Here is a 72,089-nt window from a genome sequence, read left to right as displayed (position 1 = left end):
GGGGCTTCAATGCCTTTCTCAGTGTTGGAAAAGAGGGCTCTAGCCCTTAGACTGTATCACAGAGAAAGAGAGAGAATTGATGCCAACGGCATCATCTGGTGGGTAATAGCCCTACATTCCAATTTCCTTGGTCTTCTATGCAGATCTTTGATTTGTGTTAAAGGTCAGACCCCTAAGTCATCCAACTTGAAATCTGCCCCTGGATTTCAGGCCCTTTAAGGATCTAAAATCCATGGATTTCAGATTATGCATTTACTAACTGTACAGATTTTTCAGTAGATCAGAGATTAGACCTCAGATCCACAGCTATTAAACAACTTCAAGAATGTAGCACTCTGACTGAATCAAGAAAATTATTCTCTCAATTGCTCTATTAAGTCATTTATATCTAGGAAGCAAAAATTTTCTTAAATCGTAGTGCTTTAGTATACTATCAACTACAATAAGATTGAGGAGAAATGCTTTTATGTTGCCTACAACCTGATACATTCACAATAGTGAGCATTCTACCTTGTTCCATAAGAAATTTACACATGCCGACTTTTTTCATAAGTTGGAGATCAGTAATGGAAGTTGGAATTTGCCTTCCCAATCTAGCTTTCCATACCATCCCTTGAACTAGTTATGCCCTTTGGTTGTATGAGGGAGTTGCCATAAGATCAATCAACTGTTATGAAGACAATTTTAACTGTAGAAGATGAAAAAAGTGAAATTTCATAATTATCATACTATTATTGGTATACGTCCACATAATCAAATGATGACATTGCTTCTTACTCCCCATGGCAAAGGAGAGAAGCATGACTAAGATGTTTTAGGTGAAATTTATTCTTCAAGGGTGCATGTATATAAAGCTTGTATGAAAAGGCATGAATAAATAAAATTCAATACTACCCTTGGACAAGTGAATCCTTTGAATATATGGCACATCATGGTAGGAAATAAAGGTTAACCTTTTCATGAGCGAGATCATGTCAATCAGACTAGATCACCTTCGAATCCCTTGGCATCCAATCAAGTTTAATTCACTCGTCTCCTTTGATAAGTGATCATGTCATGAAACTAGACGATTTCCATACTATTGAAAAAAAAAAGTCCTTTGTCACATACATAAAAGAAAATTAAGTGAATTCTTATTTAAATGAAATAAAAAAACTAAAGTAGCCATTGTAGACAGAGATAGACTGTGTAATAAATGCAAAAAGGAGTTCAGCAAGGTAGATGCTTTCACCACCTTTTCAGATTGACCTATTGAAGATTGCAAAAGATAGGAGCTAATAGATAATAAGGAAAGTAACAGATTTGCCAACAAGAATCCATTACATATGACATATTCTAATTGCTAGATTAAAATTGACAATTATAATTTTTATCTTGATGCTAAAGCCAAGCTTGAAACTTTTAAAAAATAATAACAAAGGGAATCAAACTAAAATCGAGAATGATTTTCTTAAGTTACAGGCAGCCACAAGCTTCTATAGATATGGTAAAACATTATAAAGCCAGTAAAATTGAGTCCTTTTTCGATTAGATATTACATATGACATTGTCTACATACAATTGACACCAACAAAAACATATCTATTTAGCAAACACAAAAATGTATCATCTTCAAGAACGTCACAAGTAACAAAAGAGAGGCAACCAAATTAAAGCTTCAGAGTCCAACTCATTCGAAATTTCAATATTCGTCAAGTCATTCGATGGCCCTAGAATGAAGGGGTTTTGGCCATAACTGAATCACTCTAATTGCAAAGCCTTTCCACATTCTTCAATGCTTCATCAACACACCCAAACAAATAAGAAACAAGAGTAGAAAAAGAGGCTACAATCATTGCTCATAAGCCATGAGTACCGACGAGTGGGTCCCAGCGAGCAAGGAGATGAGGTAGAGAGAGACACAAGAGAGGGATGGGGAGGGGGAGAGAGATAGAGGCAAAGAAAAGCCAAACTAGATAACCTACAAGTGTCACATCAACTGCATCATGCGTGGGGGCAGCCAAACGATTCGTTCAGGACAATAGTGATTGCTTCTATTGGATCTGAAAGAACCGCCAATGTTTTGTGCCTACCCACGTTTAGGTGACTACAGCCGCTTCTCACTAAAAAGGCAACATCTAAAAGCAAAAGCAGCAAGAAATATTAGATCGTTAGAACCTACATATAATTTTGTCGCCGTTAAAGAAAACAAGGCTGCAGAGAACATATGCATGAGATGCAATTCAGGCATAAACCAAAAGGTAGGAAGCAAATTCACAACTCATTGACCACATGTTTGGCACCATGTGGCTCATCTCAAGCACCTAAAACAAGCTTCCTACAAATCAAGAAAGAATCAGGGGAGGTGACTATATGAAAAGGAGAAGCAGAGAAAGCCAAGAATGAGAAGAGAGAAAGAGCAAGCAAGAGGTGCAACGAAAAAGTGTGAAAAAAGAATTTCCAATGCATGTTTTAAGTTCTCTATCATTTTGAGAGACTCGCTAGAGATGTTCTCTTTGGCACTTGAAGAACCTATAGCAAAACCGTTGTAATGGCACTCAAGTATCGGAGTTGTTGTAAAAGGCACTCGAGCTCTAGTGGCGTACCACTGGCTCATGAATAAAAGTTGCGAAAGCCCTTGCTGTTGGAAAATATCCTAGTAGGTCCAATATGGCGTTGCTTTGTATGGTGCCAAAAAATTGTAACTATTGATCCCCATGCCGTAGCACTAGAGACTGCACCCACAATTGCGATCGATTGGATATTGCCACTATTGCATTGTTTTCTTGTAGTAAGTGTCTTTGTTGTAATTTGTGATATGTAGAACTAGTTTGAGAGTTGTTAGTTTTCTGTCCTTGTTAGTAATTGTTTAGTCATGATTGGAGCTAGCTTTCATATTATGCACTGCAATGGATTTGTAATTTGTTAATTTTTTGCTAAATCAGAAGTTGAGGTCCATTAGAAAAATGAATTTGATATGGCAAATTGTTGTATTTCCCAATGAAATTTTAACTCAACTTTAGCCTTTGTGTCTATTGTTTCCAGACCAGATCTTGTGAAAAAAATGGAATTTATTTGATATAACTTTTATGGACTGTTGTGCCCTTGGATTTTCAGAAACTACAAGTTCTAGACAGCATCAATTACAATTTGCTAGATTGGAAGGACAATATCTTTTAACATATAGTTGGTTTTAACATTTTATTAAAGGGGATGGTTTCTCTACTAGATCAGCTTCTCAAAGAACTCTAATTTGTAAATTCGAGACCAACAATCCCCTGCCCTAGGCAAACTATAGCAACCTATCCAAAAATGTAGTGTGCATAATTTAAAGGGTCTCTGTGTTTTCTATAAGATTTCTTTGTGTGATTGTGTGGAGCAGACAGGTAACTTCTAGTTAGATACTACAAAGTCAAGTTTAGAGTTAGAATTAGCTGATTTTATTATTTTAAATTTCATTTATGTGACAAAAGGCGAATTGTAGAGTATCATAGAGATTGTTTCATAGTTTATTAACTAACCTGGTTTTGGTATTTTTGTGTTTGTGGCATATCTCGCTTAGCTTTGTGGGGCCCCATATACCCTGTCTAGCAAAGAGTCCTCAAGCAATGGATAGATAGGAATTCTTTTAGTCCTAGGACTTTCATGGTTAGGGTTGCCTAACTTGGTGTGATTGCATAAAATGATTGAGACACTTTGTTGAATATTTTTTCATTTTGATTAATTTGTAAAGTTGTATTTGAAATTCAATAATCCCTTGTTCCTCGATGGTTCAACTTGTAATCATCTCTATAGTAGAGTTCAAAAAAAAATTATTATTAGTGTGTTTTCTCAACTGGATTTACGATGAATTTATATTTTCAATAGGGTTTCATGAAAAACAGCGGATCAGTCAGTAGGAGAGAAATCCAAAAGGTAAGGATTCAAGTATTGGAAGGTGTTTGCTCCTAAGAGAGAGACATTAAGAGCACATCAAGGCATAACTTTTCAAAGTGGAAGGGCTCTGGATTCACACTTTAACTAGACAAGGTTTATGCATTTTGTATCTTTTCATGTAGCCTAGGTTATGTAGATAGTTTATTTGCTTTTTTTATTTTCCTTTTTTTTGTTTGTTATTGTATATTTCTATGTTGTCATCTTCTAGGCATTCAACAATGAGTAGTTTTAGCATACAAAAGAAGTTGTTGAAGAAATTCAAATAGAAACTGATGAAGGTCGTATGTAGTATTATGAACTATTTCATTAGATTAGGTCTTACTATTTCTTTCTCCTTGCCTTTTTCTATTCCTTATCATTTCTTCCATATAGTGTCAGGTCATAAGCATGGGGAAGGAATTTATGGGGATTCTAAGCATGGAAAGGGGATGCATGATACCCAAAAGATGCTTTTCATGTTTGATTTTGCAAGCCTCAAAGAATGTAGGCTATCTAAAAATTGATTTTTTTCATTCTATGGATTTTCTTTGTAGAGTTTGATAAGTTTTAAAAGTTTTATAACCCACATCAAATTTTTCTTCAAAACGAAAAGTGGTTGTTTAGATGGAATCTGAAGAGACGAGGTATGTGATTGCTTGAAACCCATTGGCGACTACTTTTCATTATTTCCTACAGAGAATTATAAAAAGTGGTAAAAAAAAGCCATACATGTTAAAAATATGACATCATGGTAATGTGGTTTTTCCTTTGTCTAAATCCTTAATTTGATGAATGAGATTTTGGCTTATGTTCTACCCTTAAAATATGAGAAACCATATATGAACATTTTTCTGGACGTGTTTGGGTCTTTTAGGTTCGAGCAGTTAAGTTTGCAACTGTTCCACACATGATATCTTAGGGCTAGCTGTAGGAATTACCAACACAACTCTTGCTGCATGGACCTAGTAAAAGGTTATGTAATAGGCCTGATATTGCACATAACAATACTATGCACAACCACCAAATCTATGGGCCTTGTAGCTTTTAACCAGGGTAATTAAAAATGAAAATATGTTTTGTATAAAGTTGAAGGATGGGTTATAGTTTTTACTTAAAATTAAAAAAATGAGTTTAATAGATAAAAAATACACTACATGAAAGAAAAGGCAATTATGTGATGCACAAGTGAAATAACAAATAAAACATTATCATATTTGCTTTTCTGAAAAGGAAGTATAAATAAGTACAAGTTTTTTAGTCAATTTTGACAAACCTACAAGTAGGTAGACCTTGGTTACTGGTCACCAGCAAGGCTGATGTGGCATAAAAACTGGAAAGCCCTAGGACCTGTTCAATCCTATGTGGACTCTTTATTAACTAAATCCTATCAAGTTTGTTTAGATAAATCATATTAAATAATGACTAGCATAAATTATGACATATTTGCATAGTATACATGTCATATGTCTTAGATGTTAATATATTAACATGTGATGCATGTGTCTTGTCATGTAGAGAGTCATTCTGCATTGTCATTCACAATCTTATGGCATCTACAGTAATGGATCATGCATCTCATGGATGCACATCCTAGCATCATACATGTTTGCCCTATGCACATCATGTAAATATATAGTCATACACCCATACACCCTTGGCATCATCACATCATATCCTCAAGTCATATCTTATCACATGCATCCAAACATGACATGTCACCATCTATTATATGTCATCTGTCATTCATCATGAAATACATGCATTAGCATCCATCCATGCTTATTCATTCGTATAGCATAAGTAAATTATGTATAGCATACAGATAGGATGTATACATCGAATATCACACATTCATCATATGTCTAGTGTCATCCCTCATCATATAGAGCATCATTTGAGGTTATTTGATCATTTTACGTCATTAATCCATTTAGAATGCATAGTCATCATGAATTCTACATTCTTATTGCTAGCTAGGTTATGGTCGACTAGAGTTAGTTTAGAAATTATGATGTTTGATTATGATGTGTTTTGATTAATTTTATGTTTTGATCATGTTAGGATGGATGCTAGCATTTTGTTTGGGCCATTATTTGAGATATTATTATGATAGTGTGCCCATATTGTGCATGCTATATTACACAAACTTTACTTTTTAAAAGTTCTTCATTTTATTTTTGTGAAACCCAAATTTTGATCGATTTAGTTGTTGAGTTTTGAATGGGAAATGAAGCTATTTTCCAATGAAATTTTAACTAGACTTTGAAACAATGAATTGTTGTTCAGATATCAATTTTCATCAAAATTGGATCCCATTTGATATAGTTTTTATGGCTATTTTTGCCCATAGTTTAGTCAAATTGAGAATTTGCACAAAACAAAGTTTGTAGAAAATGTCATTTTTTCTATACTAAAATGATCATATCTTTCAAAATATAGAGTTTTGAATTCTATGAAATGGCTATTTTTTCCAATGTACTAGCTTTCCAATAACATCTATTTTATCAAATTTGGACACCTAGCACCTATCCTGAAATTAAAGACTACATAATGTAAGGGTGTTTCAATCTTCTTATTAGGTTATCTTATTTTCTTTCATTAGGCCTCAAAGGTACACTCTGGTCTTTCAATCTTAATTTTTATTTAAGTCATTATATAGTCGCACCATTTCATGGTTACATTAGTTTAAATATTGCATGTCTTTTAAATTAGGTAGGGATGTGCAATGAGTATTTTGACAGTTAGTTCATGTTTAATTAGCTGCGATGTGCTTTGATGAAATTTTTTGTGATTAGTTTGCATCATTTTCTAACATTATTTCATTTTTGTGTTATATTCATTACTTAAATTTGGTGCTCCAATATGCCTTAGATCATGGCATTAACACAAAGTCCTCAAACTTGATTTACTTAGTGCTTTCCTTTGTTAGAACAATTTTTCTTGTAGGAGAACTGTGGACAATGCTTATAAATGAATTATTTTATTCTAAACAACTCATTCAGGATTAATCAAGTTGAATTTTAAGACTATGAAATCTATATATTTTATCTTGTTCTCAGTGGGTTCAACCCTTGTTGATCATCATTGTGTGAAGATTAAGAAAAATGTGTTTAGGATGCATAACCCTCAATGGTTTTAGAACCCAAGTATCTATTTATATATTTCATGAAAAAGTCACATTACCAAAAATGCAATGTGCATAAGTGGGAAAGTGGATAAAGTGCAATACAAGAGAAACAACTCTCCATCCTCAGGCTACTAGCAAAAGTAAAAAATTTTAAGGCAGTGGGAGTGAAGCTGGTGGATCATGTTGCATGTGCTTCAATACATTTACCGTCCAAAACGTTTGTGCCATGATTTTCTTTGTGTGTCATGCATATCATTACATCAACTATCAATAAGTGTGTTCATTCCATAAAATTCTATCGATGTCATATTTCTCTGATAAGAAATAAGGAAATTGGTACAGATTCTCTGAGGTCGACATGTTAAGCTCAAATTTTAGTTTGTGGATGGTGTTGAATATGGTTATTTGCATTTTCAAAAATAGTTATCTCAAGGATGAAGGATCCACCACATTCTATAAAGATGTTGCTAATAGTGGATCCTACACAAAGGAATTCATGCTATTTTAGCATATTGTGGATCTATAGTTTCTAATTCTAGTTCCTTATGCTTTCAAACAAGAAATTTCATATCCTTTGCTTAGAACTTGCCCTAAGGGGCATGGTATAGTTGATCGGGTTGGTAGGTCAGTAAAAGGATGGTCGCTAGTTCAATTTTTGTTGGTGTTGCACTTCTCTAGACTATAAATAATGGATGTGTGATATTCTAGTTAATAGGTGTACCACTTCTTACCTAAGTCAACGGTAGACCCTTGAGGCATGAAAAAGAGAGAGGATTCAGCTTCTTGTACCACCATTGGCATATTTTTGCTTATAACTCATGATATAAAATCCGATGAACTTAAATCTCATGATCTCAAATCACCTCGAATCTAAGAACAATTGCGATTGGACACAATGAAACTGCACACAAACGACTAAATAAAGACCACAGTGAGGGTAAAATGTGATTGTATATAAAGTGGTCTATTTGAAATGGGCTTAATGTTTGACTGACAAAGCCCAAAACATTTCTACAAAAGCGTAGTAAAAATTTAAGTAGAAAAGTTACTTCTTGAGTTACCTTTTAGACACGGTAGTATGGCAATCTAAACAAATAAAAGTGGAAGCTTATGGTTTGAAGAAAGTCCAATCAAGACTTTAAGTGTTTGTTTATGTCTTTATAATGAGACTGACTACATGAGAGAACTTGAGCAACATTTGAAACTTGATTTTCTTCAGCCTGGCACCCTCCACCTTGTCATCTTACTAATCAATATAAATAACTTTACTTGGATGGACGATTTGACCTTTGATGCTAATCTTTGAAAAAGAAATAGTCTAGTTTAAATTTTGAGGTTGGTTGAAAAGGAGATTGGCTTCACAAACATTTAGAATTTGAATTTTGGTTGTAGTCCAGCTGGAACCTTAAAAAAAGGTTCGTATCCAACTCTCTCTCTCCTCCCCCACCCCCAACTGATCTATATTGTGGCACCTGGGCGAGAGGGATATACATGTATTCTACTGCATTGTGGAGTCCCCGGGCTTGGAGATTGTTTGGTTTGAAAATGCCTCACTGAGAGTAACATGTTTGATTTGTTGGAAGATATAGAAAAGCGACCATTAAGAGGCGAAAAACACACAAAAAAAAAACGAAAAAAAAGAAAAAAGTAGTCATGAGAGGGCGTGAAGTGAATGACAGTTCTTGTTTGCATGCGCTTGGTGGCCCAATCCGTAATATGTATACTGAAAGAAACAGTCACAGGACCACAGTTCAAAAGGGTGTGTGTCCTACCCACTATTTGGCATGACCATGAATCCACATAATGGTACATCACTGTGGTCAGGGAGGGTACCCTGCACTATTTTTGTATGGTTGGCTCTGTCATCACTTACCCCTACAAGGTAGAGAGAGGATGTCTATGCAGGCCATTTCAAGATTGGCACAAAAAACGCGCGAATCTTGAAGAAGTTTGAATGCTGAGTTGGGGGCCTAGCAAGGTCAACTCTTGGAGATTTTACTTTTCTTTAATGGCAATTAATAATTTTGGAAAGTAGCCAGTTCGGACGATGGCTAGACCAATACCCTCTAGCTAGCATGCCGGATGATACAGTTCCCTCATCCCTAGGCCTGGGCGTCCGGCCGGGCCGCCGCAAGGCAGGCCCGGTCGGACCTGGGTCCGGGCCAGGAAAAACCTGGCCCGTGCCAGACCCGGGCCCGATAGGGTGGCCCGGCCGGGCCCGACTCCCGCCCTCGGGCCTCCGTCCCCCGCTCCCCTCCCTCTCCGCTCGCCCTCTCCCTCTCCCTCTCCACTCCCCCTCTCCCTTCCCGTCTCCCTTCCCCCTCTCCCTCTCCCTCTCCGCTCCCCCTCTCCCTTCCCGCTCCCTCTCCGCTCTCCCTCTCCACGGTTTTTCCAGCGAAGAACAGGCGGGGCGTTCCAACCATTTCTGGCCACGTTCCAACCATTTCCGGCGACTGCTCCAGCAGAATCCGGTACTCATTGGTTCGGACAACATCGCCTGCCTCCCACGACTCCCCTGGAGCAAACCCAAGGCGATTCAAGCCGGAAACGACCACGATCGAAGCGTTTGAAGAAGCCCTGGACCATTTCCGGCCTGTTCTTCGTTCTACCGTCGCCATCTCCGGTGGCCATTTGCTGCCAAAGAGCTCAGACGACACCTCCGGTGAGTGGCGATCCTAACGAGCCCAAGTCCATCCTCGGAGGTGCACCCTACCAGCCGGAATCGCAAGATTTCTGGGCGCCCCTCTTTTCAGCCACGGACCTCTACCGTAGTTGCTTCTTCGCCCGGCGTTGTCTCCACCGGCCATCAATCGCCACAAAATCTCTGATTAGGCATCGCCGGATGGCTACACTACCAGTGGACTAAAGCTTGGCCGCTGGGGTGGTCGGAGTCAGCCGGAATCACAAGTTTTCCAGCCGCCTTTGCTGCTACTGCCTGTTTTGGGTGTAAAGAGTATGAAGAAGACGAAGTCGATTTCGGCGTCCACTGAGCCAGGCCGGGCCGGGCCCGATACCCGAATGTCGGGCGGGCTCGGGCCCGAGTTTTGGGCCCGATCGGCCGACCCGGGCTTGGGTTTACCGGGTCGGGCCGGCCCGGCCCGGCCCGGCCCGATGCCCAGGCCTACTCATCCCTCCCCAGCATCTGCCTAAACATTTGTAGAAGCAAGACAAGTTTGTACCACATTGTGCTAACATTCAGGCTTCAAAAAAAAAAAAATATATATATATATATATATATATAGAGAGAGAGAGAGATGGTGATCTTCTATGTTGTAGCCATGATATAACATAAACTATATATGAAAAACATATTGAATGTGACAATACTTGCAAGAACTAAAATATTTCTCTGCACTAATATTAATGAGGAACAAAGCCAAGTATTAGTAGGGAGTTTAGGAGATCCAGCTATATATGTCAGAATAGAGCTAGTCCAACCGATCGGACCTCACAAAATGTAGTCGATAGATAAATTTCCAGTAAAAACTAATGTATTTATACGTAAAATGTTTTTGAAAGACCACTTCGGAAAATATGCATACCATATATAATATGAAAGAACATAGTTAGATAAAATGATGGACTTACTTGGTAAAGCTTACATTGATCATGTAAGTGGTACGATCCATACATACTTGTAGAGCGTGAGCTGACTCTCTCAAAATGACCCATTAAAAGGTGTACCTTGATTAGTTGAATCCTATGTTTACTAAGTTTAAAAAATTTAGGTGCGGTGATGCAATGGTGGTATTTTATTATTATTATTATTATTAATTTATTAGATATATAACAAAATAAGCATGTATATATTATTATTAAAATTTAGTTATTAATGTATATAACATACTTGAATAATTGTATTGCATATAAAAGTATGAGAACAACATATATTATATAAGTAATTTAGTAATATGACATTTTAAGTGAGCTCAGGTGTGAGTCGGAGCGGCACATCCAAAAAAAATTGGGTGCGGCGGTGCGACGATGGTATTTTATTATTATTATTATTATTTTAATTTATTATATATATAACAAAATAAGCATGTATATATTATTATTACAATTTAATTATTAATGTATATAATATACTTGAATAATTGTATTGCATAGGAAAATATCAGAACAACATATATTATACAAGTAATTTAGTAATATGATATTTTAAGTGGGCTTAGGTGTCAATCGGAGCCGCACCCATGTTTGGTGCGCACCCGACTCAATGCGACTCGGGTGCGTAAGTAAAATAAAAGAGTACAGGTGACTTAGGTTGAATCCCTCCTAAAATACATACGTTATGCCCAAATACTAATTGATGATAAAATGGTAATAAGGATAATAAGCAAACCAAATACTGAGACGATTAGTTTCAAATATGTTTTGGAATATTTTGCTCTGATCTAGATCTTTGCTAAGCTGTGGACGTAGAGTTAATTGTCATGGTATTATCTAGATCGTGAATCCGTTTTGACGTTTACGAGGCAAAATTAGTGTCTAATCGGATGCAAACCCAATCGATTTTTGGCCAATACAAGGATTGTAAATTTAAGCATTTTTGTTTTATTAAACGTTGAAAAAATGTATAACTTGTTAAAATGAGAAAATAACACGATCCACAAACTAAATGTCAAAGCAATATGTGAAAGGTACTTTGCGCATGTGGGAGTTGCTTGTTGAATTGTGAAACTATTATCGTCCTTACCATAAGTACGGGTCCAGCTGGACTTTTTAAGAAGACCAGACACTAGACCTTTCATGTCACGGCACGGCCCTGGTGGTTTACTGCAGTTGGTGGGTTGGGTTGGTATCGGGTCCAGTTTGTCGGACTTTTGGGGCCCTGACCCTGTTGAGCGTAGCCGGGGTCGATCACAGCCGGCCCATGCCCATGCCCATGCCCATGAAGAAATTGGGCAGGGCTCAAAATATATATATATATATATATATATATTATAAAATAATATATTTTTAACGGGTCGGCTAAACCCAACTTAACGGGGCCTTGACCCGGGGCCGCCAAAATGGGTACGGGCGATGCTCACCCTACTAGTCAAAGAGGAGACCCCACATCATTATCATGAAGACTTCCTTCGAACAAGGTGCGGTTTTTTATGCATTTTCTCGAAAAAAAAAATTCCGTCATGTCACTATACCATTTTGTAAACATATATAATAGGATCAAAATATATTGGGGTAGTGACAAATTTTTTGACATGAAACCCCTTTCCTCTCACAATTTATTTTTCTGAAAATGTACCCTCAAAAATCGAACAAACCATGTGCCTTCAATATGCTCGTGAACGAATTCCCAAAATGCAAGTAATATTGACCGTAAAAACTTATTATTTTTATTAATACATTAGCCAGTAATTAAGGACCCGTATTGTTCAATGTTATTTGGTGGATAGATGCCATACATCGGCCGATACTTTTATTTATGGGGGTCGTGGGTTTCGGCCCCTTCAGTTTGCTAATGCAAATCGGCCGACGCTGACCACTACGGACAGAATTAGTGATAGGGTTGTGTTGTCTCCCCCCGCGCAAATCAATACTCGGGTTTGCTTGTGCTTGTAGATGGAAATCCCATTTTTAAAGCTTACAAAAATGCACACCAACTTATATCACTGGGTTAAATCTTCTTCCCCTCTTATCTTACATGACATCTCTTTTCCCGCCACACGCGACAGGCTTGATGGTGAAGACGCACAACGGCCCTGCTCTTTGGCGGCCACCTGCTTTCGATGCAAAACAAAAAGCACGCCTCTCCCTCTCCCTCTCTTTCGTTTTCTCACTTTACTTTCCAATTTCCAATTTTCTATTTCCATTTGATCTTTGTTCTACTTTCTTCGTAACCCGCTGCATGTTCTTTGCCTTTTTATAAAGTTAACTGTCTTATAACGTGAAACTCTAAACTGTAGACGAGTTTGAAATTACATAAGGTAAAAGAAATGGCTGTCTTTGAAATAAGTAGATGGCATCCAATTAAACCAGGGAGTATGGGTCAGTGATTTCTGAGAACCGAAGCCGAAACTTGTCGCCTCTTGTGGGAATTTCTTTTTAACAAAATTGGATCTGAGTTGTTGTAACTAGATTTAGCTTCATGGTGACCAAATTCCAGACTGTTCAGAGATATGACAATATCCGTTAAAAATTCAACTTTATGCCCGTCGGGTTTCCGTTTCAGAAATTCATCCGAGTCCGAACAGATTCAGTTAGGTTGGATCGGGTAAATGTTCGATCCAAACCAAGCCCAAACTCTTTATACCCAAATGAGTAAAGAATATTCAAATAAAAAATAGGTGTGCCGTTGTATAATGAGTTCAGATTCTGATGCCAAAAACGGAATTTTTTTTGTTTTAAAAAAAAAAAAAAGGCTGTCCTTTATGTCGATGTCAAAAAGATATAATTCTATAGTGTGTGTGTATATAGCCTGCGAACCGCCCGAGAATATATTTCCCTGTAGGTCAGCCATGTCCAAACCAATCCAGCCAATTTGAGTCCCAAAAAGAATTAAAAGTACATTTCTTCAATGTCATATCTGAGGTGGGAAAGATTAAGGAGCGACCTGAACAGTGAATTTGAGCTTGATTTATCTCAAAATCTGAATGGATATTGACTTTTGAAAAACTGGAAATTTACATATTAATATTTCTAAAAATGTTAGTAAAACATTTGACAAAAAAATTTCAAAAGTTACATTCAGTGTGTGTTGCACGCACGCACGAGTTTTGGGCCCTTTAAAGGCCAAGGAGCCACAACACTACAGACCATTAAGCAACTAAGCGCCAGATTGTCTCCTCTCTACATTTCGCATAACTTCCACATCTATATCTGACGCTTCAACCCTACCCAAGTTGATGCCCACAATAACCAAAACAACCTTGCAGAGAGATACCTATCCCCCAATGACACTCATTGTCGTTACACATAATAGTCACGACGGCTGCCCTTGCCCTTCGCGCATAAAATCTGATCTACTTGTATTTTCCACGTCGGTTTCCTTCTTTCTTGTTTGGATAAGAATTTGTTTTTTGTTAGATTGAGTTCCTCATATTTTATGCTCTCACCCTTTGTGATTTCTGTCTATCGCTAAGGCATTTCAAATTTTTTGTTAATACTTTTAGGCATCTCTCACCAAGTTTGTCAAACCGTACCATATGATATTAGTTGTTTGCTGAACAAAGTGCAATTTAGTGAAATGTTCTGAAATTATGTGTCTCTTGCTCAAGAACACAGATGCTCATGTTGCAAATGGTAAAGTTGATTGTTTTACCTAGTGGATGCGTTGGTCGGCGCTGCATCTGTCTAATTGGCAACCGTATTGTCTATTTTCATGCATTAGAGATGTTTTTTTACCTCTAAAGATGTGGATTTGTGGTACTAGTTTTCGATTTACTTTTTTTTTTTCTTTGCAAAGTTCATTTTTCGTTTCATTCGTGTTGTGAAATAGTTCAAAGTAGTCATTTCGTCCAAACGTTACCTTGTAATTGTATTATGCGTAAAGGTTTTTAATGAAGTTTGAGTGTGTACATTTGTTTAACTATCATTTAACGGTACAGCACTCAGTTGAATTTGATTTCTAGAGATTTTATCAAAAAACTGGTTTTTGTCATCTAAACAAAAACCATGTTTCGAAAGTAAAAAAATATCATCCGAACAAAAAACCAAGTTTTAGGGGGCGTTTAGATGATACTCTACTATAACCCTTTTTTTTTTTTTGTAAAAAGTAGGTTTTATGAAAACCAAGTGTTTTTTAATGAGTTTTAGAAACTTTGCTTTTGTATTTAGGCGACACATTAAAAACCTAGATTTTGATAAGGGGATCAAGTTTTTCACCCTCTTTTATAAAATCAGGTTTTCTTTAAATCTAGATTTGATGAGAGGGAAAGTGTGGAATATGTACGGACGAGTAACACCCGCCCGACTTAGGACGAAACAAACGGGGTGAAATTTCACCCGTTTAACGTAAAAGAAAGCGGGTGAAATTTCACCCGCTCGACAACCATTCGAAAGGAGTTGGCCGATGACGCCTCGCCAATGATGAAGACGGCCAAGGGTGCGACGTCTGGCCTCTTCGCAAGGACAGTCTCGGGCACCATCGTCGGAACCTGGTATGACGTCCCCAGAGTTGAGCGGATCGTTGGCCTTCTGGGCCTGGTCCGAACGGCGAAGCTCATGGGGAACTATAGCCTGACATTTGTGGCGATCAGCAGCATCTACATTGGAGTGGACCAGATGGTCGAGAAGGACAGGATGAAGAAAGATTTCATCAACGGTGCAGTGGGTGGATTCGTTGCCGGCGCTTCTGACTTGGGATTCAAAGGTTACGATTGTTCTTTTTTGTCCAAGTAGCAAGTTGAAATTGGATTTCTAGGTAGTTAGGGCTTCTATACAGAATTTTTTGGATGCATTAGTTTTCTTTCTTGTCCAATTTGTGGGTTCTCCTCCTGTTCTTTTTTGTCCAATTTGTTGATGCCTTCGCTTTCTTCCTTTCTTTCTTGCCCTAACTTCTTTCGATTCCATGCCTTATTTTTGAAGTTCTTATTTGGGCTGGTGGAAGAATTGAGATTACTTCCATTATAAACAAGTATTAATAGCATTTGAAATCTATCTTTTTTTTGGTAGAATTGATGGGATTGCACTACGAAATGTTTGAGCTTACAATTTTTTTTTATGTGCATCAAATAGGGTTAAATTTACCACGTTAATAGTAAAAGCGCTGAAGGCATTGTTATGGAAAAACAGGTTCGGTATGGGGGCCGGACACCGTGGCGTGGGTCCTAACGTTCATGATGGCCCGTAAACGAATCCGGAGCCTCAGCCAACTGCATCAGCAAAAGTAGAAAAGGGGCAATCAAAGCTGATGGTTCCGACTTAGTTGGCTGTCCATTCAAATCGAATTGGTAAGGAATCCGTTTCAATTACTTGTTTTGTAACAATTATTGTTTATTCTTTTGTAGCATAGGAATGGATTTTTTATATTTATTTTCATCTAATTTATTTATACTAACCATTTTAAAATTAAAGACCCATACTCACCCGCGCTCTAATTTTTTGAAAAGGGAAAAAATGCGGTGGCGTCATTCAACTTTTTCCTTTTCACACACAAGCGAGAGGCGTGGGACTGGTGGAAGGAAAAATGGGGTTTTGTTTCCCTCGTTAATCAAACAAACGGGTCCACAGCTCGCATCCTGCAGGACTGAATTGGTGGTCATGGAGGGAGAACGAAAGGGACAGGCACGTCATTTCCCAAAAGTCTGACGACGGGAAAGGGAGGGAAGTGGATTCAAATTTGGAAGAAAGGAAGAGAGTTGGTGCAAGCGGAAGAGCAACAAGAAAATGGTGGTCTGGGCTTGCCAGAAATCCTTTCTTTTATATCTTATGTAGGAAGCGAGAAAGAGAGAGGATGACAAGGCGGGTGGGCCCGCAAAATCAGAGGAATGAGTTACTACTAAGAGATGTAATGGTGATAGGCTTCTATATATTCATATGTATGGAAGAAGTTGGAGCCGCACCTGACTTCGCAACTAGAGATTATGAACTTCGGTTTCCTTTTCTCCCTTCTCAGTCAAGATTGTGGCAAGGCTGTTCTGTCAGTCCTGCCTCGCTTTTTCTTGGTACGTGTTTCTAGAAATTACAAATTCCAGTACTTTATTTTTGGCTCTCTTTTTACCTATTCAAGTTTGCGCCGGTGACATTGCGACTCTTCTCCCTCTCTCTGGCGAGCAGTCAGGCTGGTGAAGGTTACGAGGCAAAAAGCAACGGCAGCGGAAATATAGAGGTCCCGCCCCGCGGTGGTGAATAGAATAGAAGGGGTAAGGAGCATGGGAAGGAAGGAGAAGGAGGGGGAAACCAAACAGAAGATCCAGCAAGTCCTCCGTCACCTGCGCAACCAAGGAAACCTCACTCTTAAGCAGGTTCTCTCTCTCTCTCTCTCTCTCTCTCCTTTTCTCTCTCCCTATTTCTGAATATTCGGTTATATCTGATAGGAGAAGTTCTGTAGTGATGCCTGCATAAGTCGGTTCCTGAATGCCAAGGGAGGGAACGTGAAGAAGTCTGCCAAGCAATTGCGGTCATGTCTTGCCTGGAGGGATAACATTGCCATAGGTATTCTTTCTTTCTCTACATCTCTCGCCCTCACCCTCCCATTTTTCTTATGTCTCCCTCCCCCGCAGGCACATTTGAGCCCGCAAAATTCAACTCGAGCAAAAAGACTTGCCTTTTTTTTTTTGTTTTTGTCTTTCGGTTGCTTATTTCTTCTTCTTAGATTAATGTCTTCTTCTTCGATATATGGAAATAAAGACCAGTTGATAGCCGATGAGTTCGCGGCGGAGATATCGGAAGGGGCGGCGTACGTAGCGGGCCTCGACGACGAATCCCGGCCCGTCCTGGTAATCCCTACTCCATAACAAAATTTCTCCTGCTAACATCAAGCGCTGAAGTCCGTTACAGATGCTGACTACTTCTGATATACGTTCTCTGCAAAAACAACAGGTTATCAGATTAAAGCAGGACTACCAGAAGCTCCACTCACAGAAGCTGTTAGAACTCTCCCCCCTCCTCTCTCTCTTTCCTTCACACGAACCGCACACAAGTTCTGATGTCTTTCTCGCTGGCGAGCACTCATCTTGTTCATTGTTAAGGTAATTAATTTTCATTCTTCTTATGATATTCTATAATAGGTACATTCGGCTTCTCGTTTTCACGATGGAAGTGGCCATCGCCTTAATGCCAAGAGACGTCCAACAGTTCGTGCTTCTCCTCGATGCAGGTCAGCGTCGCACGCACCAGGCTAAATTAAAATTCATTGAGAGGGAGAGAGAGAGAGAGAGAGCTGTTTAATGACTGATGGCATATCCTTCTTGATATTCTCTGAACACCCATTTATTAATAATCTTCCGTCGTCTTCTCTTCGAAAAGCCGATCTTCTCTGCAAAACCCACGGACCCCATTGATGACACTAGAACTAAACTTTCCCCGTCTCTCGTGTACGTGGACCGCGCCCTTCTAATGGAGGGCAGCATCAACTGGGTGGGTCCAGTTTAATTAGGCCGATCGAGTTGGTCTCGGGTGGCCTGGGTTCCAAGGAAGGTTTTGGAGGTAAAGTCGGTTCCGTCCGCCAGCCATGTGGGACATCTGACATTTTTCCGCTATCGAGTCTACTTATGCGTCGATAGTAACGCGACTGTTGTGGTCAAAACTGAAATCGCGGAAGTGATCATTACTCCCCAAGCTTTTTGCCCTCCCTAGACATTAACTAATCATGACGCGTCTGAACTAGATAAACTTATCTAAGCAGGAATATGCTGTCGGCAACAAGGAATAAGTTCTCGAGTCCCAAGCCCTTAATTCCCAACAATATATTGTCGCCGGCGTCAAAGGCCGCAGGTCCGGTGGTAAATGCAAGAATATCATCTCGAAAAAAACTCACTTAGATTAATTAAGGCACCACCTCACCTGTTCTCCGTAATATATATATCCTTTTTTTATAAACTTGTGAAGACAAGCGTGACTTTCGACATCTTCTAACATGTTTCATTTAATGGAAGCTAAGATGCTTCTACCTACAGCTGTAAGAAAAGATGGTCCGTCCCACGACAATAAGGAAATGTTAAATTAACCCATGCAGGTTGAATTATAATAGAAATGTAGGCATCAAAATGAAATGAGTAATTCCCCAAATTCTTTAGAACGAGACTTTGACAGAAGAGTTTGTTTGTTTGTTTGTTGGGGGTGGATTGCAGGAGGCTGCTTCAAATCCGCTTCCGCCTGCTTGAACATCGTCGTCTCCACGTTCAACGTATTGGGAGAGTACTACCCAGGCAGGCTAGTCCGGGCCTTCATCATCGATCCACCCTCGCTCTTCTCCTACCTCTGGAAGGTCCGTGTGGGCATTTCCATCATTTTGCTCGTTTGTAGTGATGCAGTCCGCTAACCGAGCTAATGCAGCTTCACTGTGTTTGACCTTCCCTCCCCTCTTCAATGTGGCGCAGGGGTTTCGTCCCTTCGTTGACTCGGCCAGCGCCGTGTCGGTCCTGTCCTTAGTAGATGCCCGCGCTGCAGCAGCCGCCGAGGACGGCCACGACCCTGCCTTCTCATTCTCCCGAACCGCCTCCCATCGATACGATGCGACTCCTCGACTCGGCAGTTCGTTCCGGTTCACTTTCGCTGTTCCGCCTCACGACCCCCTCAAGCCATGGCATCTCACCCTCGCGGAGCCCAACAACAACCGCAGCAGCGAGAAAGGCGGAAGCGTCGACGAGAGACCCCGGGGTCTCGTACGAACCGGTCCAGACAACAGATTCGAACCGAGGTCGCTCGATCCCCTGCTCGTGTCGCCTCTTAACGCTCGGTCCTTTTCATTCGCGTCTGCAGCCGCCAGGACGCCGCGCAGCAGGCCGACGCCGGATCGCCTGAGCCTGCCATCAACCCCGTGGAGTGGGCGGAGCAAGACCGCGTCGCCGTCGCCGTTTCTTGGCGTCCCAGCGATCTTCCGGCGGGATTCTGGTGGCCGGAGCGAGCGAACTGTCGACGCTTTCCGGCGGTGGGCACACTTCTACTGGGCGCCATATGACGAGATGTCGTACCGGGCAAGGATGCGACCGCCGCTGGGGGGACTGATTTCCATCATCTCCCCTCATCTCAAGCGCCGCGTCAGCCCCCACCTGAATTAATAAAAACCCTTCATTCTTTCCCTAATTTTTGCCTTCATAAGAACGAGGTCTTGTCTGTTGCTTTCGCTATGTGTAGTCATGGATTTTCATAATAAAGGCGCGGTGAATTTTGAACATACATGGGTACTGCTAAATTTCAGGCTTCCGAGCTCTATCTGGCTCGGATTGAAGTGAAATCGTTATGTTCAACGATCTTATGCAACAGATATCATGAGCATGTAACAAGTTCTTAGAATGGAGCGTCTTTACCCCACTGGAACAAATTAATGTATTAACTCTTCTAAGCACATGTTAACACGATAACGAACTCCAACTTTTCTGCTTCAAATGTTCTTTCGGTGTTCTAATAATGTGTCTGTGTGTGGCTAGGCGTGAAAAATATTTCAAATTGTCGCTGCGAATGTTCACGAAACTGTGAATCTGACTTGCTGATCCCCAAATTCGGACTTTGCCTGGATGGTAGTTCCTAGATATAATAAGCAAGGAGCCTTTAAGGAAGGAGGCTCCAAAGGATCCCAAGGATTATCTTTAGCGTCGCAGTACAACGAAGGAGATTTAACCTTTTTGTTGTAACAATTCTCCAAATCAAGGAGTTGATCACGATGGCTAAACCATAAGGAAACCGCGCAATCCTCCATAGCTTTAATGCTTGGAACTTTCCATCGTGGACGTAGCTGACTCCTACACTGAACCATGTTAAATCTGTTCCTCTCTTGTCTCTCTCTTTTTGGCATGGTATTTCATGGCTTCCTCATATCCTCACCCAAACAATCTCAACGTCGCCAACTTTGTTTCTATCAAGTTGAGTCCACAAAACTTCCTCCTGTGGTAATCCAATTGCCGATAACACTAAGGTTTTCTGGTTGTTAAAAGGATTAGGGGCAGAATATGAGTTGTTTATTTCTACTATGCTGCGACCCCATTCGCCTTCCTATCCTGGAGTCGTTGATCTTCTCCAAAGCTTTGATACCATGAAGAGCATGTACTCAGATGAATCAGGATCGTCATTTTTTTTTTTTGACTCAAACATAGTCAAATTATAGGTACAAAAAAAATCGGAATTTTAATTCAGAAGGACTAAGATTCGTTCAAGCTTCTTAGTCCAAAAACAAAGGACAATATCAAGGACCATCAAATCGTGGCAAAGAGAAAGACATTACATGTCAAATACGTGGAAAATTAAATCACAGTACCTTAAGATCTTGGCATAGATTTAGTCAGGCTTTTTAGGGGAAAAAAGTACCCAAAATATTAGCTGCTCTTATATGGTCAAGATTAGTGCTGGTTCCCAGATACCGGAGCTGCTGCTCATGTTACTTCTGATCCAAGTAGCTTACAAACTTTTTCAAGATATTATGGTCATAATAAAATTATGATAGGAAATGGTGAATGTCTTGATATTATTGATATTGGCAGGGCTCGCATAAATAGTGGAAAATCGTCTCTATCTTGACAATGTTTTGGTTGTTCCTAAGATAAATAAGAACTTAATATCTGTAAGTCAGTTTACTTGAACCTTACCTTATATTTTTTAGTTCTCGGCTAATGGATCTGTGGTGAAGGACAAGCTGAACGGCAAGACAATAGCGACAGGCAGTCGGGCTTAGGCGTGAACAACTAGTCGAGCTACTTGAGCTCGACTCGTGAACGAGTTCAAGCCAAGTCATTTACTTAACGAGTCGAGCTCGAGTTTATGAGGACTCATTCAAACAATCGAGTTGAGTTTGAACTCAATAAGTAACTGTCAAGTCGAGCTTGAGCCTTAATAGAGTTTGTTGAGCTTTAATCAAGTCGATATATTCAAACGAGTCTACGAATTTGTCGAGCCTTAATCAAGTTGAGCTCGAACTTAACACGTATCGATGAATATCAATTCTATTCACACGTGTTTGTCGAGCCTTAATCAAGTCGAGCTCAAGCTCAACAAGTAACGATGAATATCAATTCTATTCAGACAAGTTTGTCGAGCTTTAATCGAGTCGAGCTCGAGCTCAACACGTAACTGCAGAGTCAAGCTCAAGCTGAGTCAAGCTTGAGGTTTCATTGAGCTCGAGGTTTCATTAGCTAAGCTGAGCTCGAGCTGACTGAACTTGGGCTCGACTCGACTCTTGTTTACGTCTAGTCAGGCTGAAGGTCTCTAAGCTGTTGACAATAAGAAGAAACTCAACAAAAATAGAGATGTGAAGAGTAATGATCAGTTTGCATTGTTTGTTTGTAAACGGTTTCGTTCAACCAAGAAAGGGGTCTGGCATCAATACCTAGGCCATCCTCACTATCAAGTTGTTGATGTTTTAGCTAGAAGAAAAATAAATATTATGGTGCATAATGTTAAGTTTGCTCAGTTTGTGATAGTTGCCAGCTTGGTAAAATGTGTCGACTGTCCTGTTTGCCAGTTGAAGAACATTGCGAGATTTTATTAAAAAAAAAAAAATCCTTTGTGATTTATGAGGGCCGGCACTATTGATTCCACTCAAAAATATCGTTTTAATGTTGTTTTTGTAGATGAAGCTACATGTTTTCTATGGTTATATCCACTTGTCTACAAATCAGATTTTTTCTAGACCTTTGTGAATTTTCACACCCTTGTTGAGCGCCAATATGAGAAACAAGTGAAGGTATTACAAACAGACGAGGCAGGAGAATTTTCTACTCATAGACTAGACATATATTTAAAGAATCATCGCATTTCACATATAAAATGTTGTCTTAAAACTGCTGCTCAAAATGGAATGGCTGAAAGATGTCATCGATCTGTTGTAGACTTGGGATTGAATGCTCTTTTGAGCCCATGTTCCTCTACGGTATTGGGTTGATGCTTTTCTCACGGCTGCTTGGTTAATAAACTGCCTTCCTATGCTTACATTAAAAAGGAAGTCACCATTTGAATGCATCTATAAGTGGCAACCAAAATATTCATGCTTAAGAGCCTTTGGTAGTCGATGCTTTCCCTAAGGGACTATGCTAAAAATGAGTTTGAACTTCGATCACTTCCATATGTGTTTCTTGGCTACAACTCCATTCATAAGGGCTATAGGTGTCTTCATCCTCCAAGTGAGTGAATTAATATTTCCAGGCATGTGATGCTTGATGAATATTTTCTGTTCACACAACCAAGAGCTTTATTTTCATCTACAAATGCTGCTGATGAAGTTGGAATGACTTTGCCTCCCAAGATCATAAGGACGTCTTTGATGGGGCTCACTCTATCACTCAAATGCATAATGATGCTCCAGTTACACCCTTTATTGAACAAAACATTTTGCTCCAAATATGGACAACAAAGATCACGAACCAGTTTCTCATGCTGGTTACCTTGAGCAGCAGCGAGTGACCAAACAAGGTCAACCATGAATAAATAACCACCCAATGATGACTCGGGCCAAAGATGGCACGGTGAAACCAAATCCTCACTATGGTCTTCTTGCCTCTATTCCAACTGAGCCTAAAAATGTTCCTGAGGGCTTACAACACGAAGGGTGGATCCAAGCTATGAAAGAACTCATGGCTCTCGATCGGCCAAATCCTCACTATGGCCATGTGGGAAAGTTCAAGCTCATCTTTCTACAAAAAATGAAGTGGGTGAAGATGCTGCCACTATTCAAGCTAACTATGGTGAAATAATTCAAATAAGAAAGTCTTCAGTGGCAACCAGCAATTTCAATTTTTTTAGCAGACTTACTCTATGAGACCAAAATCATCTTCAAACCATGTGATGACAAGTCAATGAGTCTACAACACACAATGACTGAAAATTCAGTTCTAAAGATTGCTACACATGATGACACCTCCTAAGTTCAACCAGAAGTCTTAGAAGGCGACAAAGATTTAGTAGATCATAGAAATTCAACTATTATATAATGAGGATCATCTTATGTGCATAATCAACCTGAAAGGTGGGTCTCATATAAAACATTTTCTCATGATTTTCAGATTTATCCATCAAACATGAATGCGACGAAGCATGTGGAGATTCGAGATGGGTCAATGCAATGAATGTAGAAATCACAGCTTTACATGAATGTGGTACATGCGAAGTGGTTTCAAGACCTATTGACAAGAATGTTGTTGGTTGCTAATGGATTTACAAAAATAAACCATAAGGCACATAGATCTATAGAGCATTACAAGGCACACCTAGTGGCTAAAGGGTATACACATGAGTATGGACTTGACTTTGATGAAACTTTCAGTCCTATTGTGAGAATGGGTACCATCTTGGTCATTATATCTTTGGCTGCTATATTCAAATGGCCTCTCTTTCAAATGGATGTCAAGAACACCTTCCTCCATGGTAGTCTTCAAAAGGAAGTATACATGGAGCATCCACCTAGATATTCAGAGGATGATTCTCTATCTATAATACTAAGGCTTAAAAGGGCTATATATGGTCTCAAACAAGGTTTTCATGCTTGGTTTGATGCTTTTATCTGGGGCGTCATGCCACTTGGTTTTGTGAGGAGTCAATGTAATTATTTTGTTTTCATTCATAATGACAAATATGGAATAACCATCTTACTAGTCTATGTAGATGACATTGTCATCATAGGGAATAGTGCAAAACACATTCATGAACTAAAGTGCATGCTGCATCAGAAGTTTCATATGAAGGACTTGGGACCCTTGAGATTTTTCTTGGGAATACATGTAGATAAAACTGCAAATGCCATTGTGTTGACACAATACAAGTATGTTATGGATGTCCTTAACAAGTTTGGTGTGAAAAATTGCATACCTGTTAAAACTCTTATTAAGCATAAATTTCGAACATGAGTTGAACAAGGAGACATATGGTCCTTTGCCCAACTAGTGGTTTTCAGAGTTTGGTAGGGCTTTGCAATAGCTTACCTCCATTTGTCTTGATTTGGTTTTTTTGTATCAATCACATTTCTCAATATATGCATTATCCAAGAGTTAGTTATATGGAGGCTGCAAAGAGAATTCTCATATGAATCAAAGGACATTAACACAAATGGTTTAGTGTATGAAATTCCAAAGAGATTGCATCCTAATAAGTCTTTACTAGTGATTACTGCCTATTGTGACATATATTGGGCAAGTGATCTACGTACTAGAAGGTCTATGACTAGGTATGGAGTTATTTGTTTGTCACACTGTACTATTTTTTTGACATTTTTTTTGTCTGTCACATTGAAATATTTTTCTCATATCTTTTCCTAGTGCTATTTGTGGACTCTATTTTATCATTTCTTGCACTAATAGATCATGTGTTATGCTTAAAGTGTAATCTCCAATGGTTTAGATTTCTTTGGAGTTAATGCATTGAGAGACATACCGTAGATTCATATGTAAATCGTTTGTGAAAGATAATAGTGGATTCATGTGTATATCGTTTGTGAAAGATAACAACTTTTATACGATGTCAATTTGGACAAAACAAATGTGCAAATGAACTCATAACCATTCATATAATGAAGATTGAAATGTATATAAATTTGAAACAAGATGATCTTATTTATTATAATAATTTAATTAAACATTTTGTGTTGGAGTTCAAATTTGGGATGCATCGCAACTAAATGCTTCATCGAATAATTCATTCTTTGCAGTACATAATTATATATATAGAATCATAGATTATATATATAAATAAGAGATTAGGAAGGAAAAAGTTCGTAATTTATTTGAGCAAGTTTGCTAATTAACTATCATCATTCAATCTCTTAAAGAGTTTGGTTTTTTAAAAATGAAATCAAAGGATTGACATTATTTTAGTTGTTTTTTTCATTTTTAAAAATAATTTTGTGAAGATTATGTATTTCAAGTTGCATCACCTCATCGCTTTGCATCACCTCATCGTTTTAACGACGAGGATCAAAACTAAGACCATACACTAATTAAATTAACTTTCTTCCACATTCTTAGTCACAAACATAAAGTATCCAGCAAGCATACAATATTAAACATAAACTTTGTCTTCTCTTGTAGCAAAGGTGTTGTGGGTTGAGAAAAGCCATTTTGATTCCAATCACCTCCTTCAAAATGTCTCGAAAAAAAAAAAAAAAATCAATGCACTGCATCTCCCCTTTTTTTCTCCACTGACAAAGTCTACAAACTTAACTAGCAAAATAAATTAGATTTGGGAGCAAGGTATTAATTCACAATCCTCAAAGACATAAATATGGAATCACCTATAATCGTAAAACCAAGAAGCATGTGAGCAAACAAAATGGATGAACCCTCAACTACAACAAGAGGAGGAGTAAAAGGATGAAAAAAAATTAATGGTCAAACCAAAACCGGCTCGTGGAAGACCCATATGTCTTTTGAAAAAAAAAACACACACACACACACTCATTGGAGGACTAAGCAGCAGCAAAGGCTGGTTGGTGGATGTTCTTGGGAGAAAGGGGTAGCCAACACAGAGATTCCTATCCAAAGAGAAAGAAAGGGGGTAGAAGGCCATGGGGAAATGGGGGAAGAGAAAAGAGAGTACAGAGAGACAACAACAGCGGGTGTACCAGATACAGCAACGTGGTGAGGACTCAACAGCTGGTAGAGCAGAGGACATGTGGTGGCAGCCCAGCTGATGGTGTGTATGCGCAGGTAGGTAAGGGGAAGAGAGGAGAGGCAACATGACAAAGGAAATGAAAAAAAAAAAAAAAAAAGAGTTTTGTTCGACCTGCCTGCCCCTTAGCTCGACTATTTACTTATGCTGTCTGATATCTCCAGGTCGTATGGCTGAGAATAGTGTTTTGACTTGGTGGATTTGGCCATACTATATCTTAATGTTCAAATTTCATTCCAATTGTTTTTCCATAGCAAGTTTATATCCAACAAGAACTTTAACTTCATGAGGAAGTTTAAAACAGAATCTAGTGCACATAACACTTTTGCCCTTAATTCCATTAACGCCCCTATCTCTCACACGCACTCTCTCCCTCTCTTTATATGAGTGTGTGAAACTATTAAACATAAACATTCCTTCATATTTTCCATGTTTGTAAAAGAACAAGAGAAGGGTGGGGGTTGGGAGAGAGAGAGAGAGAGCAGCTTACTTTTTGACAGTTATGAATTTTTGTGCTTATACAAGAATTCATATTGCTTCCTAAACGACCCAATGCATCATTCCCCAAATCTTGGATCCCACAAAATCTTGAAATGGCCATTTTGCAATACCAATCCCTACATTGGTTCTGGAAATACTTAGGAGAATGCGACGTTCTTGTTGACAAGCCTGGATGATTATTTAAGTGAAATACAATGTTCAATATACTAACCTACCAAGTCATAGTGGCACTTCAACAGACCAGGAAACACAGAAAAGAAACCAAGATATTCTATTGCATGTCATTTCTTATAGGTGTATACACAGACCTTTGAAACGGCGTCACACAGCAATGAAGGTTTCTTCATAAATAGTTGTACATAGAAAACCATTTCATCATGCAAACAATGACAGAAATAAAACCACAACTATGTCACACAACCTTTATTTGGGTGACGTACCCATGTTGACACGGGTATGCCTTTGTACCGTTACACCCTTGGACACGGCCACAACATGGCTAAACCTATATCAGGTGTGATCAACACACCCCTGGCCGTACCCATCATTTTCTAGATTCAATCAATGTTGACCAAGTTCATGTTTGTCCAATAATTAAGTTTTTTTTTCTTAAACAATCATGTATATATGATGGAAATGAAGAGCCCTTTAGGAGGTTGTTCTTGTTCACTGTGGTCTAACTCCACCAGTTCAGCAGTATTTTTTGGCAAGATTTTCTAACGATCAGCAATTTTTCTGGCGATTGAGTTTTCTTTAATAGAACTTTCTATATTGTTTTTTTTTCTTTGTTTAAAATCTTTTTTTTTTTGTTTTACATGTGTGTGTGTGTGTGTATGCCCCCAAACTTCTTGAAAGTGTTTCACACCTGTATTCCTACCCATACATATAGACATAGAAACATAAATAGTCAAGTTACTCACAAATTAAAGTACTGATTGGAAAGTACAATATCATGAAATAGAGTCTTACATTTAAACCAGCAGCGTTATGTGGAACTTTATCATAGATCTCTTCAGCAAATGTGCGTTCTATTGATGATGAGAAGTCATTCTCAATAAATTTCTGGACCACATTAGTTGGTGAAGCAGATTTTATTTGCTGTAGGAGCGTATATATCAGCGAATTAGAAGTATGCCCCAATTTCCAAAATCCGAATTAAATTTCATGAAGGACAGAATAATTAAAAAAAAAAGTTCCTTCAAACGTTAGCTCAAAAATAAAATGGTTTTTGCCTACCAATTCCAATAATGAAGGTTACCGCTGCTGGCTGCGAGGAGCCCAAGAGTGAGAATAGCTTCTCAGAGGCCCACGTACGTAACTGGGCATCATCTCCCATTTCTTTCAAATGTGATAAAATTTGATCAGCTAATAGAAATCGAGAAACAGAAGGAAATTCACTTGAACCTAAATGAGTTGATCCTGCAGAAAGAGACGAAAGTAATGTGATCATTCATGTAAAACCAGAATGAAAAAAGTTTCAGCAGAGAGAAAATGTAGGCCATGGCAAGGAAATATGAAAATAAACATAAAGACAAACAAAGAACTCATAGCTTAAAAGAATCAAATATCTTACATATTGGAAGGGAAATTTTAAACCTTTTGCTAACCTAGACTATTATCTAACGAGTCCAACCTAAAAGAAAGAAAAAAAAGACCTAAAGGAACCCTACAGGTACAAACAAGTGCAGAGCTAGGAATATTTTTGTGGAGGGCCTGAACAACAGGTATTTTCTACCTATGATCTGTCAAATTCAAACCATTAACTAAATTAAGGTTCCAATTTCAAAAGTTAAAAGAAAAAAAGAACTGACTACTAAGTCTTGATTCCCTTATTTAGGAAGTTACACATTACATGGCATCTAGCACGACATTTCACAAATTGGTGAACTGATCTCCAAAATCAGATTTTGATTTGCACAATTTCCCTTCTTAATCTTGGTCTCATCAACAACAATGAGAATAAAAATTAACAATATATTTGTAGGATCACGTAAACCACATCTATAGATACTCAAAAGTGAAACATATTAGTAGATTCACGCATACAACGAGTAATAAAACAAAACAAATGAAAGACCATGCAAATTCCAAATTTCCAATCATAGAGAGAATGAGAAAGAAGGAGATCAAGGGGATGTGCTTGAGGGAGATAGAGATGCTCGACAATGCAGCAGCCACAGGGTCGGGCTATTCGGCAGCCCTCACCTACCATAATTGCAATGAGATGCCATTCATGCTGAGAGAGAGAGAGAGTTGGTTGTACTTGGGGGAAAGACAGCTGAAGAGAGTTGATTAGGGAGGTTAAAAGATCAACATGAGTTGAATTAGGACTGGGGCTGAAAGATTTTCTGTTGACGGATGTGATTGAATTACCGGAACCATATTCTACAGAAAATAGGAGAACAAGAGAAGAGGATATGCTTGGGAAACGAAGCAGGCTGCTTAACGTCCTCCACTACAACACTGTCAACACTGATTTAATACGCACAAGCTGAAAGAGAGTCGTGCTCCTCTATAGTGGAGTTGGAGTGCATGCTCAAGAAAAAGTAAGCGAAAGAGGATGGGGGGTAATTTGGAGTTCTTTCAGAAAAATTCCAAAATGTGGTTACTGTTCTGCAATTGCATTAAGCGACTAAATGAAATAGTTTCTAACTTTTTAATTCAACTTTTACAAATTACATTGTGAACCAGTGAAATTCTAATCTCATCAAATTCCTAGGAGGGGTATGTCGGAAGCAGGTTGTTTCTTATGTCCTTTCACCTAAGATTGTGAAAGGGCATAATGCCTCAAATCGTTTTGCAAGTGGAAGGGTATAACAAGCAATTTCTCCTTTGGAAATTACATTTTGTTTAAATTTTTTTGGTGTCCACAAGTAAAAGAAAAGATTTGAAATTCCAAAAAGTGCCCCCCTACCATTCATACAAAACAAACTAAATGAGCAAATGAATTCATAATGAATTAGAAATGAGAATAACTAAAGGCTCATTTGAGGGCCCAGAAAAATAATTCTGGAACCAAGAATTCCAAAATCATTCTCCTAGATAGGGCAGAAGAGGAATTCTTTTCCTTCTTCCAAGTTCATTTTATGTTTGATTTTCTGGAATCCTAATTTCAGAACTATTTTCTGTTGTGTGTTGGGCCCATAAAAGGTGGAAGGGGCCAATGCCTGTTGGAAATGCATGATAACCTCATGCATTTGTCTCATTTTCATTATCTCAAGCATATATATGGCAGATTTATTTCATATATTTTTGCTATTTTTTATGTATATGTCATATGTAATAAGAATGTATCTAGCACACTATCAAGTCCCTTTGTTTGTATTCTGAGTTTCATTCTCATATTATAATTGGAGATGCATTAACCACAGAAAACGAGTTATATATACAATTATGAATCAATCGATATATGTGGGGTCATCGCCAAATTAACCTGTCCTAACAATACTTTCTATAAGTCAATCAAAACAAAAAGTGCAACAAGTATGAAAATGTAGTGTCTGAAAAAATGCATGTTTGTTGGAGAAAAAACAAACTAGCAATATTATCATCTAATCAATGTTATCATTTAGTTATAGACAATTGCAACAGAGTAAAAAACAAAGTGAAATAGGCAAATAAGGTGAATAAGAGCTAAAAATAGAGGTTTTGTTTGCACCTATTTTTCTGTTATCAACGTTTTTGCTTTCTTCAAATACAAAGAACTAGTCTAAAACCAACCAGAACAAAAACCATGTAATGGAGCCTTTTGAACATAATTTATGTAACTTAAACCATGCAGAACTAAAACCTTTCCAAACACTAATTTACCTATGTAAAATCAACAATGAATAGGGGCTGGATCAAACTCAGAATGCAAACCATTTATTTGTCTACATAGACTTGGATAAGATCGAATACATGAAAGCGTTCTTCAAGAACAAAACAAGGGTCCAATCATCAACAACGAAAAAACCAGCTTGTCCAAAATTCCAAATTACTTATCCATATATGTCATGAATATTTAGGACGTTTGGCCTTCCTTTTAACAGTTAAATTAATCAAGGACCATAAAACATTTACAAGCTTATGTGTTATATTGTCACTAATGGGAAGCAGCCAATAACAAGGAAGAGATCGTAATAAAATGAAAAGCATCAAAACAGCTTCATTATCTGAACACTAATGTGAAAACATAGAAGTAATAGTATTTGCATATATTGATCGAATTTTAGTACAAAATTTTCCTTCTCCCTTTGTCCATACATTCCATATATATATATATATATATATATATATATATTATATGCCTTTAGCTGTTTGCATTGTATAAGAATTTTAGCGATCTTGTCAGCAGGATTCATGTGCAATATTTGTGCAATCATATTTGAGAAATCAGTTTGTTTTAGTTTTTAATTCTAACTTTAAGTATGCTTGATCTCTTTGGCTTTCTTGGACTCGCATACGATATGAGGATTCACAAAACCCCAAAATTCAGAAAAACTTTCCCCCATTGAGTTTTGCATCCTTATAAGAACTCGTACTTCAGACAAGTTCAAAGCACAGGATAGGTTTGAACCACGTAAATCATATTCACATGGCTACAAATTCAAACACGAACCCAGAATTATTTCTATGAACTAATAACACTCCCCATGTATACCCCAAAAAATCATTGTTTGAAGTGACTTTTCATAAATCTAACCACACCAATCTGATGTCCAGTCACTCAAAGCTTAGAAATGCTCTGTTAGATCGGCTTCAGGTGATTTCCCCTCTCCGATGCAAACTCGTGGGGAGGATAGGTCTCTGCCTAACCTTTATTTATTGCAGAAAGGAGCGATTGCGAAAAACAAAAAAAAAAATTAAAAGTACATGAGATGGGAAAATACAAAGAGGCATTTACCTCACAATGTCGACTTAACCTATAACTTGCTCGCTTCTAAAAAGTGAAAAACCCTAACATGAATTTGCTTATTGGAAAGCCCTATTCCTCAAGAAGAAATTATTGTGGAGGCACAGGTCATACTTCTAGGTATCACATAAATGCCAAGGTCCACTGGACCCAAGAATTTATCGGGTCAGCTTGGGTCCACTGCTCGGTATCACATAAATGACTATTAGAGAAAAGTGGGAAAATGTTCTCAATTTAAAAGAACAATGTGATTGAATATGACATGCTTCTTTTCTCTTAGTAGCAAAAATTTGTGTGTTAAGACATTCCACCTGTCATAGTTTTTAAGAACCATAGCTTAAGGGATTAAACATTATTTTAAATTCTAAAAACTGACAACAAAGGGATGGACAAGTCTATCATCATCATCATCATTACCATTTATTATGATTAATTTATGGATTTGAGAAACTCTACAGAAAACTCGAGATATTGTGTGTCAAAAATCATTGTAATGCCCTTGTATCTAGAGTCCTAAATGCAAATCTAAACCAAATTAGTTTTTGAAAATTCACCTAAGTCATACATACATACATTCTTGTTGACAAGCCTGGATGATTATCTTTTGACTTTTGAGTGAATTACAATCATCAAGATACTAACCTCCCAAGTCATAGTGCGAGTTCAAAAATCCAGGAAACACAGAAAAGAAAACAAGAAATGAAGGTTTCTTCATGAATAGCTGTACATAGAAGATCATTTCATCATGCAAACGATGACAAAGATAAAACCACAGCTATGTCACACAGGTACCTTTATTTGGGTGAGGTACCTGTGTTGACACGGGTATGCTCTTGTAAGGGCACACCCTTAGAGGAGGCCAGAACATGGGCAAACCTGTCTCAGGTGTGATCAAAACACCCATGGCTGTATCCATCATTTTCTACATGCAGTCAAAGTTGACCAAGTTTATGTTTGTCCACCTAAGTTTTCTTTTTCTTTTTTTTTAAACAATCGTGCATATATGATGAAAATGAAGAGCCCTTGACAGAAAGTAAAGGGTTGTTCATGTTTTCTGTGATCTAACTCCACCTGTTCACCAGGATTTTCCAGCAAGATCTTTTGAAGATCGTTGTTTTTCCCAGCAACTTAGTTTTCTTTAATAGAACTTTCTATATTGTTTTGTTTGTTTAAAACTTTTTTTGTATATATGTGTGTGTGTGTGTGTGTGTGTACAGCCGTGCCCCTGTACCTAAATTTTTTGAAAGTGTTCCACACTTGTACCTGTACTCATACCTATGTGACATAGAACCACAGATAGTCAAGTTACTGAAAAATTAAAGTACTCATTGGCAAGCACAGCATAATGAAATCAAATCTTACATTTAAACTAGAAGCCTTATGTGGAACTTTAGAATAGATCGCTTCAGCAAATATGTGTGTCACTGTTGATGATGAGAAGCCATTTTCAATAAGTTTCTGAACCACATTAGTTGGTGAAGCTGACTTTTTTGTTGCAGAAGTGTATACATCAGGGAATTAGAAACATGGCCCAATTCCAAAATCCAAATTAAATTTAAAGAAGGAAAAAAAATAATTAAAGAAAAGTTCTTTCAAGCTTGAGCTCGAAAATAAAGTGGTTTCACCTACCAATTTCAATAATGAAGGTGACCACTGCTGGCTACGAGTAGCCCAAGATTGAGAATAGCTTCTCAGAGACCCATGTACGTAACTGGGCATCGTCTCCCATTTCTTACATTCAAATGTGTGATAAAATTTGATCAGCTAATACAAATTGAGAAGAAATTCACTTGAACCTAAATGAGTTGGTCCTGCAGAAAGAGACAAAAGTAATGTGATCATTCATATAAAACCAAAATAAAAAAAAGTTCCAGAAGAGACAAGAAATATAAGTCATGTTAAGGAAATATGAAAATAAACAAAAACGAACACAAAAAACTCATAGATGAAACTGGTAAGATATTAAAAGATCACATATCTTACATAATTTTTTTGAATGAAAATTTTAAACCTTTTGCTAAACTAGACTATTATCTAACGAGTCAAACAAGGGCAGAGCTACGAAATTTTGCATGGAGGCCTGAGCAGCAGGTATTTTCTACCTATGATCTATCAAATTCAAAACATTAACAAAATTAAGGTTCCAGTTTCAAAAGTTAAGAGAAAAAATAACTTACTACTAAGTCTTGATTCACTGATTTAGGAAGCTACACATACATGGCATTTAGCAGGACATTTCACAAATTGGTGAACTGATCTCCAGAATCAGATTTTGATTCCCAAAATTTCCCTTCTTAATCTTGATCTCAACAACAATAATGAGAATAAAAATTAACAATATATTCATAGGATCACATAAACCACATCCACAGATTCACAAAAGTAAAACATATTAGTAGATTCACATAGGCAACGAGTAATAAAACAAAACAAATGAAAGACCATGCAAATACCAAATTTCCAATCATAGAGAGAGTGAGAGAGAAGGAGAGAAAGGGGATGCACTGGAGAGAGACAGAGATGCTGGAAATGGAGCAGCCACAGGGTCCGGCTATTCAGCAGCCTTGACCCAGGGAAGGAGACCTTAGAGTTGGTGGCACTTGGGGGAAACTGGAAAGACAGCCGGGAGGGGGAGGGGAGATGTGGTGGGGTTGAATTAGGGCTATGTGATTCAATCACGGCAACCGTATTATGTAGAAAATAGGAGAACAAGAGAAGAGGAGATGCTTGGGAAAGGGGAGCAGGCTGCTTAACGTCCTGCACTACAGGCTGTAAACACCAATGTTGTTAAGTGCGTTGATGGGAAGCAATGTGTACTGTGTAGACCCTATGAAGCAATGCGATGTAATGAGTAAGCATCACGACTAAAATTCCTAAGTATATCTTGAGATCCTGTAAAAAAACGAAAAAACCACAACCAAAATAACAAGATTAATAATAGAAGCCATGCAATAGAGTGCAACACCTTTGCCTACATAACCACCAATTTGCACTTTGGCAGTCATAATGTAATAATAATGTACACAACAGTAGAATTATGAAATAACTCTTGTAACGTTAGGCTAAGCAACACCCATGCTATATTTTGTAACAAAAAATAATGAAAAATTTTAAACCATGAGTTGTGGGCAAAAGACACAAGGAACCCACGCCTTCACTTCTTGCTTTTTCCTTCTGTTACTCTATGATATTCTCTCCCTTTGTCTCCGCTTTCCGATCCGCTGCATATGCACGCAGGCAGAAAGTGTAGAAACTTACCCGCACCATTGGTAGTAACACTAGAGCTCTACCACTTTTTCCTGTTACACCCCCCCCTCTCTCTCTCCCTCACTTTATACCGGTATTGTGAAAACCAGAGTAGAATTGGCCGATTGACGGTTCACTGGTTAAAATTTGTTCTCAAAAAGCAAATATCAATATAAAACTAATTGAAAACAATATAAGAACTTAAAATATTTAAAAGATAATATAACCAATAAAAATACGACAAGCACCTTAGAATGGACGGTGAATCGAATTAATGTGCTGCCAATATAAGTACGAGTCGACATTTCAGTCGTTTTTACACCACTGAGTCAGAGGAGGGGGCTGCGCAGAGTTTCGAATCCGAATCCGCCATATGGAGTGGGGGAAGCCGCCGGAGAGAAGGGCGGACGCTGGAGGGAGGGGCAGACGCCGCTGGAAGGAGGAGCTGTCGCCGGTGTTCTCTGGTTTACCGTTTCCAACCTCAACCGATGTGATGTCGTCTCCCGCCGGAGTGATGTCGCCAAACGCTGGAGAGGGAAGGGAACTACCGCTGCCGGTGAAAGCGGTTGCCACTGGAGGGAGGAGCCGACCCCGGAAGGAGGGGCGGATGCAGCATGAAGCCACAAAGATGAACAAAGATGAATACCGAGTACCATGCACGTCTAGCACGTTATTTTTAAATCTTTTTTCATAGAAACCCTTTTTCATTTTACCCTAATTATTTTAAAATCTTAACTTACAAGGCGTTTTAACTTTTAAATTCAGAATACGTTACTTTTTAGGCAAAAAAAAAAAAAACAAGTAAAAGAAAGGTCTGATGCATGATCATCATGCACATCGAGCACACTAGACTAACCCATTTAACAACATTGGTCAACACTGATTTAATACTCGCTGAAATAGGGCCGTGCCTCCTCTACATTGGACTCCTTGTACATGCTCAAGAAAAAGCATGACAAAGGGGATGGCGTAATTTGAAGTGTTTTATTAGGGAAAACCTAAAACGTGGTTAATGTTCTGCAATTGCATAAAGGAACTAGATGAAATAGTTTGTAACTTTTTAATACAATTTTTATAATTTATTTTGTGAGCTAGTAAAATTTTTTAATTTCAGGTTGTTTGTTACGTCATTTCACGCAGGTGAAAGGGTTCAAATCAATTTGCTGGTGACAAGGAATAACAATGTGTCCTTGTTGCTAAAATTTCATGGGGTCCAAATTCTAGGGACCTATAAAACTATAGTGCAAGTAAAATAAAATATTTGAAAATTTCAAATGTGGCCACCCTGGCATTCATACAAAACAAACGAAAGGTGCAAATAAATTCAGAATGATTAGAAATGAGAATAACTAAAGGCTAATTTGATGGCTTAGAAAAATAATTATGGGACCAAGAATTCCATAATCATTTGCCTATATAGAGCGTAAGAGGAATTGTTTCCTTCTTCCTAGTTCATTTTCTGTTTGATTTCCTAGAATCATAATTCCAAATTTTGGTTTTTTTGGTGGGTGTTGGGCCCGTAGAAGAAGGTGGAAGGTCCCAATAACTGTCGGACATGCATGATAACGTCTTACATTTGTCTCATTTCCATTATCTTAAGCATATAACTGGCAGATATGTCATATGTAATAAGCATGTATTTAGCACATCATCAAGTCCTCATTCTCATGTTATAATTGGATAAGCAATAACCAAATAAAACGAGTTATATATACAAATATGAATCAATCAATATACGTGGGGTCATCCACAAGTTAGCCTGTCCTAGCGATCCTTTTTATAAGTCTAATAAAAAATTGGAACACCAAAACGTGCAACAAGTATGAAAATGCAGTGTTTGATGAAATGCATGTTTGTTGGAGAAAAAACAAACTAGCAAGATTATCATCTGATCAATATTATAATGTAGTTATGGACAATTGCAGCAAAGTATAAAACAAGGTGAAATAGGCGAATAAGGTGAATAAGAGAACTAAAAAATAGAGGTTTTATTTGCACCTGTTTTTCTGTTATCAACAAGCTTTCTTCACATACAAAGAACTAGTCTAAAAGCATCTATTACTAAAACCACGTAAATGAGCCCTTTTGGACATAATGTATGTAACTTGAACCATGCAGAACTAAAACATTTCCAAACACTAATTTACCTTTGTAAGCGGATAGAGGCTGGATCAAATTCAGAGTGCAAACTGTTTATGTGCCTACATAGACTTGGATCATATAGAACACATGAAAATTGTTCTTCAAGAGCAAAACAAGAGATCCAATCATCAACAACGAAAAAACTATCTTGTCCAAAATTGCAAATAACTTATCGATATACATCATGAATATTTAGGATGTTTGGCCTTTCTTTTAATTTTTTATTAGTTAAATCAATCAAGGACCACATTACACCTACAAGCTTGTGTGTCGTATTTTCACTAATAAAAAGTAGTAAATAACAAGGAAGACATCGACCTATGATCGGTGTATGCACAAAATTGTGTATAGTCAACGTAAAACGAAGTCAGTCGTCATGTATCCAAAGAACATCAACTACCGGTCGGCAGCTCTCATTCGGCATTGTGTTGGAGCGACGGTGATTCAACTACCGGTCATCGACGAATCCTTAGAGGAGAAACCCAAAGCGAAGGACAAGGCTTCTGCTGGAAAGTCTAGGTATTGCCTCTTCTTTCTTTCTTCAAGCCGAGAAGGTCTGGATTTTGTCTCTTGTTCTTCATGATAGAGTTTGACGTTGCTTATGCCGGAATATTGAGTTCGACACTTCGATGGGGCTTTTATCGGAAAAGTAATGGTCCATGCCCTTATTTTTTTTCTTTCATTGCCTCTTGCTTTTCTGGTTCTTTACCTTTCTTTTTCATTTTTTTAAAGTTTTTCCTATTATCATTCTTGATTTGCAGCGATGTAGCATTCGTTTTAGTGACCATAGAGCCCTCATTGTCAGAGCAGTAGGTCCCTGACGGGACCTGCAAGTAAAGCTCGTTCACTTCCCTGGTACCCCCCTCCTTTTTTTAGTGCCATGGCATGTTCTTTCTTTTCACGGTAAGTTCGATGTAGATGGTTAAAGGTAATCATTCATTCTTTACCTGCAAAATAAATTTACTTGGGTAGTAGATGAAGAAGTGGCAGTCTTATCTTTGACCAGAAGTTCGAGTCGAGTGAGCACTTCAACAGAAAATGGAAATACGGACTGACTTCCAATGGGTACCTTTGTGAACATTGAAATGCTCGGCATTGCTCTTGCCTGATGCAGGCTTGACACTAGACTTGTCGCCTCTGTTTATTCACAAATTTACTATTTGATGGGTACCCGATGAGCTTGCAGCATCGATCCTTTGTGTGTCCATTAAGTCGACAGTTTGTGCAACATAAGGAGGACCCTTGTTTAGTATTAAAGAAAACCCGACCAACATGATCAACCGTAGAAGTACAGATCCTAGCTTCTGATTGTTTTTCTTCTTTGCAAATGAGTACATAGACTTTGTTAATTGAGGGCAGAGGATCGTGCAACAAATCTGTCCTCTAATCATACTATATGATTCATCTAAACAAATGAAAAATGGAATCACTTTACCCTCTTGAAATTTTCCCGTCATAGATTTTAAGGCACCACATGAACACATTGAAAGAACATCACAAGAATCCAATTCTTCCCCAAATGTTTTCAGTCCAGTGCAGTATGCAGCAACTGCCATTGTATCTTGTGTTAGCCTACAAATAGCATATTTCAGTTGGTTTTTCCTTACTCCTAGTCTTTGGGTATATCTCTCTTTCAGTTCAACCCAAACGTCTCTAGTAGTGGAAACATACGTAAGCCCATTTGCTAATTTTTGGACAGCGAATTGATGATCCGTGAAAGGACCATCATATTACAACGACCCCACAAGATATATTAAGGAGACAATGAAAAAGAGCAAGAAGATTGCCGTCAACAAATACATACTTGATTTTGGCTACTGAGGCCATCATCATAGAGTGGCTCCAAGTGGCACAGTTCTCCTCTATCGATGGCTTGGACACCAAGATAGCACCAAAATTGTCACTGGTGGTTATGGAAAGGATTCATAAAATATTGATTCAGCTCAGTATGCATCTCATGACCAGACCCAACACCTAAAGAATTGTCATGAACCTCCATCACAACCCTTGTAAAAAAAAAAAGAAGTCAAAATCAAGCATTGTAAAACTTCATGATCAGGCGCCCTAATTCTCTGATACCATGTAACGTAATAGAGCAGCTATATAGAAACAGAGAAAAGCAAAGTAATAGGAAGGTTGCGTGAGAGAGATGAGAGGCAATAATTGGGCTTTTCTATTATTACTTGATCAAATAAAATGACTTTATATACAAGAAAGGAAGAAAGAGGTCATACGGTTAACAATTAGCCAATGAGGGCTTAGCCCCAGAAAGCTCTGAATGAATAAAATGTCTTCAGCTCCTTGGTAATTATTCTGTCACCATACAAATAGATAAAACATAAGCTGGATGTTAAAATTGCTACAAATTCCTTATCATTTTAACAATCCACAATTGCCTTTGTCATATTTTGATTTTCATGCCTTCCCGTCTGCTCCCATATGCACTTCCCTCCATATTTATCTAGCTAGTGGGCAAGTAATGAGAACATGGTCCACATCCTCCACCACATTTTTGCAGAACTTACATATAAAAGCCATAGATATATCATGATGTTGTAGCCTAGCTTGGGTGAGCCGTTACTTTGCACAAGTCATATACATCACCCAACTAGCTCTCAGGTGGCACAGTCCTTCAAATCTACTCTTTCCACTTCTCACCTGCCTTTTTCTTACATATGATTTTGATAGATCTATAGTCATTAAGTTGTTCCATTAAAGATTACAGTTGGTAATAATAGCAGTCATCTTCTCAGGAGTATCATCCCATCCTTGACATGCAATATTATATGTGATGTTATGGATCGCATGCATTGCATTGAATTTTCAACTCAATTTCATAAAACTTATTTTATATATTAAGCTACTTCAACATCATATCATGTCATGACTCCAATCTTCTAGCTAGAAGGATTTCTTTCTCCCATTCCCTAAATAACATCATGTGATATATTTAATCTTCCTCTATCACCAAAACAGGCTTGCCGAAGTCTAACAATTGCCAACCTTGTGTTTTTCCATCCAAAATGAATTTTTATTTATGTACTTCCTCTATCACGAGCCGACTCTTTCGAACCGTGCGGCATGACAAACTCTCGCCAGTAAGCCGCAAGGCCTTTTCGAAAACACAAGACACAAAATGTACAAAGAGTGTGGAAAGAAAACTCGCAATATATTCACTTAAACAATTGAGTACATTAAGAGGGAAAGCAAGTAAGCTTTTACACTTTACTTACAAAGGATGGTCGAAGCTGCTTATAGAATTCCCATGCTGACCATCCAAAACAAGGAATCCCAATCATACACTTGGGGCCGTTTTGGGAGGGTGCTCCGACACAGGTGAACATTCGAGGTTACACCAAGACTCAACATAAACAAAACAAATACAGCAAAAGCAAATGACGACTATACAGACACGACACAAGGGAACAGGCTCCCCCCTTCAAATCATGTGTCGTCCTCGGCGCTAGCAGCTTCATGGTAGATCCTGACTTCTTCTGGATGACTTTGCTTTAAACAGAAGGCATATTCTCATGTTGGTTGGTCTTCGTCTACCCACCTAACCAAGTATCGCTTTGGTTCACCAAGGTAGTTAACTTTGTGTCGAATGATCTGGTCTAACTGTCGGTCGGTGGCCCTCCGGGTCGAAGGAGCTCATTGCAAGATTGGTTCTCACTGCGACTGGCTTCTCTCCGGGTCTTCAGCGACGACATAGAAGGGCTTGAGGTTGCAGACGTGAAACACTGAATGCACTTTGAAGTCTGGCGGCAGATCAAACTTGTATGCCAGCTTCCCAATCCTCTTGACCACAGTAAATGTCCCTTCATACTTTCAGATCAATGCTCGGTGTCGTCCATGGAAGATACCGAGCGGTCTGGATAAAGCTTGATGAGAACTTGGTCTCCCACTTGAAATTCGGTGTCAGCCCATTTCTTATCTTCTTGGCGGCCTTGTGCAAGAATGCCTTGGCTATCTCCGTTTGTTCCTGCCAGTCCCTGACGAACTAGTAGGCGAAGCTGGGTCTTCCCTTCTCTTGGGCAGCAACAGTGTGAGACATCAATGGTTGCTATCCCGTTGTTACTTCGAAGGGGATGTGGCCTGAAGACTCGCTCTTCTATAGGTTGTAACAGAATTGAGCCACATCGAACAACTTTACCAAGTTTTTTTGGTTGGCGCTGACAAAGTGACGCAGGTACTATTCCAACAAGGCATTGATGCGTTCGGTCTGGCCATCAGTTTACAGGTGGAAGCTTGTGGAAAACAACAAGTCTGAGCCAAGCAACCGAAACACTTCATGCCAAAACTTGCCTGTGAAGCGAGCATCGCGATCACTCACAACACTCTTCGGCACGCCCCATTACTTCACAATGTTTTTCACAAACATCTCCTCCGTTTTCTCCGTTGGGTTCTCCTTTGTAGTTGGGACGAACATGGCATACTTAGAAAACTTGTCCACAACAACAAAGATAGAGTTGTAGCCATCAACTCTAGGTAGACTCACAATGAAGTCCATGGAGATGCTCTCCCACGGACGCTCCAGAATAGGAAGAGGCTAAAGCAGGCCGACAGACTTCTGATTAGTCCCCTTGTCCTACTGACAGATAGGCAAGTCTTTACATACACCTCCAGATCGTCATGCATCTGGGGCCAATAGTATCTTCGTTCGAGAAGGGTCAGAGTCCGCTCCTAGCCTGGATGGCCAGCCCAAAGCGTATCATGGCACTCCCTTGGTAGCTCCCGCCGGAGATTGCCCCACTTCGGCACAAAAACACGTCCACCCTTGGTGAGGAGCAACCCATCTCGTAGCCAGAATCTTTGAGTCTTCCCCGCTTCAGCCAAGGCAACAAAGTGTTGGGCCACTGAGTCATGCTGCATCCCTTCACGAACCCGTTCGCACCCTCCAATTGAGCTTCGAAGGTCCTCACTCGAAAGGCTGCAAGTTCTACCTTTCTACTCAACGCATTCGCTACCACGTTGGTTTTACCAACCTTATACTCCAAAGCGAAATCAAACTCCGTCAAGAATTCCTGCCAATGAGCCTGCTTCAGAGTTAACTTATTCTGAGTCTTGAAGTAACTTGTGGCCACATTGTCCGTCTTGAAATGAACTCTGCCCCCAGTAGGTAGTGCTTCTATATGCGCAAGCAATGCACAATGGTGGTCATCTCTCGTTCATGCACTGTGTACCGCTTCTCAGGGTTCTTCAACTTCTGACTCTCATAGGCGATCAGATGACCGTCCTGCATTAGTACCCCACTAATGGCAAAATCTGAAGCGTCTGTGTGTACTTCGAAGGGCTTTGAATGATCTGGCAATCTGAGAACAAGCTCTTGTACAAAGGCACGCTTTAGGCCTTCAAATGCATCTTGGGCAAACTGAGTCCAAGTCCAGAATCTATTTTTTTTGAGCAAGTCAGTGAGGGGCGCCACAATCAATGAGTACCCCATGATAAACCGCCGATAGTAATTGGCTAACCCAAGAAAGGACCGCAATTCAAGCACATTTGAGGGCGGCTTCCAATCTTGGACAGCTTTCACTTTCTTCGAGTCCATTCGCAGTTGGCCATCTCCTACAATATGACCGAGAAAACTGATCTCTCGTTGGCCAAAGAGATACTTCTCCTTCTTCACATAGTGATCATTTTCTTTGAGTACCTAGAACACTGTCCTCAAGTGACTGACGTGCTACTCTAGGTCGCTGCTAAAGACCACAATATCATCAAGGTAGACTACCACAAACTTGTCAAGGTATGGGTAGAATAACTTGTTCATGAGAGTCGAGAAAGTCGCAGGGGCGTTCGTCAACCCGAATGGAATGACTAGGAACTCATACGCTCTATAGCGGGTGACGCAAGTGGTCTTTGGTTCATCACCTTCCACGATCTTGACCTGCCAGTAGCCAGAACGAAGGTCCAACTTTGAAAAGATCATCGCCTTGCCCAAGTGGTCGAACAAGTCCGCAATCAATGGTAGTGGATACTTGTTCTTCACCGTCACCTTGTTCAAAGCGCAGTAATGCACACAAAGTCTCTTGGAGCCATCGTGTTTCATCAGGAACAATACAGGGGCTCTGAATGGTGCCTTAGAGGGACAGATGATCCCTGACTCAAGCATGTCATCAAGCTGCTTCCGCAGCTCCTTCAATTCGGCTGGTCCCATTCTGTAGGGGACCATTGCTGGTGGCTTGGCTCCAGAAACCAAGTCAATCTCATAATCAACTTCACGCCTAGGAGGTAGACGTTTGGGCAGCTCGAGGGGCATCACTCCCTCGAACTGCTTCAAGACAGGGGCTAGCGCTGGGGGAATGACTCTCGGCTGAGGGTCATCTTCTTGTAGACGTACAGCCACAAGGAATGTTTGTTCCACATGACACACGCCCTTCTTCAGCTGCATTTCCGACAACGTCGACTGAGACTTGCTTCTGGTGGAGTGGCAGTGCACCGTATGAGACTGGTCCGCACCCATCAACGTCAATGTGTTGAACTTCGGCAACGTCATTGCATTATGGCCTCTAAGAAACTCCATCTCAAGAATCACCTTACATCCAGGGGTACTATGGAGAAGTTGGTGACTCCCGTCTAGCCTTCAATCTAAACCATTACACCCTTCGCTTCTCCTAGGATGGGCCTGACTTCAGAGTTCACCGTTTTGAGGGTCCTTTACTGTGGCACAGGCTTCAATCCCACTCGCTCCACCTCCTCTCTTAAGAGGAAGTTATGCGTTGCCCCTGAGTCTTACCATTGCAACAGTAGACATTCCATTTAGAGTGACGTCTAGGTACATCAGCTCCTTGTTCACCATACTGCTAGATACTACGCAACTTTGGATAACATTGATCGTCTGGGCGGCACCCATCCGTGTTCGCTCTTCTTCGGTCTCGCCTTCGGTGGCCCTCACGGCATTGGCCTGCCCGATAGGTCTCACAAGTTTCACGCAGACATGCGCCTGATGCTTTCCTTTAGAGACCCAACAAGTCACTTCCCTTGGTGGCCCAGTGTAGTCCTTGCGAAAGAAGGGTTTTCTCTCGGCTGGCTTTTGGGACGATGATTCATTTCTCGTGTCTCGCGGTTCCTCCTTCTTACCGCCGTGGTCGGACTTCTTCGTAGACTTGAAGGTATCAGTGTAGCTTTTGTATTGGGTATCGGCCAAGCGCTCAGCTGCCACATATGTTTGCTTCAAAGTCTCTGGATTCAATCTCTCCACGTCGGCTTGGGTCCAAGATTGGAGCCCTATGATGAACCAGTGAAATTTGTCTTTTTATGGCATCATAGGCACCTGTCTGCTTCAGGTTCGCAACCAACCGATAAGCATGTTTTTCAGCATCCACAGACATGAAATATCCCTTCAACTGCTTGCGAAAGTCGTTGAAGGTACGAATCGTGCAGTCCCCATTCTCAATGTCCAACATTTTCTCCTCCACCAAGCCACAACATCTCCCTCTAGCAACATCGTGCAGTCTTGATCTTCAAGTTATCTTCTACTATGTTCTGCAAGTCCAGATAGTAGACAAGTTGGAACAGAAAGTTGTCGATTGCCCTCGCATCCCGGCTACCACTGTACTTCACCGGACGTTGAACGTCGATCCTACTGGTCCTCTCTTGACTACTACTGGTTGAGTTAGTACGTAGCAGTCTCTAGTTTGAAGCCCCAAGTCCAGCGACTTCGTCTTGTAGAGTCTTCACCAAGTCAGAGGGTGATCGGTTCATGGCCACTGACTCGGCCCTCTGTTCCTGCATCAACTTCATCTCCTCCTTGAATTCCTCAAAGGTTTCGACAGCAAAGCCGATGACTTCCTCATGGGTGGCCACATCTGCGACCAACCGGTTCACCGTCTCTTCCAGGTCTCCCTTGTCATGGGCCGGGCTCGCCTCCTCTGGGCGGGCTGAAGCCGCTTACAGAATTCCCATGCCAACCATCCAAAACAAGGAATCCCAATCTTACACTTGGAGCTGTTTTGGGAGGGTGCTTCGACACAGGTGAATATTCGAGCTTACACCAAGACTCAATATAAACAAAGCAAATACATCAACTGCAAAGAATGACTATACAGACACAACACAAGGGAACATCCTCAATGACTAGTTTTTATCATCTCCATACACCCAAAATATATCCCAAGCACAGTGAAAGCATTCATTTCCACTATCCTGTGAATATTAACACCTCTATCCCTATATGGGTTGCATATTGTGTCTCATTCAATGAGATGAAATTGTTTCTCTTGAACATTAGATGCCTATATGAATCTGAACACATGCCCTCCAATTTGATCAATGTGCCCTTGGGGACTTTAAAAGCCACACAATGATAATTCACAATGATATGTCTTACACATCCTTTTTGTCAATCTATTGGTGGATAAATAACATCTAAATGACAAGATGGAAGGTTGCCATAATTTCATCGCAAAGAGGATGACCAGAATCCTTTTTCTTCTTTTACACATGGAAGAAAAAATGTTGGGGACTTGGAAGCATTAATTTTAAGTCTGTAAAAATTTATAAGGAATGAAAAACTTTTATGACTTCTTCAATATATTTCAACTGAGATGAAATTATTAATGATCATCTGTATACTAAGGGAGATGGAGCAATGAAGACCTCTCTCAATTATGGAAGTTAAAACTTTTTTATCTACTCTTTCAATTTCAATCAATCTATAAAATATTTCTACTACGCGTATGAAAATAATTGGAAAAGGAGGTCTTCTTGTTGTAGTCTCAGTTCCACCATGAATGTTGATAGATATAGAAACCATGGAAGTACATGTCATAATGCATTGGATCCAAGTGAAATGGAAACCAAGATAATTCATAGCATTGCTAATAAAAAGCCCCAATTGACTCTTTATATGTTTACTATGATCATGCTTAAGATCTTCTCTTAATTGAAATGAAAAAATTGTGTCTTTATTTCATTGATTCGAGTGAAGAAGAGAACAATAGCTGACAAGTGTTGGGTTTTCTATTTGGATACAGGATAGTACCAGGCATTGATTTTATCGTTGATAAGGTTAGTAACTAGTTAATTAAATGTTAGACAAAATAAGTATATATAATAGGCACCTCAAAAATAATCTCCTTCCTTCCTTTGAACTTTGAGGTGTATGTTTTATGTTTGAAATAGAAAGACAGGGATTTAATTAAGGTTGATCTTAGATTAAGACATACCTACAACAAGGAAATCCTTTGAAGCACTTTGGTACTACTTTTTGATCAGAATTAAATAAAGAATCACAACACGTGGAGTCATCTCATTATTTTCATATAAAATTAAAATACGGTGAACTAACTAACTGATCCATCAATTGTTGAAAGAGCGTAACACACAAAAATATATATTGGATCTTTTAAATAGCTTGAATCATTTGTATAATAATCAGTTTGATATGTTCCACCAAGAAGGTCTATAGTTCAAGTCAACATAGCCACATACCTATATAATATATTGTTTTATTGACACATACTTTTGTAGAATTTTGTGCCCATTTTATCATTTCATTAGCATTGCCCATGGTCAGTTGGGCCATATATAATATACATAAGATATTTCCATGTGTACAAGAGATCTCTAGAGACATCAACTTTAAAAAAAAATTGTTCCATCTAGTAGGCATTTTTCCAATATTGAATTAGATACAATTTATTCCTCTTTTACTACCCATGATGAAATAGTTATTGATGTGTGTTTGGTATACCTCATCGCTTGGATTTGTGGAAAAGAAAGCCAGACAAAAAATAAACACTTACATAGGTTTCAATGTTAAATTGTATTCATATAACTAGACTAGCAAAGTAAGTAGTTAAGTAGTCATTTTTTATTTGTACAATGCTCGTTTTTTTGTATATGAATCTACTCCAACTTCTCACCATTTGAATACTACCAATTTATACTTTATACAAGAAGCTTAGCGTCTTTTGGCCTTGGAAGTGTTATAAATTTTTAGACCTAGATTCATCGTCCTTTTTTAAAATACTGATAAAAATTTATTATCTCCAAAACAATGAATTGATCTTAATCTTACTTAATCAAAGAAGTGTACCGACATTTGTTCTCTCTTCTTTTTCTATCGGTATAGGTTTGATATATAGAATGAGAACCAATCATTTGATATTATGGGGATCATGTTGAATTAGGGTCTGGAAGAGAGAGAATCATTAACTTTATTATCCCTTAATCATACATAATGTGTTATTAGGGTATAAAGGGGAGGCAGCCTCTATAACAAAAGAGTCCACAAGAAACATAAAATGACAAAAAGAGGCTTAAACGAAATAAAATAACTTACACAACTTTTAAGTATACTTACTTAAAAGCGCCTAAAGCAAACATTATTTCTCAACAGATCACTTTGCTTATGATTTTATTATTTTAAAATATTTTCACTATCGGGCCATACTCCACCATGTGGGGATGTTTCAAAAAATTCCTTTTTTATTGCCCTAAAATCTAACTTCTTGGTCTTACTAGGGGTTCCTCCCGACAACTTAAGAACTAAGATTTCTCACAACAACTAAGGTCCACTCAACTTGGATTAGGCATGAATGAAACCTTTCTTAGAAATCATTCACAAAATTCTCAACTAATATAACTACTTAGAAATTTAATTTGTTTCACTAGTTCGCCACAGTATTTGATTCGTCATATGTATATTATTGTATATTGTTTCATACATATGATGCAACTGAACCCCTATTTTTCAAGTTCCTATCTGGTCTCCTTCTGTTTTTCTTTTCATTTTCTTTATCTATTTTATCAACTAAACAAACTAAATAATATGTGAAAAAATATGCATAATACAAAAGAAAAAGAAGATTGGACGGAAATAAAAAATAAAGAAGATCAACAATGAGAAATAAAGTGACTAATAAATCAAGTTGTGGTGGATTCCATACATTATATATATCCACATTTGTGTAATTTTAGATGTGATTGTTTCTCTTTCTAATAATATGTAAATGAAATACTTCCTCATGATCCTTATTTATCTACTTGTACTCAATATTTCAAATAAAGATTGGCTTCGACGGATTGGCAAACTTATTAATTGAATCAAATGAGTAAGCATTTGAATTAGATCAAGCACTAACTGCCATTTATTATTGAATTAACCAATTAACTTGCAATCAAACATTTTTGGTTCAATAATATAAACAAAAACTTTTGACATAATTCAGTTTTTTATGAGAATACATCCAAGTACTTTTAGTTTGGAGTTTCAACATTTGTGAAAAATTAGGGACTTGTCACTCAAAATCATTGGTCAAGTATTGGATATAACCTTTTCCCTAGGAAGATGCCTAATTCAACAGGTTAGAAAATTAATGTGACTTGTGAGGTACAACAATTATTAGGAAATAATCGATTTAGAGCTGCAACTATGAGTGTTACAGATCGGCTGGTCTTGACACCAAAGCTCATCTAAGTGCTCTAGGTAATGGAGACATTATGGGATGAATTTTCAATGTTCTTCGAGAGCTTCATGATCATGTAGGTGTTGTAGTTACTCACACAAAATCTCCTATTCATAGACCTGCACCCTCTTTTACACAAATAAATATAAGTTATAAATTTTTTAAACATGCATTAAAGTGGTGGATCTTTTAGTGCTTTATTAGCATGGGGAAATCAAACTATTTGGGGAAGGTGGAGTGGGCAAAACAATACTCATCATGGAATTAGTCAACAACATTGCCAAATCTCATGAATATATATATATATATATATGTGTGTGTGTGTATTCAGTAGAATAGAAGAACACGCTCATGAAGGAAATAACCTTCACATGCAAATGAAAGAATCTAGGGTGGATAATGAAGAAAATATTACAAAATCTAAAGTAGCTATTATATGGCAGACAAATGAATTTTTGGGAGCTTGTATAATAGTTGATTCGGCTATCCTAACCATCACAAAATATATTTTTGTGATGTTAATGAACAATGCACACTTCTATTTATTGACAATATCTTTTGTTTCGTTCAAGAGGGGTCAGACATATCTACATTATTAGGTAGAATGCCTTCTGCTACGGGTTATCATCCTACCATTAATATAGAAATGTCTTTGATAGAAAGAATTACTTATATTGAAGATTGAAAAGGGATCTATTACTTCCATTCAAGAAGTTATTGTATCTGCAGATGATTTGATCGATCTTGCTCCTACTATGACATTTGCACATTTTAGATATTACTACCGTACTATCAAGAGGTTTAATAGTTGCCAAAGTCATATCTATCCAATAGTAGATAGTTTAGATTCAATATTAGCTATGCTTGATAGTTTAGATTCAATATTAGCTATGCTTCAACCTTGGATCGTTGGTGACAAATATTATGAAATTGCAATGTCACAAATAATTTCAGAACATCACAACTATTCTTGAACTCGATGAATTATTAGAAGAGAATCCTTTAACCATACCAAGACACAAAAATTGAATGTTTCTCATCACAACTTTTCTTCGTAGCAGAAGTATTGATTGGTTTCGTAGGAAATATGTTGGTCTCACAAAAACAATTAGGGGGTTTCAACTAATCCTTTTCAGAGCATTAGAGTCTTCTCAAGTAGGTCTTTTATTTGGTAGGTAATATCAATGAAGCTTACAGATAACTTCAAGACATTATATCTACCCTTGAACTTGATGAATTTTCAAAAGAGAATCATTTAACCATAGCATGAGTGCAAAATTTGGATGTTTCTTATCACAACCCTTCTTTGTAATAGTAGTTACTGGTTCCCTAGGAAAATATGTTGGTCTCACAATAACAATGAAAGGGTTTCAACTAATCCTTTTCGGAGAATTAGTAGTTTTGTTGAGAAGGCTTTTATTTGATAGGCAATATCAAAGAAGCTACCATGATGACTATGAACTTAGAAGTAGAGAGCACATCAAAGAAATGACCCTAAATCTTTGTGTACTAACTCCTACTAGAATTATTTGATATTTAAAAGTGAAAGAAATTAATTTATCTACTAATAGTGGCCAAATCAAAATATTACCAACTACACCTCTATTGCCACAAACACTGATATTGGTATTTTAAGGACATGCCTTGATGACAAAATGGTTAACAATGGCTTTGATTGGTGGGTTGCTAGAATAGCCAATAATGAAATCACCATATTAGTAAATGATATGGAGAAAGGTAGTGACCTTGATCCACAAGACTATTGAAATATTTGACATTCTCCATGGAAGCAAGAATCTCGTTGGTATAAATGATGTGCTCCTATTTACTTCTTCCTTTGAAAAAAGCACCCCAAAGTTTTGTTCATTATGCAATTGAGAATGTGCTAGATAATTACACAATTCTAGAGGTCTGAATTGGCTCCATTCCATTTCACCAGTTTGTGTAGAAACTAGCACAATAACAGTTCTATTGATCTTCTTGATAATTCTGCCCATTTTAAGGAACCCTTGAATTGCCAAACAGACCTTATCTTATATATTATGCTATAAATTTTTTAAAAATTCAGCAATGAAGCCATTCAATCTAGAAGCATTATTGAACTTACTAGCAAAGACAACCTTTTTAATTTCCCTTGCCATGACACAACTAGTAAGAGAGCATTTTCATGAAGCTCTACCTTCAAACCATTGTTCCCCAAGTAAGGAAGACTACCTAAAGGGCTGCCAACCATAAGGAGTTGGATGAAAAAAAAAACCTCACAGGCTTGCCTCATTACCCGAGTATCCTAAGATAACTCATTGTTAAACAAGAGGGACGTGATGCCATTTTTAGTTTAATGATGCAAACTATTACTGATGTATCTTTTGTATCCACTTCACTTCTCCTCCCTCAAGTTCTTGCGACATTCATTAGATAGGTAGCTCTCAAGGTTGCTATCAAGAGCAACACCCTGCTCCAACTCACTTTAAATGTAGTCAAGTTCAAGATGAATACCCTCTAGCCAAGAACAAAAGGGGCCATAATGAAAGTTATTTCATCTTTGAGGTTGCGACAAGTTTCTTCCAACTTCCTTATGAGGCAGGTCATCAAACAACCATTGCAAGACATGCTGCAATTGTTCAGCATTATATTCTCATAGTCTGACTATCTTGTATAGAAGTTGAAAAGTCTAAAAATGTCTATGTCGTCCCACTGAAAGGTTTTTTTTTTTTTGAGGGTAAGTAGTTCATTCCACCGCCCCTAAGAGAGGCCACTGACCCCCCTGTGCCTGCCCCTAGGTTCGTAAACCACACTTCAGGACTTTTTATAGTCCAGAGGTAGAGCACACTGGGACACGACAGTGACCCCTCTAAGATTTAAACACGAGTCCTTAAAGGAAGTAGACCATCTTGCCGCCCAGTATGCTACCACCCCTTGGGATAACTGAAGGGTGTTTTTAGGTGCAATGATCACCATAAGTCTATGATCTGAAGGCCCTATCCAACCATTTGCTATTGACAAGTGCTCTATCAAGTGTGCATAATGTTGGGTTAGTGCTCCTTCTATTATTGGACCTTGTGAAAGGGCACTTGTTATCTGAAATCTCTATTAAGTTACAGTTATGGACACATTTATGAATGTTGCAACAAACCACAATAGAAGAATACTTGCCAATTTTTTGTTGGTCACATCTCACTGCATTAAAATCACCAATAATGGTTGAACGAAGTCAAGAACCATTGATGAGTTCTACAAGCTTTGAAAGACATCTATCCTTTTTGTTCCATAGCCAATGAGTTTAAATTCAACTCAAACGCTTTTTCCTACACATGCACAGTCAATCCAAAAACTATTCAAGGAAAGCTGATTCAATGTAACCATCATAGGGTCCCAGCCATCGAGAACGATCTCCATTCCTTCTAAATACCCATTGTTAGAGGCAAAGACATATTTCTCATTTGAGTGGAAAAGATTTAGTACTGATCTGTTTGCAACATCAAGTCAACAATGATAAAGATAGTGGATTTGTACTCTTGATGCAACACGCAAGATCTCATCTGGCAATGGATCTCACTAATCCACAAGTATTCTACACAAGAATCTTCATCACTCAATTGGATTGTTAGAGACCAAGCTCTAATCTTCTCCTTATACACAAGCTGAACCTTTCTTGGTTTAATAGTGACATGGTACTTCAACTCCCCTCACACACTTATCTCCATCAGATATTCTACTTGTAGTCTATGTCACCAGGGTGCAGCAACCCTGGTGACGCACCAGCGTCGACGCAACGCGGGTGCAGATTGGGGTGCGGGTGCGACCTAGATTCGCACCCAACCCGCACCCTATTGTTTTCATAATAGGGCGTAAGTTTCGTGTGGTTCACAACAGCCTTGCCGTCAGTGTGGGCAGCCTCCCGGAGGTTCTTGATAGACCAGACAATGGGGAACAGCATGCACAGCAGCAGATGACATCAACGAGTATGAAAACCTGCTTCCATGTGATCCAGTCCTGTGTGAATGGCCCGGTCTCATTGAGGACGATGTCTGCTATGTTGGCAACAACTTGGAGAGGTATCACGATCATCAGGACCTTCTTCTCCCTGTCCTGAAGGTAGGGTTTGAGGAAGGACCAGCCAGTGTCGACGAGGACGATGAGGGTGCCTTTCTCTGCAGATCGGCAAACTGGCAGTCAGATTTTACGAAGCCGAGAAATTCCTTCACTCTTGATCGGAATCTTGATGCCAACTCGACCGATGTTGATTGTCAACGGAAAAACGGCGTCGGTTCGGTCACAGATAGGAAGGAACAGAGATGAAGAGGGAAAGGGCACCGACGAGAGGTAGATTTCACGAGGAATGGTTTCGACCCTTTTTCCCTCTTTTATCTGGCTCTCTCTCTCTTTCGACTTTCTCTTTTTCCCACTCAGAAGGAACAGTCGAGGCGACGCTACGACCGGTGTGTTGGGAAAAAGGCATGCTTCCGGGTATGGATTCGGGTACAGTGGCCTTTCTGTCAGTAATATATTATAATAAAAAATTAATAATAATAATAAATACCTTCGCTGCACCGCCACTTCGTAATTTTTTGAGATGTATCGTACCGGCACCTGCACCCGCACAGGGCGAAACGGTGACATAGCTTGTAGTGATCAATGTTCTTGCAAATATAGGATTGATGCACCTCCACAACCCTTATATCAAGATCCACTGATTTTTGAAAAGAGGTGTCCTGCCCCCTAAATGTAAACCTATATTTTAGCTTGCCAATCATTAAGTATGTGAGCAAAGGAGCAGCTCTATTGCTTGCCTCTCCCACTAGCTTTGCCCCAACTTCTTTACCTAGTCTTTGAGCCCGAAACATAGTTTTCCTTGATTTGTATTCATTCTGACGTGCCTCTATCTCCAAGGAATAATTCCACCTCTTTCTCTTGTTCCATTCCAGTAGATAAGGCTGAAGATGGATTCAAAACTGCATGAAGCCTTCCCTTGTTTGAAGTAACCTGCCTACACACCTCACTGGTTACTCTTTTTCTACCTATCTTAGTTTTGACCATCTTCAAACTAGGTATATCAATAGTAGATCTATTCTCCAAAGAGAATCCTTCGACCTAAACCTTGAGGATATAGGAGTCTCCATATTCCACTTTAGAAAATTCATTTCATGAATCACAAATATGATATTGTCCTCCATCTTGTTGAGTTTTCATTGTGTTCACGTTTTCTCTCTCTATGTTTTCTATAGAGTTGTCACTCATTATTCTCTTCTTCAATGTTCATTTTTCCTTTCAATCCTTTGGGATACAGATGCCCTTGTGAAGCACATGGTGATCGGCAAGATTGCACAACTTTATGGGTTTATCTGCAAGGACCACATTTAGCCCATATGAACTCATATTCGTTTGGTTGCATTGTCATTTCATAGTGTTCCTCATTCTCTCGAAAACAGATAGCTTCAATTGGTTTAACACCTAAAGAAACCCCAATGCATGACTAAGTAAATTTGAAATAAAAGTGCCACACCTGGACTTCTTACCCCCATTGTTTTTCTAACACATCAAGGTGCGACGACACAATAATCAAAAGGAAAGAACACATCAAAACAGATAGCTTCAATTGGTTTAACACCTAAAGAAACCCCAATGCATGACTAAGTAAATTTGAAATAAAAGTGTCACACCTGGATTTTTTATCCTCATCGTTTTTCTAACACATCGAGGTGCGACGACACAATAATCAAAAGGAAGCTACACATATCAAAATAACATGGGGCCAAATAATTCATTTATGCACTAAAGACAGTTCGTACAAAAATGACTTTGTGTGGCTATCGATAAATTTTCATGACCAAAATGCCTCCAAAATAAAACATTGATTAAACAAAAACAAAACTTTAATGAGTCAAAAATATGATGCACCAGCACAACTATGCACAAAATCTCTCTAGTAGGATGACCAGAGCCATCCGATCAACCTACTACCTCGGGTTCGCTAAAACCTAAAAAAGAAAAATAACGGAAAGCTGAACCATCACCGTATGAAAACAATTTAGAGAAATCACTAACCCTTTAAGGTAAGAGCTCAGATCTAAAAACGCATCATACAAAAGAAGCAAAATCACTTTCATATAAAGATGGATACCTACATTTCTATAAACTATCATTACAGTCCCTTTCATATTCCACAATATGTAGGGATTTAATCAATTGTCACAAGCAGTACACTTTGTCAATCATATTCAATATTTTCACTCAATTCATACACATTCAATTTACTTAATTTACAACTCATGTGGTTGCAAAACACAGGCGTCTGCACATGTCCCTCAAGTTAGGAGACAACCCCTGTGATGGCCCAAAATAATATAGATCCATACACATTGCAATGATAGAGCAATTCGCCAAGGAAGTATGTATTCCAAGAGAAATTGTTCAGCCTTCTTTAAGACACTTATGTTGGGAAGGCAAGAGTGCAACACTTCAAGTAAAATACACAATGATATCCTAAGGCCTTGCACCACCAGCTCTCCAAGCAAGTGGGACCAATGGCGAGGGCAGGATGTATCCCAAATGTACTGCAATGACCTACTGACCTTAATTCAATTAATCCTTCTTAATTTATTAAAATGAACACATTTACTTTGTGATTGGTTAGAACACAAAGTTGGTTCACTTCATGAGTGTAATCAAACCCCAAAACTTGTTCTTAAGAAAATCACACATTTAGTCAGTACTCTTGGCTGGCAAAATCACACTAAATAGGTACCTCTACCCACTTAGTTAATTCAATCATATCACTTCATAGTGGCAATGCAAACAAAAATCTCATAATAATCATAACAATCAAACAGTAATAATTCGAACCATAACAATTACTCCATTCAAAAACTTACTTCAACCCCAGGGAGTAGCCTTGATCTGTGCCTAGCTCTTAGTTGTCCTAAGCAAATATTACATTAGGATGCTCACTAACATGCAAATGGGGTCGAACATGTAGTCAACTCGATACCCTGCCTAACAATGCCCTAAGCAATTATAATTCTATCTTTCATATGTCATCGCATAATAATTAAAAACACTCAATAAGTATCACACATTTTATTCATATGTCAAAGGACACGCCATTTCACACATCATTCATACCAAAGCACATCCATAGGATCCAATGATCCTAAAAACCCACACTTGGGGAATGCAACATACAATCCACAATTTTCCTCAAGCGGGGATTTGCCTAAAATGCTGTCATACGTGACACACGCCTTCACAAACTAAAAATCTATCCAAGCATTGGATCCTATTTCTCAAGGTTTACTTGATGCTCCTAGTCCACCTACAAAAACTCAAAACCATAAGTTTTCTATCCACTTCACTCTAAAAATCTACTTAGGTGGAAAAAAGAGTATCAAGTGGAAGGTTGTCGATTGTAGGACTTGTTGAGAACTTCAATATGACTGTAGGGCATTTCTTCAAATTTTTCCACACTTGCAAGGATGTAATAGACAATCTAAACCCTAAGTCTCCCTTTCAACCCAAGTTATATGCCTCCCAACTCATCTTCTAGTAGAGGCACAAAAGGAATTCACAAGTGCCATTTTGACTTGATGGTTCACACTATGTTGCCGACAACCATGGGTTGCCATATGGCAATATATAGGCATGTACAGCAACATGTTCATTGCCACAAGGGGTTCATTCTGCCTAACTGGAGCATGCTCAAAAGAGTCTTCGCCCATTTAACATCAAACATGATCTACTCCCATTCCGTCGATTGCAAATACACCTTCATGTTATAAACTACAGTTCACACATCTCACTTGCCAACCTCAAGCGACTAAAGACCTGTTGATTGAGAAGGAGAGTGTGCTGTGAGTGGATTCAATTGAGTGAAAGGGTGCCAAGCAAGAGAGTAAGTGTGCGCATGTGAGAGTATAGCCGAGAGACAAAGGAGGGGATAAGAGGGAGCTTGGTGAAAAGAGAGAGAGAGAGAGAGAGAGAGAGAGAGAGAGAGAACCAACAGTTGGGAGAATGAGTTCTGTATGACAACCTGTATACATAATGAGCGTATGCCGGAAGGGGAGGGGGCCTTACTACCAATGTTCATATTTTCTTCAATGCCTCAACGTTGCACATACACAACAAACATTCTTAACTCTATCGTTATTTCATACCTCCATCATTATCTCATACCCATTATTTCATATCTCTATCTCTGTCATTATCTCATACCCATAGCATTTGAGATAATGATAGGGGGTAGTATGAGATAATGATAGGAGTATGAGATAATGATAAAGATATAAGACAATGACAGAGTACGAGATAATGACAGAGGTATGAGATAACCACAAGAGTATGAGATAATGACAAGGGTGTGAGAGATAATGAATATGAGATAACAACAATGATACAAGATAATGACATGGGTGAGACAAAAAAATGAATGTGCCTTTTTACTGTTCAATAGGGTATATTGATCATAATGATATGCACATACAAGCTGACATTCAGTCTGAGCTTTATCGAATAACAAAACCTTACTTCTTTTAGTTTCTTTTTTTTTGTCACTTATGAAAAGTTCTCTTTTTCTTAACCAGGGTTATTTTTCATCATTAATATATTGGTGCATGAAAATTTTATACACGTCACGTGTACATAACCCGCTTCGAGTGGTCGAGCTAGCTTCACACAGGTGGGCAACATGGGTCCAGATTGGACTCTGATCTACATCCCCAACTCACTGAAAAAAAGTCAAATGTTACATAAAGTGCCCTCTACTTATACGGTTGACAACTAGGAGTTCGCCCTTGAGCACCTTGGCCACCACATCATATAGTCACATGTGCCACAAATCTGGTAAAAGTCTTGGGAGTTGGTACTAGGACTGTGATGTTTTCTCAACTTGCAGAATGCCATCTTGCTTCCAGTAGTTTGCAACAATGTCTCTTCCTACTACCCACCATACACCTCTTCTAAGAACTTCATCAAGTTTAGATTTTGGCTTCACTCACCCTATAGAAATCCTTTCTCAAGGCAGAAAACTTATGTTTCATGACTTAAAGCCTGATGCAGGGCAGGACCAGACCCGTCACTCTCCTGGGTCCACTTCCTCGCCTCGGGTTCCACCTTCGGGCATCAGTGTAGTTCATGAGTCTTCAACTATGGGATCCCATGTGGACCCAGAGCATACAAAAGATGAGGTGCCTCTGCATAGATACTCGAGGCAGACCAAGGGTTGAATTGTAATTTTGATTTTCATATGTTATTTTGTGATCCATTTTGTAAGTATGTACATTTGATATCTATGTGGGTCTGTTTGGATTCAGGCACTTGTTCATGACCCGACCCATTGCTACTCTCATCCATATAAATGGGCAACGATGTTATTTTGTATACATGTTGACATCAAATGAAAAAAAAATTATCTTGTTTTTATGCTTCATCCTTCCCTTCGTTGTCCTATAGCGTTTCAGTTGTAACTTTCAATAGATTTTTTTTAGTTTGTCTGTTCTGCAAGGCTTGCCTTGCATCAAAGCCCATAACCAACAAAGGCCATATTCATCTCATCCACAAAGTAGCATATAGCCAACCATTAAAAAGGTTTTTTGTATAATGTGAACAGTTTGAAAGAGGATCCATACCTTCAACATTGATCCCTCCAAGTGGATTTCCATTTCTGGCATGTGTATGACAACATCATTGTCTTCTCGCTCATGGGTCTTAGCCCCTTTATCCTCCTCTTTTGAATCCTACATAGTAATTTTTGGTCGAATCTGTTTGGTCCTTATGAGGTTATTTGATGGTTGGTGGGGATCTAAGGACATTGAGGAATCATTCCTCTAGTTTGAATGTTTGAAAAAGGTTTTTGAGACAATGTCATAGAATGTGAACCTGCTTGTTTGTTTTTGAAAGGCATGCATTGTAGGCTAAGTGTTCACCTTGACACATAGTTGAAGTGGAGTTTGAAGATTCCAGTGTGGTCCTTGTTTGATATCATTTGATTAAATAAATGTATGGAGCGAGATTTGTATTTATTATTATGAATATATACGTGTGTTGTGTTATTCTAAAAATGTCATCAGTCAAACTACTTTAATGAGGGGGATTTCTGGAATTCAACAATTCTGAACAGAACCAATCAAACTATGTTTGAAGGGATCTGTGCAGATTAAGTTGGTTGTGGCTTAAATCTCAAATAGATAACTCTAAACAAGAGCTAGTAGATTGAGTTGTTTACTACTTAAAACTCAGACTAGTGAATGTAGGGTGCTAGGAAAATGGTACCATTATGTGTGGCAGCCATTATTCTCTCTTAATAATGTAGAACTAAGAGAGAGAACATAGAGTTCCTTGGATTGGTAGTATCAAACATATGAGAGAATTACTTACATAAGTGCAATTGAGCTTCTAATGACAACAAATTTTAAAATTGACTATGGAACATATCTAGGAGAAGAACATGATGCAGTGTAACCTTCTGAACCAATATCTTCAAATCCATGCTCAAGCAGGGTAGGATTATCATGATGGCCATCCATAAAATCTAGTCTTTCCTCCCCTTTTCCATGTATTGTTCATGGCTATGGTAATTTAGGGCTTGCGTTTGTAGTTTCATTATGCATTTCATCACCAAATTAGGAGCTTGTTGTTTCTTTTGTAGATTTGTAGTTTGAATCTTTTGCAACAACTATGATCTCCTATTGACCTTGTACCTGCTCCCATAAATATAAATGACTAATCAATTGTAAGACAACAAGCATGTAGTATCGACATTGACATCCAGAAAAAGTTCAGAAGATTGCAGACAAAAGATCCCCAAGGTAATGGTGAGTTGGTAGACCACTATTCGGAATGAGGAATATGCTACAATAGGGCAGGCTCACTTGGCATCTGCTGGTGGCAAGGTGATTTTGATCTAAAGCACTCCATCAAATTGTTGATCAAATATTCAAAAAAGGATTTGTAAATGCATTTTTCAGTTGTAAAAATTTTAATTTTTGTGAATAAAATAGTTTTTGTTAATTAATTAGTAATGTTCTCTCTCCCTGTCCTCTCCCTCTCCCTATATATATATATATATAGAGAGAGAGAGAGAGAGAGAGAGAGAAATTGGTAAAAACCAGACACTTAGGTCAGGGATAAAAACTAGACCCTTTGATTTTTTGTTAAAAAATTATTTTAAATAACATATAAACACCTTAGTATGTTAATAATGACTATTTTGATATAAAACATGCTTCACTTCAAGTTATTTTAATGAAAATGTTGATTTTTTTTATTACCATGTCAAGCGGGCTGTTCATTTTTTATTATAAAAACACCATTAAATCTAACAAATGATCAACTTAGTATATGTTTTGCATCAACCCATTCTTAAGATCATAACAATAAGGCTAGATTGCCAGAAAAAAATAATTTAAAATTAAAAGAAAAGGGTATGTATGTATGTATGTATGTATAAGGCATAGAATAACATTGCTTAAAAAATTGTGCCTAACAGTTGTAAGGCACAAAGCTAATAGGTGCGGTTAATAATATTTGTCGGCATGGTTTTTAATTGTTGCTATAAGTTTTTAGCTGTGGTTTTTTATATTTTTAGTGACGGTCATATTTTCCTGCTTTGCCTCTCTCATTCACTCTCTCTCACCCTCTCTCTCACCACTCTACATACGTACTCTCTCTCTCATACATTGTATGTAGCCCTCTCATGGCCAACTATACTCTCTCTCTCTCTCTCTCTCTCTCTCGCTCTCTTTTATATAGACACACACATATTTGGCTTGTGTTAGCCCCTCCCATGACTGTCGCCCTTGATTAAGGGGCACAACAGCACCTATGTATTGATTTTGTCCCCAGCTTTGTTTAGCATTCCATGCATGGGCATGGCTAGCAAGTGATCTTATATTTTAGGGTCATGGGTGTATCCTCAGTTTTTGGGCAGTTAAAGTTTGGTTTGAATCACTACATGAACTCAGTTTTGGTTAGAATGTGTGGCACATGACAATCGGAATCTAGTGAAAAGACAAGAAACTATTAGAGTGATACATGAACTTCCTTTGTCCTAGTTGCATAATACGCAGGATGAAATTTCATCTGTTACACTGGCACAAATGTCCTTTAAGTCTATATGAAACTTCATTATCATAGGCCAATTTAAGAAAGAATAGTATTAAGAACACAGTAGGATGAAGATATCAATTAGTAGAAATAATATTTTTGTGACCTTCAATAATGATAACTTAAGTTCAATTGTGAGTTAATACACCTAGCTTTTTTCCAAGGTTGATATGTGGAGATGATGCATTAGTAATACTGATCCTTGCAATATCTTCATTTTATTAGTACTTTCATATTTGAAGCTACAAATTTTCCTTGATGCACTAAAAGGGGATACCTGTCTGGTAAAGGTTCAAGCATTGGACTATTGAAGCACAAAGACAAATAGGGAAGTCGTGCTATATTCATGGCAACTATAAAACGTGCAATGGAACGCTTGGATGACAATTCCAAATCATTGGAAATTTACTTAAATGGGTCACCTTTAGATGTTTAAATGAGTGGATGTGCATAAACGTCAGTGTATATGAATGGTACCTTAGACTCCACATACATTTGACAGTTATGAATTGATGTGCCCAAACATCAATCAAGCACATGGAGAAGCATAAAGGGCCATCAAGCAACCAAAATGGAAGAACACAGATGTTGTATTTAACTTTCCCTCTGCAACTACAAACACATGTTTTATCCTACAGAACTATTACTGTTCAGTGCTTCACTATTACAAGAATATCTGTTTCATTCAAGCCGAAGTATGGACTCCAAAACCCATTAACATGTTTTAGTGAAACATGCAATATATGACAATTCATAACATATCTCAATTTTATAGGGCTAAAGTTATATATAAGCCAAGACATATATGGACATTATCACTTCTTGACACTAGATATGACATTGTTGAAAGTCATTCTCATGTGTAGGATGTCACACATGTGACCTCCAGTTTCATGTTTATTGATGTCTATGTCTATATTTTATACATGTAAAACTAGCTTGTTCTTTCTCATTTGCTTAGATGAGCTTTATATGTATCAACACATGAGATTTTTTTTTCTTTTGGTAGTGACTAATTCCAATGTTCTTTTTATACTCTCATTTTCAAAGCCATTCTCCAAGACAACCTCTCTAGTATATGTTAAAAATATTGTGGTTTATGCATATTGTCTTTAAATTTTTTGGTGTGCTTTGTCTTTTGTGTCTCGACCAATGCAAGATATGTGTTTGTTGTGGTTCATTTTAATAGTCATAAGCATGTTCTTTTCTGAAAAATTACATGGTCATGTATATAAAACTTGCCATGAGATAAGAGACAAGTGTTGTCATGGCAAGTTTTATGTAGTGGCAGAGCTAGAAATTTCTGGATAAGGAGCACTATTGTTTTGAATTAAAACTTTAAGGGGAATTATTATGTAAAAAAATAAAAAAGAATGAAGTACTAATGTATAAATAAAGTAAATCTTTTGAGCAATTGCCCACAATAGCCACATGAGGCTCTGCTGCTGTTTGTACTATTAATTTGTACTTCATATGTATCTCATGGCAAGTTTCTTTGATGAGTTCATTCCATAGGATAATGTTAATTGTCTACTTATAATTTTTAGTCATCTTGTTATATTCTTCCTCATCCTTATTATAAGTCTCATGTTACTATAGGTCTTTTTGGGATATTGCTAAGATGAACAATCATATTAAGGAATTGTAAACACAGCTGCTCCAATATAAAATTATGCTTTCCTTTTTTCTTTTTCTAAATGATAACTATAAATTAATCAAGTCAGTTTGGAACACAATTTGGTCCCAGTGATCAGATTTGGAACAGTATGTTTTCTTTATAAAATTATGACTCGTTCTTAGGAGAAATTATTGGAATTCATTTCTGGCAAATAGGCCTACCAAATACATCTATTGTTAGACTCAGATATTAGAAGCAATTTGTTCATGAGTTGGTCTCAAAACTTATGATATCTCAACATAAGAAGCATATCACCACTTGTGAGTTCGCTTATCCTTGTGCATTATGTTATGTGACTAGTTCTGAATGAGAGAACAAGCACATGTGTACATTAAATAAAGCACAATATGGACATAAACAGTTTCTACAGCCTTGGTTCTCTACACTTAGTGATGTTCATATTAAATTGGATTTAAAAGTAGTTTTGTTGATTATACTATGTTCACATTCACAAGAAATTTAAGATTGTCATTTTACTTATATAGGTAGATGATATTATATTGATAGGAGATTATGTTAAATCTATGTCACACATCAAGGTATATTTCAACAAATAGTTTGAAATCAAAAATTTGGGAATCCTTAGTTTTTTTTTTTAATTGATGCAGCACACTTAAATAAGGGATTTTATTGTGTGCCAAAGGAAACATGTATTGGATCTGCTTAAGCAAATAGGTTTTATAGGGGCCAAAGTAGATGAGACACTATCAAAAGTAAAGTCCAAATTAAGGAAGGAAGATGGAGATCTTGAAGAAACCATCAAAAACTTTTGGAAGCTTGTTGAAAAGCTCATTTACTTGAGTAACATCGGGCCTAACATTGCATATGTAACGAGCTTGATAAGTCAATGCATGCACAAACCAAGGTCCACTCATGTTTAAGATGTCCAAAGAATCCTTTGATATTTGAAAGGGATGATTAGACATGGAGTTTTAATTAGGCAAAATCAGACTTTTGATGTCATAGGATACACATGTACTAATTGGGACGGTGATGCAAATTACATGAGGCCTACTTCAATATCCTGCACCTTCATTGGAGGAAATCTAGTGAACAAAAGAACAATAAACAAGCAGTTGTGGCCCGATCCAGTGCATAAGTATAGTATAGAGTCATGGCAAGGTGCACATGTGAACTCATATGGATGAAGACCTTATTTTAGGACATGAATGTCATGATAAAACAGCCCCGAGATTAATGTGTGTTGACATGGCAGCCATATACATAAAGAAGAATCCTATTTTTTTCATGGGAGGATTAAACATATAAAAGTTGATTGTCACTTTGTTAGGGACAAGATACAAGATGGAACAATATAAATACCCCACATCAATAGTGAAAATAAGGCAGCTGGTATCTTCACAAAAAGCCATGTGGCAGATGAACATTAGAGTATTGTGCACAAGTTGCATAGATTGATATTTGTGCACCAACATGAGGGGGAGATTATTGTATGTTATAGGAGGAGAGATCTTCATCTATCAAGGAAAGATCAGATAATCTGGTGGTAGCATCTATTTTAAGGAAGAATATTTATTAATAAAGAGAATCCTATCTCACTTCCATCTTTTTAGTTTCCTAAAATCTTGTAGTAGTTATTTTTCCTTTCTATTATGCATAATTTTTTTTTTTATAAAGATATGTAACCCTGTCAAAGAAAGAGAACAAAAAAAAAAAGCTCTCTCCTACCTCCATGGAGGTAGGCTAATTGGCCTAACCACATAATTCTTTATGTCTAGCTTCTCTTTTCTCTTTGTGTTCACATTTCATATCATTAATTGTGTTTGAGTTCTTGTGTCACATCTAAACTATGTGTTAATTAAGTATGTAAATAGCTTAACTGATACTTTTTAAAATTCTTTTGAATATATAATGTGCTCGTTGGTTTCAGCTAGGGTTCTTTTCCATCAGTTCATAGGGTTTCTAGTGCAATTAAATTTTTAAATTTTTAATGACTCTGTAAAAAAAATTATGTGGATAGTCTGCAGTCCAAATTTTATGATATTTGGAACTTTAGATTATTAACAATTGGTAAAGTAGTTTTTTCATCAACATCAAAAGAACAATCGAACATACTTCTATTATTTTCTTTCTCATTTTTACAGAATCATTTTGGCCAATCAAATTAGTGTAGCAAAATATATTTTTTGGTGTCAAGCTTCTTGAACACTTCCAAATGAAAATGAAGTTTTCGTTTGTTAGGAACATATTGAGTTAGCCCCTCATTCAGGTGATTCTAAAGAGAACCTCGAAAATAAAGGTTTCTACTCTATTGGATACCAGCAATTTGTAGATACTATTTCAGGGGTTTAAGCTTTGAGCTTTTATCTCAATTTTGGCTATAATTAAATTCGAGTGAGTTAAAAAAGATGTATAATTGTGTTGAATTTTGGGTCCACACGATTTATTATAGATTTCCCAACATCTTGTTTGTATTTCATAGAAACCTCAGATCCTTTGCCTGAACTTTTAATTTTGTAAAGATTGTTTTTTTTTTTTTAATTTTTTCATATTTTTGTTGTTGAGTAATTTTTACTTGATTTTGGACATCCTGTTCTCTATATGAAATTATGTTTAGAATCTACTAGACAAGACATAATTATGTTTCCTACCTTTTATAGAGAGGGACTGTTTTAGGAAGTATTTTTCCTAATTTCAAAGATCTTTTTTCTCAATTTTGTATAGGTTTTCAGCATAATTCTGTATTGTAAGACTAAAGTTTGGAGGCCAGTTGGATTAGTCTAGGTAGTTAGACTAGTTAGTTAAATTAGCATGCACATAACAGTGTACTACTTTGTTGTTAGCTCCTTCTTTTCTCCTTTTGGTTGAATTGTTAGTTTTCCAGGGACTAAAGAAGCCCGGCAGGACGAGAGGATGACAAGGGAGAGAACCCACGGTCACTAGCATGTACCAAGACTGACAAGCATAGAAGAGCAAATCTTGGAGCATAGTAAAAAACATGCTTAACTTTTCATTGTTATTGACAAACAGTTATTCTTTTTATGGTTGATAAAAAAAATCCATAATTTTCTTTTTCTAATGATCTACTGATAAGTTAGTGAAAAACTATGTTTTTTTCTTCTAAAAAAAGGAATCTAGAAATATAGCTAACTTCATGATTGCATCTATGTTTTTTTTGTGTAATTTTCCAGGACTAGCAGAAATCATTTACTATGCTATACCTATTTTTTCTTTATAATTTCTATGACGGGAAATCAATGGGGGCAGATCAATAAACTTTTGGCCAAGAGGCACCTGTTTGAACAAACCTTAGACATAGTAAAATGATAAAGTGTACTAGGCAAATAATTAAGGGACATAAGAGCCTTTTAACATCCCAAGAAAAGGACGAATCATTAGAAAATTCCCTTAAAAAGAAGTCAACTATACTAAATTTTCTTGTCATCGTGCTCATGGCTGCGGGCTCGTGCTGTACAAAGGAAGGATGTGTCTTCACTTAAAAGATGGCTTTGGCTGCGCGAGGAAATGAAACTATGCAATGCGTTCTTTAAAATTCTTTTTTTTTTTACATTGGTAAATTTAATATATACTTTTATACATATGTAGATGTCCCTCCAAATATAAATGTTTCTAAACAGGTGTCCATCCATCTAATTGTTCCAGCTCTTCCACTGGCCCTCTGGCAATCTATGTATAGATTGGAATACGCTGGAATTTACAAACATAGGGATCACAAAAGATTAAGACTTAAGGTTTAAATCCTATTTATACACATTTATCTCAACCTGTCATATAATCAATGGTGAGTATATATATATATATATATATATATATATATATATATATATATATATATATATAAAGTCAATTAATAAGTAAATAAGATAATTTTATTAGACTGTGTGGGTAATTGATGGCTGACGCTACTCACATGTGTCTTTACATTTGTTTACCTTTTTTTTCTCAACTAAGAAAAAAAAAAACATGCCTAGCTTTACGCTTTTAATACAAAAATAATTGTCATTGGAACTCATGGCCTTGTAACAAACATTTTTTTTAAGAACACTATGTGGTGGAACTATGACTTTTTGGTTGATGAGCACTTGAATCAGCAACCCAAGTGCATTGTGGGCGTCACATGTAATTCTTGAGTCATTACAATGTAATCCTAAGTCGTTACAATGATATTTTTTACTGTATATTTTCGTGGATAATGGTTGTGAAGTTTGAATTAAACAAATTGGAGCCCACGAGATCGAAGCTTTGAAGTTTTTATTTTTTTTCTTCTTCCTTTTTTTTTTGGTGGTATACAACGTCATGGACCTATTACAAGAATTTCCCAGTCTCTTACCCTATAGCCAAGTTGATCTCACGCTGTTTATGTAAATGAATGAATTAACCTCGAAATCAGCAAGACTCTGGAGAGCTATAGTTCAATTGGCTTGAACCTGCTTAAAATTTATTGAAATTGCTTTGTGGGTCACAAATTTGGAAGTTCCAACTCCTTTATGAAAGCCAATACCTTATGATCCTTGTAATCTCAATTTGTGCTGTTGTTAAATGTTGAGGTTGAATAAAAGTCAATGCTATTGGATGCGGCTCGTTGGCGGATGTTTAAAATTTAAAAATGCATTGCTATAAGAACAATATTTAAACCACTATAAACCTAAGGATCGCCAATACCAAATGCAACGACTGTTTTTTAGCGAAAAAATTTTAAACTCTAGGCATCTTCTGAGATCCGGCGTCCAGCATGACTGAATCGTTCTTGAGGCTGATACTAAGTATGCAACATCTGAAGGTATTTCTGAAACTTACTTGAGTTTGACTGGACAATTCAATATAGTTCTTATACAAAAATCTCCTTATACAAGCAAAGCTGTGTGCATTTCATGAAGATGGATTGAAAGGACACTTATATAGTTCAATTCACAGTTGAATTTTCTCGTTTGAACTATAAACAAATAAATAGAGCATCTCAAACATGATTTGGTTTGGGTTTGACATTTTCCCTTTTCAATTTTACATGTGAAAGCTACAACTTGGGTCGACAGACCTTGCTTCTGCATATTTATATAAAAATTTAGAGCTTTAGGCGAGCATGAAGAAGCCCAAGTCAAGGTAAAAGCTGCACCCTGTTTTCACATTCCATTTGCTGCTTGCATGATTGCTAAGCATCGAGAACATGCATGAATAACGCAAGATTGTGATTCATGCGTAGCCGTGGATTTTTGCATCCAATGTACTCATGACATGTCAAGGTAGAATAGTTGATTAGAATCAAATAAGCATATGAATTACGTGAAAATATTGGATTTGATACTACAACAAACGTTGTTTCATAATTTTAAATCTCAAACATTTGAGAAGTTGACATGGAAATTAACATGACATTTTCTTGTGGATGCATTGAACAAAATGAGTAGCGAGTTTTAAGGGTTGTTTGGCAATAGGAACACTCAGTGAGTATCTCGTGAATCTGCCTAGATCGGTGAAACATTAGTTATATAGTACACTATGAATCTGTCACAAATCAATGAAGTACTCATTGAGTGTCCTTAGTTCCAAAGGATCCCATAAATTCTTCAGTTTGAGTTCATAAGGTTGTCTTATTATGATATTGCAGGACTGTTTACTTAGATTTTAACCTAGCGGCAAGGCTAAGTATAGGCTGCTCAAACAAACTTTCTCATGTGCAACATTTGATTGGGTTCAACTATATGGGTGTTTTTTGATCAATGTTAGAACCAGAAAATTTCTCATTAAGAAGCAGTGACACTTCAATTATAAGTTTTAGACAATCCACATGCAAATAAATAAATGTCCATGAGACATCAATATATAAATAAGTAATTCATATAGATTTGTGCGACCAATTGTCTATACAAGCCCACATGGCCATTGATCCAACCCAAAGCTCTTAATTGCCCCATTCTCTCATATTTTGAAGATACACATTTTGCCTCCACCACTGCATTGACATACGATTTTTTCAACAAATAAACATTCAATTTGTTCTCTACTCGAATCTCATGTGAAATCCATGCTAGATCAGATCGCGAGATCCGGGAAGCCCTACCCAACCGTTCTCCTCAAGTGAAGCCCTAGGCGGTGGGCGCTCGACGACCGCCTTCGGTTTCGCGGATGCGGAGGCATTGTTCTTGGCCACGTCCGTCTTGCCGGGGGTGACGCTCTACCTCGGCTACCCCTTCCTCTGACGGGTGAACATTATGCTCCCCCTTCACAAAACGCCTTCCAGATCTCTCACTCCCACTCCCTGATCAACCCCAACCGCCAGGGATCCAACAGAAAATCAACTCTGGATATGGCGGAAAACCGGAACTCTAGAAGAATGAACAGTTAGAACCTGAAGGAGAATCACCCACGAGTCCCATGCATCCAAGGAAAATCCGGATCAGATCGATGGATTTCACATGAGATTCGAGTAGAGAACAATTTGTATGTTTATTTGTTGAAAAAAGTCGTATGTCCGATAGACATTTTGCCTCCACCAATGTGGATCATAGGTTCATGCAAATGTGGAACTAACCTAAATATGCTTGGAACTAGGAAAGATCAAATCAAGATGAGGTTTTGGGGGGTCCAAGGTTTGGAGGTGGGCCTCTTTAAATCTAGTTTTGATACAAGATCAATGTCAGATCCAATTTCTAGATTGAGATTCAATTCCAAACGTCCTCTAGTGTTTTAAGATCTATGCTTCTGGATCGGTATTCTTAGTTTGATCCCAATTTGAAACCAACATTTAGATCCACCATTTACACCCAAATCCAATATCACAGCTCCATACTTAAATTTAAAGATCTGGAATATGATCTTAAGTGATACAATATCACAATCAAGGCCTATCTCAGGTTCAAGGAAGGTGGCAAGTTTTGATATCTAATTATCCAGATCCAAGGTCAAGTTCCAAATCTGATCCAAATTGTGATTTAGGTCTAAGATCTAAAATGTGAGATCTATATTAAAAAAGTTAACTATCAGCTGAGGTATATCTATGATCCAAGATTTTGATAACATGAACCAATATTAGGAGATCCATATCTAAGATCCAAATTTGTCATGTCTTGGGTCATTGAGATTCGAGATCCAAATTCATAGATCCAAAATATATTATTCAAGTTCATAAGATCTAGAACAACTAAGTGAGGGCCTCATTTGGATCTATGATTTTCATAATGGCACAGGGCCTCACTAGATTAAGTCCACCAAGGCCTTGAATCTATGGTTTTCATGGTTGTGGGTTCTAACTTTCTAAGGTCGATCTTGATTAGGCCTTAGAATAGAGCTTTTCTAAGGTTTTGACTTAGGGTTTGATCTTGATCATGCATGAACCAAGATTTTTAGAAATTAGGTTTTAGAAAGGCATTGATTTTGAAAAATCATTTCCAAAGACGTGTTTTATAAAGTGTGTTCATCTAGAAATTAGATCAAATTATGGTTTTCATGTGCCTGCACTACAAGGAAGGGTATATTTCTGATCCCATTCAATAAAAATCCTAGTCAAAATGTGTCGTGTGTATCATTCATGAGACCATAGTACTAGATCAAAACTTGGTGCATATGTATGCCTAAGTCTCAAAGGTATATAACAAATGGGAAACTATATGTGTGCATAAACCAAGGATAAATATTGTTCATAACTTAAGGACTAAAATGGAATAAAAAAAAGAAAATGGGGAGAGAAGCATACATAACCTCCATGCCTCGTCTGCAAACATTAAAAATTAGATCTATTCTGTGAACATAAAGCGAACTAGCCTAGGCAAAAGAATATAAATCAATAATAAATTATCTTATAGTAGAAAGAAAGATTACACTAAACATGCTAGGAAAGCATAAAATTATGTAAGACATACAACTAGGAGAGTAAGAAAGAAAAGAGAGAAAGAGAAAGATAACATCTGACCCTCGGTGACCCTAGCTGACCTACGCCCTCCTGAGCACAAGCTGGCCTCATAGTGATTGAGCATTGAAAGATTTGGTTTGCCACTAGCGTGGTTTGAATCAAGAACCTGACTTAGGCATGCGCTTTAAAAATTTAATTTTTCACAAGGTTAAGAATTATAGGTACCTGAGTGGAACTTTTTAAAGAGGCAACTCAAACCTTAAAAACTATGTACAAAGGGGGGGTTTGCCCATTTTCATAGTGCTATGGAGGGGGGTCCAGCCTATGAGATTGTAGATGCATGACTAAATTTTGGTACTCATAAATTATCCCTCACATTAAACCAAAGGTTAGAGCTGTCACGGGCTGACTCCTTCAACCCGTACGGCACAGCAAGAACCTGATTGTCGTAAGCCTTCAAACCACCGAAAGGGGCACAAAGGTAGTTTTAGAAAACAATTGTATAAAGAATGTTTTGTAAATAAAGAAATCTCGCAATGTATTCAACTTAAAAAATTAGTATATCACGAGAAAGATAAGCAATGAGAATGATCTCAACTTTACTTATATAGGATGGTCGAAGCCGCTTACAGGATTCTCATACGACCACCCAAAACTAAGAATCTCAATACATGACACTTAGACCGATGGGAGGGTACTCTCTCACAAGCAAACGAGCATAAGCAAAGGACTCAACATAAGCAAAGGAAGTACACTGCAAAACAAAGCAAAGGACTGTACAGGCTATTAGACACAGGAGAACAGGCTCCCCCCTTCAAATCAAGTGTCGTCCTTGGCGCCAGCAGCTTTATGAAAGGCCTTGACTTCCAGCTGGTAGCATTGCTTCATACGGAAGGCATACTTCCAGGTTGGATTTTGTTCGCCTATCCATTTCACTTGGTACTTCTTCGGCTCCCCTAGATAGTTTGTTTTGTGCTGAAAAATCTCCTCCATCTGTCGGTCCGCCGCTCGCTTGGTTGACGGGGTTTGCTGTAAGATCGGGTCGCGTTCTGGGACGCTTCTATTAGGGTCTTCCTCATCAAAGTAGAAGAGTTTCAGGTTACAGACATGAAACACTGAATGCACCTTAAAGTCTGGCGGCAAGTCTAGCTTGTAGGCTAGCTTCCTGATTCTTTTCAGCATTGTGAAGGGTCCCTCATATTTGCGGATTAATGACTTATGTCGACCACGGAAAATGCCCGTGCGATCAGGATAGAGCTTCACGAGGACTTGGTCACCAACTTGGAATTCCATTGGCCTTCGATTCCGATCTGTAAACTTTTTCATTTTCTTCGTGGCCTTATGTAGTAACACATTGTCCATCTCCGTCTGTACTTGCCAATCGCGAACGAACTGGTAGGCAAAAGTGGGTCGTCTCTTTTCTTGAGCGGCGATGGTATGAGGCATCAATGGTTATTGCCCAATGGCTATCTCGAACGGACTATGTCCAGAAGACTCGCTCTTCTATAAATTGTAGCAAAATTGAGCTGCATCCAACAATTTCACCCAATTCTTTTGATTGTCGAAGGTATTGTTCCAACAATCTGTTGATCCGTTCAGTTTAGCCATCAGTTTGTGGATAGAAACTCGTTGAGAATAATAAATCTGAACCCAGCAAACGAAATATTTTGCACCAAAACTTTCTTGTGAAGCGAGCGTCTCGATCACTGACAATGCTTTTCAGCACGCCCCAGTGTTTGACTATATGTTTTACAAATAACTCTGTCGTCTTCTCTGCGGGACATTCCTTAGAGGCTGGGATGAAGGTGGCATATTTTGAGAATCTATCCACAACCATAAGGATGGAGCTGAAGCCGTCAACTTTGGGTAAGCTGACGATAAAGTTCATGGAGAGGCATTCCCACGGACATTCTGGAATAAGAAGAGGCTCCAAGAGACTGGCAGGCTTCTGATTTGTTCTCTTGTCCTGTTGGCAAATCAAGCATGTTTTCACATATGCTTCAACATCATCGTGCATATGTGGCCAGTAGTAACCACGTTTGAGGAGTGCCAGCGTCCGCTCCTGGCCAAGATGGCCAGCC

At 38.1% G+C, this 72,089-nt stretch overlaps 1 protein-coding gene, 1 long non-coding RNA gene and 1 pseudogene across 10 annotated transcripts; 2 read left to right on the top strand and 1 right to left on the bottom strand.

Moving 5' to 3' along the window:
• Positions 1–15,135: 15,135 nt before the first annotated feature.
• Positions 15,136–19,807, top strand: LOC116257016 (uncharacterized). Of its 3 annotated transcripts, XM_031633602.2 has the most exons (10): positions 15,136–15,338; positions 15,761–15,918; positions 16,078–16,632; positions 16,745–16,932; positions 17,005–17,122; positions 17,318–17,406; positions 17,510–17,556; positions 17,698–17,786; positions 18,760–18,896; positions 19,009–19,807. In XM_031633602.2, the coding sequence occupies exons 4-10, from the start codon at positions 16,840–16,842 to the stop codon at positions 19,687–19,689; spliced, it is 1,254 nt and encodes a 417-aa protein (XP_031489462.1). In that variant the 5' UTR covers positions 15,136–15,338; positions 15,761–15,918; positions 16,078–16,632; positions 16,745–16,839; the 3' UTR covers positions 19,690–19,807. The 3 variants fall into 3 exon arrangements, with proteins under 3 accessions (XP_031489462.1, XP_031489463.1, XP_049934887.1); XM_031633603.2 differs by lacking the exons at positions 15,136–15,338; positions 15,761–15,918; positions 16,078–16,632 and having other exon boundaries at positions 16,799–16,932; positions 17,019–17,122; positions 17,283–17,406; XM_050078930.1 differs by lacking the exons at positions 15,136–15,338; positions 15,761–15,918; positions 16,078–16,632; positions 16,745–16,932 and having other exon boundaries at positions 17,010–17,122; positions 17,283–17,406.
• Positions 19,568–35,484, bottom strand: LOC116257017 (uncharacterized). 7 transcript variants are annotated; one of them, XR_007573977.1, is made up of 6 exons: positions 34,064–34,464; positions 33,240–33,421; positions 32,973–33,095; positions 27,953–28,135; positions 27,686–27,814; positions 19,568–19,680 (listed from the first exon to the last, which is right to left on the bottom strand). It is a non-coding gene; the product is annotated as an uncharacterized LOC116257017 (long non-coding RNA). The 7 variants fall into 7 exon arrangements; XR_007573973.1 differs by lacking the exons at positions 19,568–19,680; positions 34,064–34,464 and adding exons at positions 22,328–23,250; positions 35,105–35,484; XR_007573975.1 differs by lacking the exons at positions 19,568–19,680; positions 34,064–34,464 and adding exons at positions 22,328–23,250; positions 34,761–34,887.
• A 10,264-nt stretch (positions 35,485–45,748) lies between these two features.
• On the top strand, positions 45,749–49,380 carry LOC126410200 (ATP synthase subunit beta, chloroplastic-like; annotated as a pseudogene).
• The last annotated feature ends 22,709 nt before the right edge of the window (positions 49,381–72,089 follow it).

Source organism: Nymphaea colorata, chromosome 7, assembly GCF_008831285.2.
Source record: "Nymphaea colorata isolate Beijing-Zhang1983 chromosome 7, ASM883128v2, whole genome shotgun sequence".
Classification (NCBI taxonomy): domain Eukaryota; kingdom Viridiplantae; phylum Streptophyta; class Magnoliopsida; order Nymphaeales; family Nymphaeaceae; genus Nymphaea; species Nymphaea colorata.
This window is presented reverse-complemented; position numbering and strand designations above follow the sequence as displayed.

Coding starts and splice junctions, on each gene's coding strand:
- LOC116257016 (XM_031633602.2), top strand. CDS start 16,840: ATGGGAAGGAAGGAGAAGGAGGGGGAAACCAAACAGAAGATCCAGCAA. Junction 17,407..17,509: donor ACGAATCCCGGCCCGTCCTG/GTAATCCCTACT, acceptor CAAAAACAACAG/GTTATCAGATTAAAGCAGGA. Junction 17,787..18,759: donor CGTGCTTCTCCTCGATGCAG/GTCAGCGTCGCA, acceptor GGTGGATTGCAG/GAGGCTGCTTCAAATCCGCT.